The 68,577-nt window shown below is 47.7% G+C and overlaps 4 protein-coding genes, 1 long non-coding RNA gene and 2 other non-coding genes across 18 annotated transcripts in view; 6 read left to right on the top strand and 1 right to left on the bottom strand.

The window, feature by feature from the left end:
- CCR8 (C-C motif chemokine receptor 8) overlaps positions 1–4,333 on the top strand; it is a 5,956-nt gene extending 1,623 nt beyond the window's left edge. Inside the window, exon 2 of the mRNA XM_019418885.2 lies at positions 2,873–4,333. Coding sequence (XP_019274430.2) covers positions 2,903–3,970 — 1,068 coding nt within the window. The 5' untranslated portion in view covers positions 2,873–2,902 and the 3' untranslated portion in view covers positions 3,971–4,333. The remainder of the gene's footprint in view (positions 1–2,872) is intronic.
- A 16,032-nt stretch (positions 4,334–20,365) lies between these two features.
- SLC25A38 (solute carrier family 25 member 38) lies at positions 20,366–31,409 on the top strand. 2 transcript variants are annotated; one of them, XM_019418759.2, is made up of 7 exons: positions 20,372–20,775; positions 25,588–25,709; positions 26,271–26,355; positions 27,086–27,265; positions 27,502–27,670; positions 29,082–29,248; positions 30,392–30,686. In XM_019418759.2, exons 1-7 carry the CDS (start codon positions 20,707–20,709, stop codon positions 30,512–30,514), a joined length of 915 nt encoding a protein of 304 aa, XP_019274304.1. In that variant the 5' UTR covers positions 20,372–20,706; the 3' UTR covers positions 30,515–30,686. The 2 variants fall into 2 exon arrangements, with proteins under 2 accessions (XP_053759937.1, XP_019274304.1); XM_053903962.1 differs by lacking the exon at positions 29,082–29,248 and having other exon boundaries at positions 20,366–20,775; positions 30,392–31,409.
- A 3,808-nt stretch (positions 31,410–35,217) lies between these two features.
- LOC109248778 (caspase-14-like) lies at positions 35,218–53,908 on the top strand. 10 transcript variants are annotated; one of them, XM_019418761.2, is made up of 8 exons: positions 35,221–35,760; positions 37,274–37,326; positions 38,577–38,726; positions 41,529–41,754; positions 42,229–42,345; positions 48,849–48,947; positions 50,496–50,605; positions 51,233–52,158. In XM_019418761.2, exons 1-8 carry the CDS (start codon positions 35,406–35,408, stop codon positions 51,533–51,535), a joined length of 1,413 nt encoding a protein of 470 aa, XP_019274306.2. In that variant the 5' UTR covers positions 35,221–35,405; the 3' UTR covers positions 51,536–52,158. The 10 variants fall into 10 exon arrangements, with proteins under 10 accessions (XP_053759935.1, XP_019274306.2, XP_019274311.2 ...); XM_019418766.2 differs by lacking the exon at positions 51,233–52,158 and adding an exon at positions 51,085–51,210 and having other exon boundaries at positions 35,224–35,760; XM_019418763.2 differs by lacking the exon at positions 51,233–52,158 and adding an exon at positions 52,179–53,908 and having other exon boundaries at positions 35,227–35,760.
- Positions 41,670–47,774, bottom strand: LOC109248780 (uncharacterized). The gene is made up of 3 exons (XR_008422641.1): positions 47,688–47,774; positions 41,947–42,215; positions 41,670–41,796 (listed from the first exon to the last, which is right to left on the bottom strand). It is a non-coding gene; the product is annotated as an uncharacterized LOC109248780 (long non-coding RNA).
- A 3,272-nt stretch (positions 53,909–57,180) lies between the features above and the next one.
- RPSA (ribosomal protein SA) lies at positions 57,181–63,122 on the top strand. 2 transcript variants are annotated; one of them, XM_019418774.2, is made up of 7 exons: positions 57,181–57,298; positions 58,108–58,273; positions 59,565–59,683; positions 61,304–61,549; positions 62,274–62,402; positions 62,509–62,674; positions 62,960–63,122. In XM_019418774.2, exons 2-7 carry the CDS (start codon positions 58,141–58,143, stop codon positions 63,052–63,054), a joined length of 888 nt encoding a protein of 295 aa, XP_019274319.1. In that variant the 5' UTR covers positions 57,181–57,298; positions 58,108–58,140; the 3' UTR covers positions 63,055–63,122. The 2 variants fall into 2 exon arrangements, with proteins under 2 accessions (XP_019274319.1, XP_019274320.1); XM_019418775.2 differs by lacking the exon at positions 62,960–63,122 and adding an exon at positions 62,767–62,821 and having other exon boundaries at positions 62,509–62,699.
- On the top strand, positions 59,347–59,497 carry LOC128777498 (small nucleolar RNA SNORA62/SNORA6 family). The gene has a single exon (XR_008422745.1). It is a non-coding gene; the product is annotated as a small nucleolar RNA SNORA62/SNORA6 family (small nucleolar RNA).
- Positions 61,612–61,760, top strand: LOC128777497 (small nucleolar RNA SNORA62/SNORA6 family). Its single transcript, XR_008422744.1, has one exon. It is a non-coding gene; the product is annotated as a small nucleolar RNA SNORA62/SNORA6 family (small nucleolar RNA).
- Positions 63,123–68,577: the final 5,455 nt, after the last annotated feature.

The raw sequence follows: 68,577 nt of genomic DNA, 5'->3' as shown, positions 1-68,577 counted from the left end.
GGGGGAAACTATTCAGAATGAGCCATACCATACTGGTTTCAGTAATTGCCCCCAGGGTGTGGGGACTCGTTGTGCAGTTAAAGGGAGCTTTAGTTTCATCACTATTGCATTAGGCAGGCAGACAGGAAGGAAGGGAGGGAGGAAGGAAAGAAGGGAGGAAGGAAGGAAGGAAGGAAGGAAGGAATAAAGAAGGAAGGAAGGAAGGAAAGAAGGAAGAAGGAAGGAAGGAAGGAAAGAAGGAAGGAAGGAGGAAGGAAGGAAGGAAGGAAGGAAAGAAGGAAGGAAGGAAAGAAGGAAGGAAGGAAAGAAGGAAAGAAAGAAGGAAGAAAGGAAGGAAGGAAGGAAGGAAAGAAAGAGAAAAAAAAAAAGAACCAAAAGGAAACCTGGCAATATGTTAGCAATTGCTCATTCTGGGTGGCGGCACGATAGGTATTTAAATTTTCTTCATAAATTTTGGCATTTCTGAGCCCAGCTAATCCCCACCCCCGTATTGGTCAGCTGAGGCAGTTTTCAATTTTTAAAACATGTTAATAGACCTTATTTTTTAGAGAAGCTTTAGGTTTATAGAAAATTTGGACAGAAAATATTGACATCTCCCAAGTCGTTTTGGCCTGCCGTAACAATATAGCACAGTCTGGGGTGGCTCGAATGGCAGAAGTTTATTTCCTCACTGTTCTGGAGGACCGAAGTCTAAGGTCAAGGTGCCGACATATTGAGTTCCTGGTAAAAGCCCCTTCCTGGCTTGCAAACAGCCAACCTTCTGTGTGTCCTCATGTATGACCTTTTCTCTGGGCATGAACTGAGGAAGAGAGAGGTCTTTCTTCCTTTTCTTATAAGGTCACCAGTGCAAACAGATCAGGACCCGGCCCTTACAACATCATTTAACCTTAGTTACCTCCTGAAGCCCTGTCTCCAAATATCATCACAGAGGGAATTAGGGCTTCAACATACGGGGATACAATTCAGCCCTTAACATCCTGCCCTCTGGCTTCCCAAAATTCATGTCCTTCTCACGCACAGAATACAGTCACTCCACTCCAACAGCTCCCAAAGCCTTAACCCATTCCAGCCTCATTTCTAGATCCAAAGTCTTACCTGGATATCATCCAGATCAGGTATGGGAGAAACGAGGGGTGTGATTCATCCTGAGACAAAACTCCTGTCCCGCTGTGAACCTATGAAACCAGACAAGTTATGCGCTTCTAAAAGGCAGTGGTGGGACAGGCATAGGACAGACGGTCCCATTCCGCAGGGAACAAATCAGAAAGAAGAGCGAGATGGCGGGTCCCAGGCCAGCCCAAAAGTTGTAAGGCTCAAGAATAATCTCCTTTGGGCGCTCTGCCCTCCCTGCCCACCAGGTGGCAGCGTCATCTCAGGGCCCCAGGCTGTGGCCTCACCCCCCCCCCCCCCCCATGGCACTGGGTGGGGTTGGCCTCCAAACAGCCCTGGCCCTCCATCGGGGCAGGTGGCCTGATGACTTCTCCATCTTCAGGGACGTCCCTCCCTTTTCTTGAAGGATAAAATGTACTCACAGGCACATGGCTCTCTTGTCCTAACCCGTAGAATCTTAGAAGTCCAAGGGGGTTGGTTTTCTTCTGTTCTGTCTCTGCAGCTTGCGTCCAAACTGGCAGTGTCTCTACCCCTGGCTGCTGGTGAAACGGCTGGTTGACTCCGCGGGTGATCTCTGTGTGGGGTGATTGCCCAGCCACACCTGAGGCGTGCTCTCCAGAAACCATTCCTCATTTTTGCCCTATGGACGGGCTGAGAGTTTTCCAAATCTTCAGGCTCTGATTCCTCTTTAACAACTCCTTCAGCTTACCTCTCTCCCCTACCATTTTACCAGAAGCTGCACAGAGAGTCCAGGCTGCCCCCAGCCAAACATCCAGTCTTATTGTTCGCAAGTTCTACCATCCACAAGAGCCAACCTCTACCCGTTTTCTGTTCACGATGATACGTGTGTTCTCTGAGGTGAGGGAAGCTCTCTCTCCGGCCTCCTCCCTTCCGGCTGAGCCCTCGGCATGATCACCTTTACTATCTGAATTTCCACCAACAGTCCGCTCAAGGCAGCCTCGGCTTTTTCTAGCTTGTGCCTCAGGACGCCTGCCTTCCACGCACTTCCAAAGCTTAAACAACAGAAATTACTCTCGTCATGGTCCCGGAGGTGAGAGGACCAAGATCAGGGTTGGTTGCCGGGGAGACCTCTCTTCCTGGCTTGCAACCAGCCAGCTTCTTGGTGTGCCCTCACACGGTCTTTTCCCCGTGCACGAAGAGAGAGAAAGAGAGAGACGGCTCGAGTGCCTGGGTGCCTCTTCTTCGTATAAGGACACCAGGCCTATGGGTTAGGGCCCCACCTTTATGATATCGCTGAACTATAATTATCGCCTTAATGGCTCATCTCCAAAGATGACATTGGTGGTGTCTTGGCCAGTTCGGGGCTATTATAACAGAAAACCATAGAGGGGTGGTTTGTAAACAACAGGAATTTGTTTCTCACCGTTCTAGAGGCTGGGAAATGCAAACTCAGGTGAGAACCCTCTTCCGGGCTGCGGACAGCCAAGTCCTCCTTGGATCTCATGGCTGAGAGCAGAGAGAAGCAAGCGGGCTCGTGATTCTTAGAAGGGCATTCACGCCATTCACCAGGGCTCTACCCTCATGACCTCATTTAATCCAGTTACTTCCCAAAGAACCCACTGCTTAATACCATCACGAGGCGGGGTAGGGCTTCAACATATGCATTTGGGGAGGACACAAATGTTCAGTCCCTAACAGGACTTCAGGGCTTCAACATCTGAATGGGGCAGGGGCAGCGATGGTTACAATTCAGACTGCATTTTGTAAATGAAAATATTTTTAAGGAACGAATCTCTCCTAGGTGCCTCTTTGACCTGGTCCTCCCGCCTCGATGGATTACACCCTGGAGCCCAATGTGACAGCAGTAACTGACGACTACTATCCTGATATCTCGTCAAGCCCCTGCGACGGGGAACTTATCCAAAGAGATAACAAGTTGTTACTCGCCATCTTCTACTGTGTCCTGTTTGTATTCAGTCTTCTGGGGAACAGCCTGGTCATCCTGGTCCTCGTCACCTGCAAGAGGCTGAGGAGCATCACAGACATATACCTCTTGAACCTGGCCCTGTCGGACCTGCTTTTTGTCTTCACCTTCCCCTTCCAGACCCACTATCAGCTGGACCAGTGGGTGTTTGGGACTGCAATGTGCAAGCTGGTCTCCGGTTTCTATTACATCGGCTTCTTCAGCAGCATGTTCTTCATCACCCTCATGAGTGTGGACAGGTACCTGGCAGTTGTCCACGCTGTGTACGCCATGACAGTGAGGACGGCCAGAACGGGCACAGCCCTGAGTCTGGTCATGTGGCTGATTGCCGTCGCGGTCACCAGCCCGCTCCTGGTATTGTACCAAGTGGCCTCCGAAGACGGCGTTCTACAGTGTTACTCGTCTTACAGTCAGCAGACTCTGAAGTGGAAGATCTTCATCTACTTTGAGATTAACATCTTAGGTCTGCTGGTCCCATTCACCATCCTTATCTTCTGCTACGTGAGCATCCTGCACCAACTGAAGAGTTGCCCAAACCACAACAAGACCAAGGCCATCAAGCTGGTGCTCCTTGTCGTGGTCGCTTCTTTGCTCTTCTGGGTCCCGTTCAACGTGGTCCTCTTCCTCACGTCCCTGTTCAACATGAAGATCTTGGACGGATGTGTCCTGAGCCAGCGGCTCATTTATGCCACCCATGTCACAGAAACCATCTCCTTCACTCACTGCTGCGTGAACCCTGTGATCTACGCTTTCATGGGCGAGAAGTTCAAGAAACACCTCTCAGAAATATTCCAGAAGAGCTGCGGCCACATCCTCCTCTACGCAGGAAGACGAATCCCCAGGCAGGGCTGGGACAGGTCCTCCTCCTCCTGCCAGAACCCCTTGCGATCCTCCAGTATAGACTACATTTTGTGAGGAGGGGGCCCGGAAGCAGGCCTCTGCCTTCCTCCCTGCTCTTCCTTTAGGGGACACAAGTGATTTCAAGCTAGAGTCTGAGGCTATGTGAAGGGAGACTCTGAGAACCGGGGTCACGGGGACGCCTGGGCGGTGCAGTAGGTTGAGTGTCTGGCTTCGACTCAGGTCGTGATCTCACGGTGTGTGAGTTCGAGCCCCAAGTCGGGCTCTGTGCTGACAGCTCGGAGCCTGGAGCCTGGAGCCTGCTTCGGATTCTGTGTCTCCCTCTCTCTCTGCCCCTCCCCCACTCACACTCTGTCTCTTTCTCAAAAATAAATAAACATTAAAAAAAATTTTTTTTAAGTATAATGTTAACTTTGGGATTTTTTTTCTTAGTTTTTGTTGAGTCTGTATCATATATCCATTTAAGTTTTATCAAATGCTTTTTCTTATCTATTAAGGTGAACCTACAGTTTTCCTCTATTATTCTGCTAATTTGGTGAACTACATTCTTTGATTTGCTTATCTTAAATCAACCTGCATTTTACCTGGAAAAAATGACCTCTTGGTCATGATCCTTTTAATAAATAATTGGATTCTCAGGATTTTTGTATCTGTGTTCATAAGAAATATTGCCCTATAATTTTCCTTATAAAATGTCCTGGTCGTGGGGCGCCTGGGTGGCTCGGTTGGTTGAGCCTCCAACTCTTGTTTTCAGCTCAGATCATTATCTCACAGTTTGTGAGATCGAGCCCTGAGTCGGGCTCTGTGCTGAGTGTGGAGCCTGCTTGGGATTCTCTCTCTCCCTCTCTGGCTACCCCTCCCCTGCCGTGTGTATGCATTCTCTTAAAATAAAATAAAATAAAATAAAATAAAATAAAATAAAATATCCTGGTCTGATCTACAACAACATGGATGGACCTAGAGGTATTATGCTAAGTGAAATAAGTCAGAGATAGAAAAACAAATACCATGTGATTTCACCCATATGTGGCATTTAAGAAACAGAACAAATGAACAAAGAAAAAAGACACAAACAAACAAACAAACAAAACCAGATTCTTAAATACAGAGAACAAACCGCTGGCAGTCAGAGGAAAGGTCGGTGGGTGAGTGGATGGGTGAAAGAAACAGTTAAAGAGGACTAAGGGGTAAAAACCTCCAGTTGTGAAATCAACAAGTTCCAGAGATAAAAAGCACAGCCTAAGAAATACAGTCGGTAGCATTGTTTGGTGACAGGTGGTGACTACACTTTTCATGAGGAGCACTGAGTAATGTATAGAACTCTTGAATTATTATATGGTACGCTTGAATCTAATATGACACTGTATGTTAATTATGCTTTAATAAAAAAAAAAAAATGTCCTGGTCAGATGTGGCCTCCAAAAGATGTGTGGGGAAGTGCTCCTTTTTCCACTACTCTCTGAAAGAGTTTGTGTAAAATATTGGGCGTGATGTCCCCCTTCAAGGTTTGCTTGGCGAGGCCCATTCGTGAGATCATCTGCAATTTCTCTGTAGGAAGATCTCACATGATAAGTTCGGTCTCCTCGGCAGGTAAAGTTTATTCAGGTTTTCTGGTTTTGCTTGGTCTCAGTTCTGGAAAGTTGTGCTTTTTAAGGCATTTTCCCAGCTTAAATTGTCAAATTAGCATGTAGTTGTTAATAATATCTTCTTATAGTATTTTTGATACACGAGAATATGAAGTAATGTCCTTTTTTTTTCCATTCCTAGTATCGGCAGTTTGTATTTTCCCTCTTTTTTTTTTTTTTTTTTTCCTGATCAGTCTTATGAGGTTTATCAATTTTATCAATCTTTTCAAAGAGCCAGCTTTTGGCTTTGTTGATCTTCTGGTTTTGTCTTTACACTGATTTCTACTCTTAGCTTTATCTTACCTGCTTTCCTTAGGTTTGATTTCTCTCTTTTTTTTTTTTTTTTTTTTTAAATTTTTTTTTTCCAACGTTTTTTATTTATTTTTGGGACAGAGAGAGACAGAGCATGAACGGGGGAGGGGCAGAGAGAGGGAGACACTGAATCGGAAACAGGCTCCAGGCTCCGAGCCATCAGCCCAGAGCCTGACGCGGGGCTCGAACTCACGGACCGCGAGATCGTGACCTGGCTGAAGTCGGACGCTTAACCGACTGCGCCAGCCAGGCGCCCCTGATTTCTCTTTTATTCCAGCTTTTTGAAATGTAATCTTAGATCACTGATTATCCACCTTTGTTCTTTTTTTTTTTTTCTTTTTGAAAGAGAAAGAGAAGACAGAGCGCAAGTGGGGGAGAGGGGCAGAGGGAGACAGACTCTTAAGCAGGCTCCACACCAAGCACGGAGCCCGACTGAGCCAAAATCAAGACTTGGACACTTAACCGACCAGGCCACCCACGTGCTCCAACCTTTGTTCAGTTTTGAAAGATGCCATTAAAGCCGGAAAATTTCCTCTCAGTACCACTTACACTGCATCCCACACATTTTCATACAACAGATTTTCACCGATTTTCAATTTAAATTATTTTCCACTTTCCACTGTGAATTCCTTTCATCATGAGTTGTTCAGAGATTAAGTTAGGGTCTCCTGGGTGGCTCAGTCAGTTGAGCCTCCAACGCTTGATTTTGGCTCGGGTCGTGATCTCATGGTTGGTGGGATAGAGCCCCACCCCCCATCAGGCTCCATGCTGTTAGCGACGAGCCTGCTTGGGATTCTCCCTCTCCCTCTCTCTGCCCCTCTCCTACTCACGAGTGCGCGTGCTCTCTCTCTCTCTCAAAATAAATACACAAACTTTAAAAAATTAATTGAAAATTTCCAAACATATAGGGATTTCTTTATGCTTTAGTTTCTAGTTTGACTCCAGAATACATAGGTGTACATTCGGGTTTTTGAAAAATTTATTCTTTTTTTCATTTAAAAAAAATTTTTTTTTAACGTTTATTTATTTTTGAGACAGGCAGAGACAGAGCATGAACGGGGGAGGATCAGAGAGAGAGGGAGACACAGAATCCGAAACAGGTTCCAGGCTCTGAGCTGTCAGCACAGAGCCCGACGCGGGGCTCGAACTCACCGACTGCGAGATCAGGACCTGAGCTGAAGTTGGACGCCCAACCGACCAAGCCACCCTGAAAAATTTTTTAATGTTTATTTATTTTGAGAGAGAGAGCGCGCGCACAAGCGTGGGAGGGGCAGAGGGAGAGAGAGAGCGAGAATCCAGGCGGGCTTCCCTGTAGAGGCGGCGTGGATCCCAGGACTCTGGGGATCAGGACCTAGACGAAATCGAGAGTCTGACGCTCAACCGACTGCGCCGCCAGATGCTCCTTTTCTGAAATGTGTTGCGAATTGTTTTGCGACTCAGAACGTGGTTTATTACGCAAATGTGCCACGTACACGTGAAAAGAATGGGTATATCATGTGGTTGTTGCCTGGAGCTGGTTAACCAGATTGGTCAAGTCTCCATTCGGCTGAGTTTTTCTGTTTGCTTGTTCTACGAGTCACTGTGAAAGGTACACTAAAATCTCTAACTGTGATTGCCGGTTTATTTTTCATTTTAATCCTGTTTAGTATTGCTGCATATATCTTGAAGCTATGTTATTCGGTGCACACAAATAGAAGATCCGTATACCTTTCTTAAGTCCTTTTTTTTTTATTTTTTGTTTTTTATTTTAGAGAGAGCACGAGCACGGGAGAGGTGGAGGGGGGCAGAGGAAGCGAGAGCGAGAGCGAGCGAGAGAGAATCTTAAGCAGGGATTGATCCCTTGACCCTGGGATCATGATATGAGCTGAAATCAAGAGTCTGACGCTCAACAGACTTGAGTCACCCAAGTGCCCAGATTTATACATCTTTCTATTGAATTGACTTTTTTAACCTTTTTAAAAGAGTTTATTTGTTTGTTTGTTTATTTACTTATAATCTCTACACCCAAGGTGGGGCTCTAACTCACGACCCCCAAGATCAAGAATCATGTGCTCCTTCCTACGGAGCCAGCCAGGCGCCCTCTTTTGTCATCATTAAATGTGTCTTTTCTTCCAACAATACTCCTTGACTGAAAGTCTGCGATGCTCAGCATTAATACAGTCATAGCAGCTTTCTTTTAATTACCGTGTGTGTTCTCTTTTCCTTCAAACTATTTGCTTATACTTAGTTTCTCTCTTGTAAACAGAAATTATTTGGGGTTTTCTTTCTTTTCCTCTTTCTACAGACAGGGTTTTAGTACCATGAGGATGCCTAATATGTATAAAATCTAAAAATATCCTTCAGATAGAATATTCTGCAATACATATTAAAAGTATACCAAACGTTGATTTCCGATTTCAGAGCAATTTTTCTTTTCTTTTCTTTTCCAAGTTAACAACATAATTTCAATTACAGGTGGCTCATTCGGCAAAATTGACACCCATCATTGACCATATTGCAAATATATGCCTGGAGGGCAACCTACTCATTTTAGGAAAGCGTCCGGACAGCTTTATCTTGAAATGTTTAAATCTGTGCTGAGGATAGCCACACCGCTCCTCCAAAGCGTGTAACTTCTGAAAAACATGAGAAGTGTGCTTCCTTCTCCTGCTGTAGACGCAAATTTGCTTTACTTTGAACACCCCGTGAGTTCCGTTATTATGTTAGGTCGCTAATAACAAAAGACTAGCTCCTCATTCTGAATGTCCAGACCCTGAAATTCCAGTTGAATTAGAACCGAGCAGCAATTTCCTGGTAGTCTGTGTCTTTGTAGAACTTTCATCATACTGTCATCCCAGTGCTTCGTAAGTCCTCTTTTCCTAGAGTGATTTCTTACATTGATGCCAGAAAGTGTGATTATATGTGTTTGATTGATAGTTGTTGAACGAGGGGTGCCAGGGTGGCTCAATCGGTTACGCGCCCGACTCTTGGTTTCGGCTCAGGTCACAATCTCGAGGCCTCGTGGGTGTGAGCCCTGAGTCAGGTTCTGTGCTGACAGTGTGGAGCCTGCTTGGGGTTCTCTCTCTCTCTCTCTCTCTCTCTCTCTCTCTCTCTCTCTCTGCCCCTGCCCTGTTTGTACTATCTCTCTCTCAAAATAAATGAACTCAAAATATATACATTTGTTCCATGAATAAAGGAGTGGGTTCCTGAAACAAGACAAGGTGAGGACCCCTGGTCCTCATACACAGATGCCCAAGTGTTTTACTCTCTTCCTGGTCACTGTTGATCATCACCCTGGTGACCCTGGCTGGCTGTGCCAGGGTGAAGGCACTGCCCCTTGCCACTTCCTCATTTGTGCTGCACCTGTCTCGTCTACAGGATTCAGTGGGTGGGTATAAGGAGACTGCAGGAGTGACTGCACACGGGAAAGAGACAGCATGGAACCAGGAGGCAGGATTCCTGATTCTAGTGCAGGCTCTGCCCAAACCTCACTGTGTCTCCCCTCAAGGCCTCACTGTTCTCACCTGTAAAATGAGCAAGTTGAACTAGGTGGCCGCCAAGGTCCTTTCCTAGCCACGTGAGTCTAGGATCATCATGTTCAGACTGCCTTGTACCTGACTCTCAGGCTAATGCACGCCACACCAGAGAGGTGGGAGATTTTCTGGGGCACAGAGCACCTTGAGGAAAATGCCCACACATAAGCTAAGTTTTGCCAACAGTTCTGCATTATTAGAGCCCCCCTTCCAGCCCAGGGTAAGTGATCTTGATATAGGGTTCAAACTTACTAGGGACAGTGTTAGCAGTCCTACCAAGGTCCGCCCTTTAAGAGACTGCACAAAGCACCAGGAACCCGATAGCCTTGTCCATGACCCATCCACTGTCTTCTCCATGAGTTCGTTATAAAGCTCCATCATGGTGGGGCTCCAGCCGGCATTGGGGAGGGAATAATCCTTACACTGGACTGCAAGTGGCTGGAAACCCGAAAAGTCCAAAAAAAGGGGGCAGACTGCGCCTGATGCTACCCGGATCTGACTCGTTAATTCATGCATGTATTTAATACTTGCGCCTGCTTTCACCAGGCAGAGCAAGTACCAATGTCCGGAGATGAGAGAGACCGTGTCAGGTTCCCAGGACTGCAGAAGCAGAAATGTTTCGTGGTAGGGAAGGGCGGCAGGGGAGCCGATCAGAAAGCAAGCCCGGGGACTGAGCTGTCGTGTTAAAGAATTTGGGCTTTATCCAGAAGAGTCACGGGTAGGACAGGGCCATGGTCAGATTTGCATGTTGGAAGGATGCCTACTTGCACATGGGAACTTGCGGCCTGGTTAAACCTCGAGGCTCCTGGTGAGACGGCTGGTACACGATTCAAAGACACACACAGTCTTCTGCCTGCCTCTTCCCTGTCCTGCTCCCCCAGGCCCTCCAGGCTTCACTCTTGAGATGGCCCACCTTGGCCGGCCACCTGCTTTATTATGCCTCCTTCCTGCCACATTACAACCAGAGGCTCAACCAGAGACTCCCTTTTCTAGCAGACAGAGGAGAAAACCAGAGGCAAGTGCCCAGCCCTCCTGCCAGGAATTCTGGATAATTCATGATATGGCAACTGACCTTTTGGTATCTTCTACCTGGTTAGAGTTCCTATTCACTGGTGCCAGTCAGTCCTCCCTGTGCTTACACAGTTACTATTTTTTTCCTGGCTGGGTTACTGACTCACAGTTACATGTATATGCCCTTTCTTACCTACACAGATGGCGAGACAAGAACATAATTTTTTTAATATTTATTGATTTTTGAGAGAGAGAGAGGGAGACACAGAATCCAAAGCAGGCTCCAGGCTCCGAGCTGTCAGCACAGAGCCCGACGCGGGGCTCGAACTCACAAACCGCGAGATTGTGACCCGAGCTGAAGTCGGATGCTCAACCGACTGAGCCACCCAGGCGCGCTGACAGGCAGCCTCTTAAGTCTGGGGAAAGGCCTGGTAATGATCTCCAATCCTCCCTGCCCTCCTGCGGGGTTGGGGGGGGGGCTCTTTTGCCAGCAAGTAGATGGTTGTGCAGAATTTGAATTCATTGTCCACAACTCCTTCCCATTATTCCACTGCACTTCTGGCTGCTTGTCCCTTCACTGCTCTGACCATCAGTTTTCAAGTCTGTAAAACGAGAATAACACCACCAGCCACATATCCTACTGTCCCAGAGGCCGGGAGCCAGAACCTGCTGGGGACGGCACTCATGCTCCCCCCTAGCGGTCAGTTTGAGCTGAGGTTTCCCCAGCGGGTTGAAGGAGCACAAATGGAAAAGGGCAGAAGCTTAGAAGGGACGGAGGACAACACTGGAAGACATCTGGTTGTTGTTGTTCACGTTTATTCATTTTTGAGCTAGAGAGGGTGAGCAGGGGAGGGGCGAAGAGAGAGAGGGAGACAGAGGATCCTAAGCAGGCTCTGCACACGGACAGCAGCGAGCCTGATGCGGGGCTCCAACTCGGGAAACGCAAGATCACGACCTGAGCTGAAGTCAGACGCTCAACGGACTGAGCCACCCAGGTGGCCCTGGGAGACCTCAGATCGTATACATCTAACCTGTCGTGAGAAATCCTGCCCTGAGATTCGCAGCGCAACTGCAGGTGTTGGATGAGTGACTGGAGATTTCACCCGATCTGATGAAGTCATCAGATGATGAAGTCATCAGAAGTCATGGCTCGGATGAAGTCTTCGAGACCCTCCCCATTTCCCTTGGAGATGACACTGTAGAGGAAAATCCCACCTAAATCTCAGACCTTGGCAGTCACAGGAGGGGACGGGTTTGCTTATCTTACGGGAAGGATTTTCATCGGCTAATCCCCGGAGCGGCCCCAAATCAGTGCATTGCCGATTAGTGGGTGTTACTCGGTCGATAGAAAGCGTGGCATCCCGTGGTCCGCTCCTCACGCAGCTAACCTCTTCTCCTCCCTGGAAGCTGCTCCCCTCCCTCAGAGGTGTGTGGGGCCATTCCAAGAGGTGCAGGTGGGAAGCTAGGGCAGTGGGGTATCCTGAGGCCCCCCCTCTGGGTCAGGTGCCTTCTGCCCTGGAGACACGCACCACCCCGAGGGTCAGTCTCCGGCCTGAGGTCCCCTCCCCTGTCCCAGCTCTCCTCTCTCGTCCAAATGGTAGAAGACTCCCACCTCTTTCCCCGGGGTCACAGAGGGGGAGACCCCGGCTTTGAGGATGGCATCTTTCACGGTGACTCAGAGAAGTGCATCTGCCTGTGAGAGCCTGGGATCCTCCTGGAGGGCCCATCTGGGTGAGGCCGGGGGACCCTCCCAGCCGGCAGCTCGAATGGGCTTTTTCTTGGCCGAAGAGGAGGGAGGGGGCCCGAGGCCAGCTGGTGAGTCCGTGGCTGCTCCCAGCAGGTCCTCGGTGACTGCTGCCCAGAGGAACATAAACGCCATTCTACGGACTCCCCGGAGAAGAGTGACTCCACCTGCCCCCTCAGCGACCCACCCTATTTAGGGACCTCATCTCTGATCCCCGAGCCTCCTAAAGAGCAGTGGAAACTGCAGCGGATTTTAAAAGTGATGAGGCCGAAAAGTCCGCACCTTCAGTCCTTGCGCGTGCCAGACCCGGTACCGGGAGTTTGGTTGTATTAATTGCTCACGAAAACTCTTAGCATTTTCCCCATCTTACAGGTGAAGACGCAGACGCCCCCGGTGGTCACGTGCTTGAGGGCACGTGGCTACAAGTGCGGGATTGGGAGTCGGGGCTCTCACCCAGGAGGGAAAGCCGGATTCAGCAGACTTTGAGTTGAGGCTGGCGGTGGAGCGAAAGCCTTCTGCCACGTCCAACAGCTCATTCCCTCCTAAGCAGGTGCAACTCGCTTCAGACGTCGCTTGTCTCTCTCGCATGTGTGTTTCTGTCACTTCTCGGCTGCGCACGAGGGAGGCAAGAATCCGATCCCGGATGGCGGGGAACCTCCAGCATTTCGCCTCAACAGCACCTGGCTGTGCGAAGTGAAACCCCGGGTGACTATTTCTTTCCTTTTCTCCCTTCATCTGGCCCCGCAGGATATCCATAGTGGATTATCTGGGCACTATGATAGATGCCACTGTTTTTTGTTTGTTTGAGAGAGAGAGAGAGAGAGAGAGAGAGAGGAGAGACAGAGAGCACAAGCAGGGAGGGGCAGAGAGAGAGAAAGGGAGAGGGAGAATCCCAAGCAGGCTTCATACCATCAGCGAGGAGCCCGACGCAGGGCTCGAACTCATGAACTGTGAGATCATGACCTGACCCCAGCCAAGAGTCTGACACTTAACCCACCCTGGCACCACTGTTTTTCATGACGACACACGACAGTGTCGATGTGGTCTTTACAGGAACCGTGAGCATCACCTTCAAGAGGTCTGTTTCCTTGCCTGGGTCCAAGTGAGGAGTGAGTGGGTGTGGAGTTATTCCATGGGTTATGATGGAAAATAAGGGCTCGTGTAGCAATCCCGATTGCAAAGAGGACCTTCTACTTTTTTGAAAAAATGTTTATTTATTTTTAAGAAAGGGAGAGACAGACAGAGTAAGAATGGGGAAGGAGCAGAGAGAGAGGGGGACACGGAATCCGAAGCAGTCTCTAGGCTCCGAGCTGTCAGCACAGAGCCCGACACGGGGCTCGAACCCATGGACCGTGAGATCATGACCTGAGCCAAAGTTAGGCGCTTGACTGACTGAGCCACCCAGGTGCCCCAGGACTTTCTACTTTTGCTCTTCTCATGGGCCAATCTCAGATGTTCCTTTTTCATCCAAGGACAAGGTGACAAGCTTGAAGATGGGTTATGGGTTCAAACATTAACAATCTACGTGGGATGCTGATGAGCTATGTTCGGCCACCCCTGACTTAGGGAACACCAGCCAACGTGCCTGTAACGACCTAAGCCTGCAAATAATTACTGGGCCCCCACTGAAATGATAATTCCCTACGTTTAATTAGCCTCTTACTTAACACTTACATACACGTGATTTCATTTGATCTTTACTGCAGTCCTGGGAGGTAGGTACTTCTATCTCCGATTTGAGAAACGGGGAAGCTGCGGTGAATACACAGCTAGCAGGTGACACAGCCAGGATCGGATGCCGGTGGCCTGGCCTGCTCCCAAAGGCCACTTTCTCTGCATACTAGCACTCTCCCTCCGTGGGGTCTCAAGGACACACGGGGAGGAGGAGGACACAGTCTCTGTCCTGCAAGGAGGGGAAGCCAGGTGTATTGGTCAGAGTTCTCCAGAGAAACATGTATTTACATATACATGTATACGTATAGTATAAAATACTATATTAATATATTAATCAACATAGCTATTATATATATAATATCAATGCATAGATAGATGGATAGAATAGATTTATTTCAAGGAATCGGCTTAAGCAATGGTGATGCTGGGAAGTCCCAAATCCACGGGGCAGACCATCAAGGCTGGGAACTTCGGGGAGGAACTAAAGCTATCGTCCTGGGGCAGGATTGCTTCGTCCTCAGGGCAGCCTTGGTTCTGTTCTCAAGGCTTCCAGCTGGTTACATCAGGCCCACTCGGATCATTGAAGATAACCTCCTTTGCTTACAGTGCACTGATCGTAGGTGTGATGAACATTTACCTGCCCAGAAACTCCTAGATTAGGGTGGACTGAATAACTGGGAATTATAACCCTAGTCAAGCTGACCCGTAAAACTCACCATCTCACAGGGAATACTTGTTTACTGACAGGGCCGTCCTGCCAAAGACGGAGATAACTCGCCACGCGTGGGTAGGGCCACTCGACAGTTCACAAAGTGTGGGTGGGTCCCACTCACCCCTGTGGGCAATTCAGGCCGGGCAGGGACCGGGAGAAAACAGGTGCTTGTGTTTGTGAACTTGTAGCCAAAATGTAGTTTCCGTTTCCTCCCTGGGAAGATGGCAGGAAAGCAAGAGGGGCTCGATGGGTGCAGAAGACGGGGAAACGGTTCGTGGCAATGTTGAGGGAGAGGTTTGTGGCTCCCACGGGATGGTTCAACACGGAATGCCACAGAGCCTGGGTTTGCTTTACAGCTTCTTTCTTCCGTTGCCCCTGATATCTCGGCCCTTGGAGTAGAATCCCAGGACTCCCACTCTGCAGGGGCACTCCATGCACACACACACACACACACACACACACACACACACACACACAGCCTACTGTTTCACTGCTTTCTCAGAGACCAGCCCATGAATAGCTGTACCGCATTGCTCTGTCTCCTAGCCCGGTCACCCTCCACTCATTGGTGAGGCTGCAGGTGATGAGGGAAACAAAGGCCCGAAAACTGTAGCTTAAATTAAGTCCCTTTACAGCTTGCAGCCCACTGAAAGATGCCAGAGACTCCTCAAGAAGTGTATGGCTGCCTTGATGCCTTAATGTTGCCACGTCATTAAAAACTAAAGGCAACTCTATCTTAACAATGGCTATATCAGCATCCAGAAAGTCCTTGGAAACCAACTCTATCTCTGTCCCCCTGCCCTCCACAGACTTACAAGCATGTAATCAGTCACTCCTCACAACCCCAGCACCGCTCTTTCTGCCCACGGGTCCTGTCTCCGGGCCTAAATAAAATCACCTTTTTGCACCAAAGACGTCTCAAGAATTCTTTCTTGGGGCGCCTGGGTGGCTCAGTCGGTTGAGCTACCGACTTCTGCTCAGGTCATGATCTCACGGTTTGTGAGTTCGAGCCCCGCATCGGGCTCTGTGCTGACAGCTCGGAGCCTGGAGCCTGCTTCGGATTCTGTGTCCCCCTCTCTTTCCGCCCCTGCCCCGCTCATGCTCTGTCTCTCTCTGTCTCAGAAATAAATAAACATTAAAAAAGTTCTTTTTAAGAATTCTTTCATAGCCATTTTCTCACAAACCCCAGTTCATGATTTTATCACTGGCACGGGAGGAAGAAAGGTATCTCTCTCTTGGCGAAGTCCGAAACAGCAACAGGACCATTCTCTTTGCCAGAGCTTCTGGGAAAGCCATTAGAATCTTTTTCTCCCCCTGCGGGTTTGTGCCCATCTTCAAGACCAGGCACAGAGGATGATTTCTGCCACTGCTGAGGGCAGCACCGGGCCCTTGGAGATTCTGAAGAATGTTCTTTCAGACCGTTTGGGATGGGAGGGGACGTTCAAATGGAGAGGAGCCTCCACGGGCTATGCCATGGAACCATCGTAACACCCATTCACCTCTCTGGGAGGCCACTGGCTGTAAAGAGGCTCAAGAAGATGGAAGGTGATGTGAAGAACAAAGGCAAAAGACACGGAGATGTCATTACATTTCCTTATAACCTGCGACCCACTGGCAAACAGCCGAGGCAGGCATGTCTCTCCAGGAATCCCTCACTCTTTGGTAATGCTTTGCGAGGGGGAAGAACAGCCTTGGCTCGAGGCTGACTGGGCCTCCAGGACCCCCTAGGTCTTCTGTAGCTTATGAAAAGCCTGTCTGGAAACTTCCCCTTGTCTGTGCCTCCCCCGACTCTCAAGTCTATAGTCAACTCTTCCTCGTGATCCCAGCGCCGCTCTTTATGCCCACCAGTCCTGTCCCCAGGCTTTAGTAAAACCATCTCTTCTCACCGAAGGCGTCCCAAGAAGTATGTGGAATTGAAGACACACAACATAGGGAAAGGGAAGGAAAGATACGATAAAAAATGGAGAGAGAGACAAATCCTAAGAGACTCTTAGATACAGAGAACAAACTGAGGGCTGCTGGAGGGGAGGAGGGTGGGGGGAGGGGCTGAATGGGGGATGGGCATGAAGGAGGGCACTTGTTGGGATGAGCGCTCAGTGTTGTGAGTCAGAGATGAATCACTAAATTCTACTCCTGAAACCAGTACCACACTGTATGTGAACTAACTTGAATTTAAAGAAATTTATTAAAAAAAAAAAAAAAAAAAGAATTCTTTCTTGACTGTGGGCTCCTAACCTCAATATTTTCCACATCAGAGGGGAGGGGACTGTGCCCTGCCACGTGCATCATGTCTCCCCTCTTGACCCCCTCCCGGCTTCCAAGGGCAAAAGGGGGCTTGTTGCTTTGACAACAGTAAAGGGAATCTAGACATTTCCAGAAACAGCTCTGGCTCCAGGCAGACAGGAAAAGTCTCCCTGAGCTGGTTTTCCCAGAAGCATGGGGGACAACTCACTATGGACTCTTCACCCTTCCAGCGACCTTGTCCCCAAGGAAGTGACACAGGTGCATGGCCCTGGAAGGCCCTGGAAGGCCCTGGAAGGCCCTGGAAGGCCCTGGAAGGCTCGTCTCCTCCAGGCCTGGAGGGCAGGGAACCAAAGCTGCCTTGGGAGCAGATTCTGTCTCTCCCATCCAGTTTCCCATGCTTATGCCAGCCTTTTCCTTCTTGGATGGTGGAAACTCCAGATGTCAATAAAACTTGTGAATAAAACTTTAAGAGGGTGTTATGTAACCTGGATAGAGAGTGACTACAGTCATCGGGATGGGAAAACATCATGAAATCTTTTTCTTTTTTTAAATTAAAAAAAAATGTTTTTATTTATTTTTGAGACAGAGAGACACAGAGCATGAGCAGGGGAGGGGCAGAGACAGAGGGAGACACAGAATCCGAAGCAGGCTCCAGGCTCCGAGCTATCAGCACAGAGCCCGACGCGGGGCTCAAACTCACGGAGTGTGAGATCATGACCCGAGCCGAAGTGGGCCGCTCAACCGACTGAGCCACCCAGGTGCCCCAAGCATCATGAAATCTTAACACCCAACTCAGCAAAAGGGGCCAGATGGGGTTTGGGAGACTTACTGTGTAACTGGGGGATGTTAGGTCGTAGAAGCAAAAATCACCTTCCGCCGACTGCAAACAAGTCAGGAAAGCTATGCCTGATGTTAATGGCCTCGTTTTTGGAATTTTTTTATTTTTTTTGTTTTTTGAGAGGGAGAGCACGAGCTGGGGAGAGGGGCCGAGGGAGAAAGAGAGAGAATCTTAAGCAGACTCCACACCTAGCGCAGAGCCTGACACGGGGCTTGATCTCAAGACCCTGGGATCATGACCTGAGCCGAAATCAAGAGTCGGACGCCCAAACACCTGAGCCACCCAGGCGCCCCAATGACCTTGTCTTGAACTCAGGTCACACACCATGTTTTCACCATATATTTTTCTTCTATTTTTTAACTCACTGCTCCAAGTTCTGCCATTAAGTATTGCTCCAAAACCCTCCTCATCTGCTAATGGGTAATGCTTCTTCCACATTATCTCATACATTTCCCAATCTCCAAGAACATGGGAGGGGGGTTGGAGGGGCTGGGGGGCGGGGCAGGACTCTGGGTTCCAGGGTTGGGAGTGTGGCGGGAACAGATACCGAGGAGCAAAAGCTGGCAGGCACGTACCACGCTTGAAAGCCAGCCCACTTCTTCTGAGCCCGGAACCAAGCCCACCTGCTGGTGGTAGGGCGGCCAGCGGGCAGGAGGCTTTCACTCTGGGCCCCCATTCCCAGAGTGGCCAACAGCAGTCTCTGAAATACACCAATCCACTCTGTTTCTCAAAAGTAGAAACCCTTGCCCTCTGGGGGAAAATGTAGCTGTTCCTTTAAAAAGAAGTTTCAGGGGCACCTGGGTGACCCAGGTAGCTGAGCGTCTGACTTTTGATCTCAGCTCCAGTCTTGATCTCACGGTTGCGAGTTCAAGTCCCACGCTGGGCTCTGCACTGGGTGTGAGTTCTAGTGAAAAATAAAAGTTTCAGGGCGCCTGGGTGGCTCGGTCGGTGAGGAGTCTGACTTCATGATGATCTCACAGGTCATGATCTCAGGTCATGATCTCACAGTTCCTGGGTTCAAGCCCCGTGTTGGGCTCTGTGCTGACAGCTCAGAGCCTGGAACCTGCTTTAGATTCTGTGTCTCCTTCTCTCTGCCCCTCCCCTGCTCATGCTCTGGCTCTGTCTCTCTCTCAAAAATAAATAAACATTAAAAAAAAATTTTTTTTTAAGTTTCTACTTAAAAATAAAAGTTTTAGCTTAGATATTGACACTGCACAAAGAAAATGAGCCTTGCCCTTAGAACGAGGGATAGGAAAGTTTTTAACAATCACCAGCCAGATTTGTATATGTATTTCTACGTTTTTTAAAACATTTATTCGTTTTTTGAGAGAGAGGGTATGAGTGGCAGAGGGGCAGAGAGAGAGGGAGACACAGAATTGGAAGCAGGCTCCAGGCTCTGAGCTGTCAGCACAGAGCAATGCGGCTCGAACTCATGAGCTGTGAGATCATGACCTGAGCCGAAGTCGGACTGAGCCAGCCAGGTGCCCCTGTATATGTAATTTTTTAATGTTTATGCTTTGCTTAATCCCTTCTGGAGATAAAGAACTACTTTCTTGCTGTTCCTTGTGCCTTAATAACACAGAAATGAAGCCTTAAAATAACAGCATCTTGCTCCCTGAATTATAAGTATCTTTCCTGACCTACATTTCCCCCCAGTGGAGAATGAATGCTAGAAAGTAGCAAAGACTGTCATGAAAAGTTATTCTGCAGGTAACCAGGTACATTGAAGTTGTGTGCCTGCTTTTTTCAACAGGAGTGTCAGGATCCCAGTAGCAATACTTTCCCATGTCTCTCCCAGACAAGGAATAATGGGAAGGTGGGAGACCATAAAGGTTATTCCCACAGTCCAGATGAGAGATAAACCATGATCTGAAACATCCAGACCAGTGTGGTCCAAAAGAAATGTAGTGTGAGCTACACGTGTAATTTTAAATTCTAGTAGGCATATTAAAAAACAGAAAAAGTTGGGCGCCTGCGCGGCTCAGTCGGTTGTGTGTCCGACCTCGGCTCAGGTCATGATCTCACAGTCCGTGAGTTCCAGCCCCGTGACGGGCTCTGTACTGACAGCTCAGAGCCTGGAACTTGCCTCGGATTCTGTGTCTCCCTCTCTCTCTGTCTCTCCCCTGCTCACACTCTGTCTCTATCAAAAAATGAATAAATGTTAAAAAAAAAAAAAGTTGGAAGAAGCAGCATGCAAAATTAATTTTAATAATATGCCTAACCTGATATATCCAAAATATCAGGTTAATATAATAATAATATAATTATTATAACGTAATAATATAACAATTATTAATAAGTTATTTTACCATATTGCTGTAAGTCTTGAAATGTGGTGCACGGATTACTTAACAACACTGGTCAATTCCTAGGCTACATTTCCAGCGTTCAAGAGGAAACGTGCGTCTGCCAAGACAATAAAGTGTTTAACGGAAAGTTATTCCACACTGCTTCCGTTTTTTAATACAAATTAACTAAAATTAAATACAGTGTAAAATTCTGGTCCACAAGCACACGAACCACACTTGAAGTTCAATAGGCACGGAAGGCTACAGGCTACCTTATGGGGCAGGGCAAGTCTCTACTGCAAACGAGCTCAGCTCAAATCTCGCATCAGACCTTACACTGGAGGGAGGCCTCCGCGCAGACGCGCCTTCAAGCTCAGGGCAACCGCGGGCCCTGCAGTTCTGGACGTCTCCGCTAGGTGGCACTAAGGCGAACCCGTTCACGCGCTCCAGACCGGCGGCGGCCAACCCCGGAAGCGAAATCCCACGGTTCCGTGCAGTTCCTCCGGCTTTCTCCACGCCCTCCCCGGTGCATCCTGCCTGTTCTGGGGTCCAGAAGCGTGTTACAGGGCGGGATGGGCGGGAGAGCAGAGCCACGGCCTCTGCGGAGCGAGTGAAGAGCGGCGAGAAGTTCCCGGTGCGGCGCGCCTAGCCACGCAGGGGCGGTGGGAGCGCGGGCCCGGCCCCCGACGGGCGCGGACGGCAGAGCCGCCGCCTGACTGCGTGGCGCCCCACCACTGCGGCCGCGTCACCCTCGCCCCCCGGGGTCGCCAGCGCTGGCCCGAGCTCCTACTGACGGCACACTGAGCCCGGCGCACTTGCCGGCCTCGTCTCCAATGATTCAGAAGTCACGCCCGGCGCTGCTGCAGCCTCAAGATGTCGGAGACAGGGTGGAGACGCTTATGGTAAACTGCGGGGAGTGGAGGCAGGGGTTGGCCGCTCCGGGACCGCTGGCTCGTGGCGGGGAGAGGGGGGGGATATTCTGTAGGTTGCCAAGGGTCAGCGGCCCTCTGGGAGCCTTTTCCGCCCTCCAGATGCGCGCAGAACAGGTTGGGGACGTGGCGCAGGAGGGATGGATTGACTAAGGGAATTGAAAAGGGTGGGGCGAGGGAGGAGAGCAGTTGCAGCCCTCCTTAGGACAGGCTGGCGAAGGTCTCGCTGATGTTTGATGTCTGGGTAGAGTGGGCAAGGAATTGCCGGGGTCTTGAGGGTGTCGGCGAGTGTGCCCGCGCGACACTGAACGACGTGAGAGCGCTACCGGACGTTGCTTTTGAGTTCGATTCCCAGAGTGACCGTGGTGGGGAGGGCGCTCGGCCAGGTATTTGGACCATCGCAAAGACCGCTGGTAGCAACAAGCCTGAGAAGAGGTGGATGCTGGAGCGACGTGGGTCCACTGCGCCCGCGGCTCGGGCGGGAGATCACGGTCTGGGGCTCCACTTCCCGGCCGGCGGGGAACTAGCGCGGCAGGCCTGGCGCGGAGCCACGCCCCCGCGTCTGGATTGGCTGCAGTGGTCGTGCCGCCGGGCCTCCATTGGTGGAGACGGAGGCGGGGCCGCCGGAGTTACCGCTCGCGGGGTGTGGAGGCGGGAAGCCGCGTGGTTTAGCGCTGGGAGGGGCGGGGGCGCTGTCCGCCCTCACCCTGAGGTTGCGGTTACGTCTACCAGCTCTGGCGGGCGGGGTCAGAGGTGTTTTGTTTCGTTTCTTTTTTAATCCTTAAAAAAGGCCACCACTGGGGTTCTACATCTCCTTTCAGCTCTGACCTCGAGATCTGAATTGGATTTACGATTTAGTTTTTTAAAAGGGAGTAAATTGCTTGGGGGAATCTATTTACTATCTGTTTAAGTACTTTTTTTTTTTTTTTTAACGTTTATTCATTTTTGAGAGACAGAGACAGTATGAGCGGGGAAGGGGCAGAGAGAGAGGGAGACACAGAATCCGAAGCAGGCTCCAGGCTCTGAGCTGTGGGCACAGAGCCCGACGCGGGGCTGGAACTCAAGAACTGCGAGATCATGACCTGAGCGAAGTTGGATGCTCAACCGACTGAGCCACCCAGGCGCTCTTATGCTTATGCTTTTGTGTACTGTGTATCATTTGGTTGTTTTTGCCCCGGTTCCTCAAAAAACCAAATTGTTACTCCTTGTTTTTAACTTGAATAACTTGAAAAGAAAATCAAACATGCCTTCAAAGGATGTGCCTGCCATAGGACAATGTCTTAAGCCTATTCAAATGAAAAGTGTAAATTCTGGTTGGTTTTTTTTTTTTTTAGTTTGTTTTTTTTTTTAACGTTTGTTTATTTTTGAGAGAGGGCGAGTGTGAGTGGGGTGGAGGGAGCAGAGAAGGGGACAGAGAATCTGAAGCGGGCTCTGGGCTAACGGCAGAGCCGGAGGCAGGGTTCGAACTCACGAACTGTGATATCATGACCTGAGCTGAAGTCAGATTCTCAAAGGACAGAGCCACCCAGGTGCCCCAATTCTGTTTTTTTGGTTTTTGTTTTTTAAATAATGCTGCTACCTGTGTGTGTGTGTGTGTGTGTGTGTGTGTGTGTGTGTGTTTTAACTATTAGAGGTTAGTTTATACCGCTGGTATATATTTAGCATCTGCTGTGTGCTAATGGACCTGGAAGTTTACAAAGTTAAAGAAGTTACGGACTCTATTCTTCATTCAAATATTTATTAAACCAATAACATCTCCAAGCTTTGCGCTGTGAAAATAACGACATAAAATAGTTGCTACGGTGGGGGGAGGGGGTGTACATGGAGCATGCCTGTGAACGACAGCGGCCTGAAAACAAATTCCATACAAGACCTGTGAGAGCCTCGGGGAAGCCACACCAAGACCTTCTCAGAAGCTGTAAGCGCCTTGTCATTCCTACAGCCTTACTGGAGCAGAGGGCTGAAGGGAGCCTGTCCTGGGAAGGGGCGGGCAGAACCCACTAAGCCTCATCCTATGGAATTGTGCTCAAGGGAGAGCCATATGCACATTTCCTGTAGACGACAGGACTCATTCATTTTTGGCTGTGGGGCCCCATTTTGACTGTGCACCAGGCTGGGTGGTCAGTGCTGGAGGTACCATCGTGAACAGGACAGCTAGTGGCCTCTTCTGTCCTCGACCCAAGGGAGGTGGGCTCAGGTGCAGTGGAAGTATTGGAGGAGAAGCCTGAATGCCAGTGGGGGGCGGGGATTCGGGGCTTTCCCACAGCAGGGGAGATCTGGGCAGAGGCCCCCCTCCCCGGATGAATCAGAGGTCAGAGGAGCTAGGATGGGGTTTTCCGAGGCTAGAGGAAGGCAGAGGATCCCTTCCGGCTGCGCCCTATGCAAGAGGGAGGAGGAGGCTGAGAACACAGGCCAAAAAGGAAAGCAGGGGCCCCTCGATTCACGGAAGGCCTTGTAAGCCTAGCCAGTGGCTTCAAACCCTGTGACTTAGGACACATTCATAACCGCTGTGAGCTCCAGTTCCGTCTGTAAAATGGGTTTAAAGATTTAGCTTTTCAAAGGGCTGTGAGATCTTGAGGTGGTATGCACAGATGCCTCATCCAGTGCTTCTCCAGTTCAGGGGAGGGTGGCTTCGTAGGGTTGAGGCTGGAGGTTGCCGAGGAGGCCACTGAGATCCACAGGGGCAGGCTCTGGGGACACTGAGGGTCATCAGCCGGACTCAGTCCGGAAGCAGTCGGTACAGCTGATGGGATTTTGGAGCGGTGGTGGGGTCCGGACCTGACGGCCAAGAAAGATTTCCTGAGACATCTTCAGGGCAAAAAGGCGCACCGGAGCCTGGAGGCCTAGCTGTGGTCAAGCCAGGGTTGTTTTTCCCTCCAGCAAAGTGTTAACATCTTTAAGACCGCAGGGAGTTCCTGGAGAACTCTGCCGGCCTCAACTGTCAATGGGCTGCAGGTTATAAGGAAATTTAATTTTATCTGCCATTTCCTTCTGCATTTGCTGAGGAGTCTTACGCGACTCCCAAATGTGCTGCTGGGATATCTTGTGGGGTGGAGTAGGGACAAGAGTGTGGGCAACGGTTGGCTGGGTTTCCATTTTGGAGGGTGAGCTGTAGATGCCTGGGGGCGTTTGGGGGGAGTGCTGGGCAGGGCCGTGGGCGTTGGTGTGTGGGTGTGGGTGAGGTGGCCCCCTAGGGGCTGTGGCTGGAGGAGATAAGAGGAACCACCACAACCCTGGCTGAGGGAAAAGGCTAGGGGAGCCAAAAACCAAGAGGCAGCCAGCTGTTTGAAATGCGTCCCCAAGGAGGAGGAGGCCGAGTAAGAGAAGGCCCAGGGTGGGAAAGGGATCCTTGGTGAGCGTGAGAGGGGCACCTTTAGCTGGATGGCAAGTCGTGGGGGCTGAGGGGTGACCAGCCAAGAGGGAGGGGAGGTGATGTGGCATCAGGCTGGAAAGACGGGGGTTCGAAGCTCACTGCCAGGCAAAGTAGAGGATGCCAGTAGCTTGTGCCCTTTACACATGGCTTCCAAGTTATCGGAAGGAGCAGGACACCCCTTCTTGCGGGACAGGGAATGGTGTGCCGGCAGACTGGTGAGGTATACATTTTGCTTGGTCGTACGTGTTGTCTTACTAATTGTCACCCCTTCGATATTTTGCAAGCCGTTTGAACAGAGTTATAACCTCCAGTATTTATCATCTGAACTACTTTCGTCTCTTAAGTGGGTTCAGTTATCATGGGAGACCTGCTCGTCTGCTAGAAACGTGGAGTGATCTCTGTCCCCTGGGGGACAAATAACCACAGGTTCCAAACATTTTCGTTCTGGGTTGGTGGCTATGTGTGTATAACCGGTGACCTCATCTTAATAGTGTCTTAGGGCCACAGCGTACCATTTATTGAAAAATAATAGTGCAAATGCCATTTAATGAGGAGAGAGAAGGAAGGTCTTTTAGGATGGAGTTTGCCCAGTGTCTCCTTCGGAAAAGAGGCCTTTTCTTTCGTGGTTGGGTTTTTTAAGGTGCCTTTCTCACACATTTGTGATCGAGTGGATTCTGAGGCAAGCTTTGCGACCTCTAGTGTGTCGGGCTCAGAGGAAGTACATCTAGCCCTTGCCCCTTCTGGTGGTGCCTCTAGATTAGCCAGCGTGTGCGACTGTCCTGGTTTAAAGGAGAGCCACCAAACCCGGGGGTGGCTGCTGGTCTACTGCACTGTCTGTGATCTGCTTAGGTGGCAGGGAGATGCGTGGATAGGAGAGAGAAAGGGAAAGCTCTAAGTTAAGAAAGTTCGTAGGTTTTTCAGGAAGTAGCCCATGTCTTACATTGAAACTGAACTTGCGGTTTCATTTCTCTGTCTTGCTCCTATAAATATCTACAGGTTTGATAACCAAGAGACCCCGGTGACCTTGGTTCAGACACTCCCCTTCAGTTGATTTTGCTCTGTGAAGATAAGGAGATGGCCAATAACTTGTCTCTAGCTAGACCGAGGGAGGTGTGGTTGGGGGCCCGATTCACAGATGAACGTGGATAGACCTTGCTCCGCAGGATGTTCCTGGCTCCTTCTCAGCACTAGGGCTGGAGAGATCCCAACAGCAGGATATTATGGTCTGCACAACATTCCAGCGCTGTTCATTCCTGGGAACACTTTTCCCTTCTCTGAAGTGGGAAGGTAATACAGAGCACCACCGGACGGTTTTCTAAGCCACCCCTAGAGAGCAGTTGACTGGTCTCGGGTGGAGAAGGCTGAGGCCCATGGCGACAAAGTTGCTGACCCAGCGTTCTCTTGCCCTGCAGCTGCATCCGGTGATCAAAGCTTTCCTGTGTGGCTCCATCAGTGGGACCTGCTCCACCCTCCTTTTCCAGCCCCTGGACCTCCTCAAAACTCGCCTGCAGACTCTCCAGCCCCCAGCCCATGGGTAAGGCCTGCCGCCCCCCGTTTCTTCGAGGAACTGGTTTCAACAACTTCTCTCAGACACCGGTGCCTCTCAGAGATGTTAAGTCAACGCCCATCCTGCTGGATGCTTCGAGAGAAACACAGGCCAGGCCCAACTTTTCGCCCCACCTTTTCTTCGACATTTCCTGTTAATTGAATGGGGGGACATTCGCATTTTCTCGAGCTAGCCTGTAATGTTTTAACTGTGCTCTCTGGTACTAGAAGTGTGGGTGGTTTTCTGGAAATAATACAAACGTTAAGTGTCTCTTTTATGCCCCTATTGGGCCTGGCACTGTGGGAAGTATACGACACGCATGCAAAATGGGAGGTCATCCTTCCAGTGTGAATGGACAGAGATCGACATGTACGCGCCAAACCACGAACGTAGCCGAACTCGGAGTTACCCCGAGAGGTGTTGCCGAGACTCCCGAGCGTTCTTAGGAAAGACGTCCTGCAAAGCAGTCTTTGGGTGGGGAGCTCTTTTACGAGGATGGGGGTCTAAGTCATTTTTTTTCTTCTGTGTCTCCGTTCTGTCTGCTTTCAGATCCGGGCGTGTTGGGATGCTGGCTCTTCTCTTGAAGGTGGTTCGCACGGAGAGCATTCTGGGCCTTTGGAAAGGGATGTCTCCCGTAAGCTGCGTTTTGGGTCTTCTCTTGCGCCCTTTGCTGTAATAGCCAGCCATTTCTCATGCACCTCACGTATCCTCTCGTTAGGATAGGTGAGCGTCCTACGTGGTCCTCGGCTGGTCTCCGGCTGCTAGCTCTGAGGGCTCAGGGAAGGAAATGGGACGTCTGTACGCCCTTGGGGCAAGCGGCAGAGCAGATGCAGCTGGTGCCCTCAGCTGCCAGCATGTCCTTGTCCTTGCCCTTCAGAGCACGCTGGCCACACCTGCATTTCTTTACCTGCCGGCCTTCCTGGCCTTAGGAAGTCACTTTGCCGGAAGTGAGGAAGTCACTTTGCCGGAAATGAGGAAGTCACTTTGCCGGAAGTGCCAGAGAGTTAATGCTCACCCAGGCCCGCAGCAGCCCTTTAGTCGACGGAAGATGCCAGTGGATACTTAAAACTCTCACTCACCCTCCTCAGATGGCGGGGGTAACAGGCAGGCGCCCTACACCAAGATTCCCAGAGTTCCCCAAAGGGATTGAGTTGCCCGGGGCAGTAGTGGCTTAGGGAACACGCCCTTTGTCGGCCGCCTTCCCCCCTGCCTCTCACTTCCCCTTTCTCTTCTTGGTGTCCCTCCGCACCTTCAGTCGACTACCGGCACGCAAACCTTGGCCTTGTTTTGGGAAAAGCCGGCTAAGACGGTGTCTTACCGTGTCAGCCTTTGACTTCTTTCCCCCCCTCTGACGTTTTCTGCAGTCCATTGTGAGGTGTGTCCCCGGCATTGGTATCTACTTCGGCACCCTCTACTCCTTGAAGCAGTACTTTCTGCGAGGCCATCCACCAACCGCCCTGGAGTCGGTCATCCTGGGAGTGGGCTCTCGCTCAGTTGCAGGCGTCTGCATGTCACCCATCACTGTGATCAAGACCCGTTACGAGGTGAGTCTGACTGCTCTGGGCCTCAAGGCTGGGTAACCAGAGGCACTGGGCCGCCTTCCGATGTCCACCCCCGATTTAGAATCGAAAATAGAGGCTGCTGTGGTCAGAGAACCCAAGCCACGTGGGAACCAGAGCCCCCGGTGCCCCGGTAATGCCACATACCCCGGAGTCGCATTGGTTCGTTATGCCAGCCCGGGACCGCCCTGCCAGCCACTGGTCCTGTGCTTCCCTTGCAGAGTGGGAGGTATGGCTATGAGAGCATCTACGCAGCCCTGAAGAGCATCTATCGCAGTGAGGGGCACCGGGGACTCTTCAGTGGCCTGACAGCAACACTTCTGCGTGACGCACCCTTTTCTGGAATCTACCTGATGTTTTACAACCAGACCAAAAACATCATGACCCACGGTACGGACGGTCGAAGGTGTGGTGGGGAAGAGAGAGCTCCGAGACCGCAGATCCTCCCTGCTTCCTCTGCTGTGTGACACTGTTTAACGTTCTTAGCGACTCCAGATTCTTGGCAGAGTTTTAGGAACTGAGCCATGTCAGGTGCTGGGATGCAGTGGTGGTCATGATGGACTTGGTCCCTGCCCTCTCCAGTTTATAGTCTCTTACGGCAGAGTACTGGTAGTACTAAAATTCTTGAGTGGGGTAGGCGGTGAAGTAAAGCGTGTTTCGCAGAAGTCCTGCCATAATACTTTGCAGAGTTACCCCATCTTTAGATTGCTGGGTCCTGCCCAGGGCCTCCTGCATCAGAAGCTTTGGAACAAGACCTGGGAGTCTATTCCTCAAGAAGCAGTTGGTGGGATTCTCATCAGACAAGTCTGGGAAACGCCAGTAGGGTAGGAGCTGGAAGGAAAGTACCATTTCACCTCCATTGCTGTGTTCCCAGTTAAGAGTGGTTTTGAGCCTCTGTTGGGGTGGAGAGAAAGGTGCCAAACCTCAGGCGTTCTGGCAGACCCACCCCACCAGCATGCTCATTTGGATACGACAAGGACACAATCAGTGGGCAGCAAACGTTCCCCCAAGCGGAGCCAGGTGCTAATGGAAACACGTTCTGTGGCATGAACCTGTGTTCAATAAGGGGTCTCTGGATAATTCGAGAAAGGATATGCAACCAAGGTCACGTAAGTGGGAAAGCTGGCATGCCGTCCTGACGGTGGTGATCAAGTACAATTGGGGTGCTTTTTGGGAGGCTTCCTGCTCCGCCCAAGGCACCGGGGGCCGTGACACTACCGGTCACAGCCTTCATTTTGCCGTGGAAAGTTAGGGCAGTAAGGGAGCTTGGATGTACGCTTTTGATTTCTCTGTATGTATAATTGTTTATTCCCACCTGTTTAAGAGCAAGTCGCAGGAGTGATGCCCCTTTGCCCTTAAATATCTCCATGTCAGGAAGCTCATGACATTGGTTTGACCCACTGTGGGCGATACTAACTTTTTATCACTTGGACAAGATAGTGTCTCCACTGAAAACTCACTTTTTCTTTTGTCATTTGTAAGCGTCTCAGTGGGGAGATACTTGGAGTCTGTGTACATCTATATAAAACATCCTGTTCCTTTCAATCATATGTTTTAGCCCGTGATTGTTGCCCGAATGAATTATGATGGCGATAGTTGTAAAAAAAAAAAAAAAAAGGCGAATTTTAACTCCCACTACTCCATCTACACATAGTGTACCTTTAAATGTCTATTTCTTAACCTTGTCTGAATCTACATCCTTCTAACTTTGGGGAAGGATTAGTGGTCAACTTAGTAGGGATACTTCTGAGTTGAGTGTGGGATTTATTTGTAACCGAACGTTGCCTTTGTCCTATTTCAGACCAGTTGGATGCAGTCCTTATTCCTGTTGTAAATTTCAGCTGTGGGATCTTTGCTGGTATTCTGGCCTCCCTGGTAACTCAACCTGCGGATGTCATCAAAACTCATATGCAGCTCACCCCAATGAAATTTCGGTGGATTGGCCAGGCGGTGACCCTCATTTTCAAAGTAAGGCTATGGAGTAAATATTGGTTCTTATTGGGGTTACGGCTCTCTCTAGAGCAGTATCTTGTGCCCTTTACACATTAGAATCACTTGGGGAGCTTTAAAAACGTTCCCACTCCCTGGGGCGCCTGGGTGGTTCAGCCGGTTAAGTGTCCAACTCTTGATTTTGGCTCAGGTCATGATCTCACGGTTCATGAGTTTGGGTTCCACACTGGTGGTGTGGAGCCTGCTTGGAATTCTCGCTCTCCATGACCCTCCCTGGTTTGCATTCTCTCTCTCTCTCTCTCTCTCTCTCTCTCTCAAAATAAATAAACAAACTAAAAAAGAAAAGTCCTCACTTCCAGATCATAATCTGGGCTGGTGATATCTGAATGCCTGGGAGCAGGTGAAGCCCGGATCAGTAGTTAAGTTCCCTAGTGATTCCAAGGTGTTGCCAAGATTGAAATCACTGCTAAAAACCTATGGTTGGTTGCCGGGATTTTTTGGTGGTGGGTGGGGGAAACTGACTACATTAGGACAACCAGTTATATTTGTTAAACTTGGAATTGCTGGGCTCCACCCCTTACCTATTGAATCAGGTGAGCAGGGAGGGTCTAGTCATCCGATCAAGGACCTAGGAGGAACCAGAGTCCCCAAAAAACCCCACAGACACATTATTTTGTTTCTAGAAATTTGCTCTAGAGGAGTAACAGGCGTTTTGTCTCTAATTCTTATATTACGAAACTATGGAAAGAAGCTCCCTCCAGGCAGACAAATCATAAAGGCACCTTTTCCTCTAGCCTGGAGCCAGGGCCCAGGGCTTGGCATGCAGACCGAGGTCTGGGACTCAGCCGCCAGCTGGCGCTTGGTGCCTCTGTGAGCTGTGTAAGCTGCACAGCGGTATACGGCAACCCTTGATGAAGATTTTCAGCCGAGAAACGCATTCCCCTGGATAAAGCAAGAAAGCTTCGCAACTGTGCCAAAAAAAAACCTTTTCAAGTTCATTGCCTTCTTGGGTCCATTATTCATACTCTTGGCATTATCTATAAAAGTCTGAAAATGAAGACTCAACAATGGGGTAACGGAGACCCTCGCTCTTGTGTGCTAGGGGTGTTTCATTGTATTGCCGCTTTGCTTCCAGAGTGTTGACGTTCATTTTCCTTGTAGGATTATGGGCTGCGTGGCTTCTTCCAAGGTGGCGTTCCCCGGGCCCTCCGCAGAACTCTGATGGCAGCAATGGCATGGACGGTCTACGAGGAGATGATGGCCAAGATGGGCCTGAAGTCCTGACCGAGAGGGGCCTGGGGACAGATGGGCTCTGTTGCCTTGCCCGGCTCTTGCCAAGGGCTGCTCCGTCTCACTGTCCCGGAGTTAGAGGATGTCCTGTCTGGAAAGCCAGGCAGCTACGTCACCTTCAGTTACCCAGTTTGAGTAGAGAATAGATGGGCCTGACTCAAGCCTTCAGGATCTCCCGAAAGAGGTGTTACTGATGCATACCGCGCGCTAGGGAGTTAGGAGAGGGTTTGCCCATCCTGCAGGACTTCTTAAAAAGGGGTTTCTGGAGAGAGCTCTGTCAGGTGGCTCCGCTTCACCTACACCCACCTACACCAGGCTGCCGTTTGGATCTGTCCTTGGGCAAGGAATCGCACCGCCAGAGAATCCGCGGACTGGCGCTACGGCCGAGGCGCTCCAGTGGGGGAAGCCCATCTGCCGGGAGAGGGGTCCTTGTCACGAGGCTGAAGGCTGTGTCCGGGGTGCTGTTAGGACGAGGGGAAAAAAGATGTTGTTACTTAACTGGTGGTTACTTAATCACCTGGAGAGCCTCTAAAGAAGTGGAGACAGTGGCTTCTTAGCCTCTAAGTGTCCAAATAAGGTTTTTTTGTTCTTGGCCTCCGCCCTGTTTTAATTCTGAATTGTTCTGGCATTTTTTTTTTTTTTTTTTTTTTTTTTTTTTTGCTGCTGCTAAAATTCACGTAAATAAAGTGAAGCACTTTATCACTGACAACTGTTTGGAAAACCTCAATAGTGTCCCCTCTGTGTTCTAAAATAACCAAATTAATCCAAGGCGGCTGGCTCTTGACCCATATACGTCCTTCGACCTAAACATCTTTTAAAAAGCTTTATTTCACACGTTGTACCATCCCCTCATTTCAAATAAACCAATCCGTGATTTTTGGTAACTTCACTGAGGGGCTCAACCATCACTACGGATCCGTTTTAGAACACGTTCAGCCCCCAAGATCTCAGATTTAAAGATCTCATTCTGAGCCCCAGCCGCTGGGAGCTATTGATCCGCTTTCCGTCCATCACCTTTACTGTGTGCTTCCTATGAATGCAGTCGTACAATTTGTAGTTTCGCATCTGGTTTCTTTCGCTTAGCGTAACGCTTTTGAGGTTCATCCATGTGGCACGTTCAGCACTGTCCTTTGTTGTGTGCGTGGCCACATAACATCGTACTATCCATTCCTCAGTTGAGGACTACTTGCATTGTTTCCACTTTGGGGCTCTTAGGAATAATGCCACTGTGAACGTTCACATACAAGTGTTTGTGTGGACCTAGCTTTTCATTGCTCTTCTGGAAGTATGTGCCTAGGAGGAGAACTGCGCGATCAAGTGGTGGCGGTGTTTAACCGTCTGAGAAACTCCCAGACTCCAGACCATCCTCCGTTCCCACCAGCAGCGCAGAAGCGTTCTGATTCCCCACATCCTCCTCCACACATGTTATTGTTTGTTTTATTTACTGTAGCCACCCGAGTTGGGTACCCAGGCTTTTCTATCAACTTTTCAACTTCGGAAGGAGCCATACATTTATCCAGACATTAGGAAGAAGATTGGTCTCCTGGTTAAGGATACGGGCTGTGATCTACGTGGCCCAGATAGAAAACCTGGTCCTCTACTTATTTAGACACACTTTGCAACTGTTCCTGTCAAGCGGGGATCGGGATATTCCCCACTTCCTAGGGCGATGGTGAGGGTTAAAAGAGCAGATGTTTCTGGTGCACTGTGGTAGGTTCCTGGGGCTGCACAACCAGTGACCAGAAATTGGGTAGCCTCTGGCAGAAATTTGTTCTGGAGCCTAAGAGTCTTCAAATCAAAGTGTCAGCAGGGACATAATTTTCTCTGAAGGCTCTGGGGGAGGACAGTTGTGGCTTCTGGTGGTTGCTGGCAATTCTTGACACTCGTCACTCCAGTCTGCCTCCATCTCCACAAAGCCTCCCATCTGTCCATCTGTCTCTGTGTCCAAATTTCTTTGAAGGACACGAGTAATTGGATTCGGGCACACCCTACTCTAGAAGGACCTCCACTTGATTATATCTGCAAAGACCCATCATCAAATAAGATCACATTCATAGGAACACAATTCAACCTGTGATCCATATAAATTTAATGATGTTTATACTTTAGGTTTTAGGTTGAAATGTCCCATTCAAGGGGCACCTGGGTGGCTCAGTTGGTTAAGCTTCTGACATCAGCTCAGGTCATGATCTTGCAGTTCGTAGGATCGAACCCTGTGTCAGCTCTGTGCTGACAGCTCAGAGCCTGGAGCCTGCTTTGGATTCGGTGTCTTCCTCTCTGCCCTTCTGCTTGTGCTGTGTCTTTCTCGCTCTCAAAAATAAATGTTAAATAAATAAATAAATAAATAAATAAATACCCTATTCAAAATAATGGGAGGAGTATGGGAGAGGGCAGAGGAGGATCCTAATCTCAGTGACCCTGAAGCCACCAGGGCTTGGTGACCTAGGTGCGGGAGGCCCTGTGCTGGGGAAAGTAGGAGGTCACGTAGGACAGATGTGTGCTGGGACAGGAATGGAACGCAGGCCAGTCACTACAGGCCTAGGTATAGTGTCTGCCTCCTAAGAACTTGGGTCCTGAGTTAGGGTGTTTGGGTCATCTTTGACCCTCATTTAGGCCAGGGGAGCCTAACTTGTCAGTGGGGGACCTGCCAAGAGCCCCTGGGAGGGGAGGGGCAGAGGTGAGGCCCAGAGGTACAGGCTTCCCCCCAGTTTGCTCACCTTCTACTTGGTTGGTGAGTTTTGGCCACCAGAGTCCCCTTCCATGCTCATTTGTTCTTTGGGGGCAAATGAGGTTTGGAGGAACAGTCTAATTTTCTCTAAACATGGGGGAAAACTGGAATTTGCCCTTAACCCTGATTCCAGAGGGATGTGGTCCTGGATATCTGCATATTCCAGGCCCCAAGAATTTATCTTTGCTGCAGTCTGTCACAGCTATTAAAGTTTGTGAGTCTCAGCTGGCTTTGGAAACTCTGCCCAGTGCCTTTTTAACAAGTTGACTTGTTCTTGGCTGCCTCAGACTTCAAATTATTTAGAGGCAGAGCTTTGTGGAAGTAAACACTCGTCTGGCCACTACAGATAAGGCCTAGTAAGGCATATGGGCCAAAAGAGGACAGAAGCAAAGCTTTCAAGCTGCTGTACATTCAGTTTCTATAAATATATAAAAAAAATATTTCAAACACAGAGTAGGGCAAATGGTACATTGGCCCTTCATTCGCATCACTGAGATGAAAACTGACGATCAGGATTTTGCCACTCTTGTCTTTCCACTTTCTCCTTTATGAAAGCAGATTTCAGACATCACACTATTTCACCCTTCCCATAGTTCATCTCGAAAAATCTGCAGCTCTAAAAATAGTGGACATGTTTCTTACATAACTACAATGTTTTTATCCCACCTGGAAAACGCTAACAAATTTTTTGCATATCATCCAAAACCCAGCCCATATTCACATTTCCAATGATCTCAAATAGGACTTTTTAGGGGTACCTGGCTGGCTCAGTCTGTGGAACTAGTGACCCTTGATCTCCAGGTTGTGAGTTTGAGCCCCACAGTTGGTGTAGATTACTGAAAAATAAAATCTTTTTAAGTTTATTTTGAGAGAGAGCACACCTGAGTGTTTTCCTGTGATTGGGGAGGGGCAGAGAGAGGGAGAGAGAAAATCCCAAGCAGGCCCCAAGCTGTTAGCATGGGGGCCCCACGCAAGGCTCAGTCTCACCAATCATGACATCATGACCTGAGCAGAGATCAAGAGCCTGGAGGCTTAACCAACTGAGCCACCCTGGTGCCCCCAAAATAAAATCTTTTTTAAAAAGGGAGTTTTTACAGTTGGCTTACTAGAATCGGGATGCAAACAAGGTCATGAGTTTCCTTCACCAGATCTTCCACAGGGTAAGTAATTTTGGGGCAAATCACAATTAGAGTGAGCTCCTGAGGTCCCCAGCAAGTCAGGGAACTGAGCAGCAGTGACAGTAACGGGCCGTTGCCAAGCTGAGATCTGCTCCCCAAGGCAATGTCCCTTCCACGACTCCCAGGCTGAGCAGTGTGCATTTCCAACTTCTTGCTGACTTCAAATTCTCAAGCCTCAACCTTTTTCACCTCTCCCTCTCCAATGAAAGCTGGCTCCAGGCTATTGCCTCTAGGTGTTATTTCAGCGTCCTATTTCAGCGTCCAAGTGGAGCCAGTGGTTTCGGTAGCTGATAAACACCCCGGATCAAACTAGGCTGCACATTGGAATCACCGGAAGAGCTTTTAAATGTTTTTTTTAATGTTTATTCATTTTTGAAAGACAGAGAGAGACAGAGCACAGGCAGGGGTGGGGCGGAGAGGTGGGGGGCACAGGATCAGAAGCAGGCTCCAGGCTCCGAGTTGCCAGCACTTAGCCCGACGCGGGGCTGGAACTCACGGACCGCGAGATCGTGACCTGAGCCGAAGTCTGACGCTCAACCGACTGAGCCACCCAGGCGCCCCTCACCTGAAGAGCTTCAAAACGGCTGATGCCTGGGTCTGCCACCCAGAAATCCGAATGTAATCAGCCGGGACTGTGGCCTGAGCTCGAGGAGTTAGTTAGCCAGGTGACCCTAACGCGCAGCCACGGCGGAGACCCACGGAGGAGCCGCCGCCACCAAGCTCTCCCTACCCGGGCTCCGAGGGTTAAGCGGGAACGGGCGGGTGGGGGCGGGGCTTCGAGGCAGGGGCGGGGCCGCAGAGGAAGCCTGGCGGGATCTCCAGGTCGCGGCCGCCAGCCCGCCCGGCCGTAGCTAAGACGAGCGGAAACGCCTCCGTTTTACAAAACAAAGGCAGAAACGGGAGGCGTGCGCGGCCCGCGGGGCTGAGACCTCGGCGGTTGGCCCCTCCGGCCCGGGCGCTGCAGCATCTTTGGGTGGCCATGGCGACGAGCCTTGGGAGCGGCTGGCGCTGGGGGTCCGACGGCCGCCAGGCGCCTCCGAAGATCACGCCGACCGTGGAGGAGCTGCAGAGCCGCGTGCAAGAGACGCTGGACCTGCTGTCCCCGCGGGAGCTGAGCCACTTCCGCGTCCTCCTCAAGACCGTGGACGAGCGGCCGCGCCTGAGCCCCGTGCGGCTGGAGCTGGAGGGCGACAGCAAGGCGGGGCTGGCCCGTCTCCTGGCCCAGCACTACTACCTGCCCGCCGTGTCGCGCGTTCTCGTCAAGGTGCTGCAGCAGCTGCGCCGCGCCGACCTGCTGCCGCGCTGGCAGAGCGCGGAAGACGACGACCGCCGGGGTGAGCGGGGGCGCTGCCGCGAGCCGGGGCTGGGGGCTGGGCCCGGATCGGCGGCCGGGATGGGGGGGCGGGGTGGTGGCGGCCGGGTTAGGGGGCGGGGCCCGGGTGCGCGGCCGGCGGGCCGGCGGAGGGGCGGAGCCTGGGTGAGAGTGGGGACAGCCGGGCAGGGGGGGAGAGGTCCGGGTGATCGGGGGGCTGCCGGGGCTGGGGGCGGGTTCCCGGGCAGCCCGCGGGCCGGAGGCTAGCGGAGCCAGGGGCTGGCGGGTGCCCTAGGACCCAGGTGACGCGCGGTGGGAGGTGGGAAGCTTGGGTGAAGCAGCCCGTAGGATCGCCATCCCCAGGCGCGGAATCCGAGTGATCCGTCGAAGAGCGGCCATCAGGGTTTACGAGCACATTTTGGGGGTCGGCTCAAAGAGCAGATCGACTCAGCGGCAGGCCTGAGATGCTTCGTTAACGACCACCTTCAAGAGATTATGATGTGGGAGGTTTCCAAAACCCCACTGTCACACCTCCAGGGGGTGTATTTATGGAAGGGGTGGCTCTTCTTGCACACCCTGAGACCATTTGCCGTCAATCTGGGAAGATGTGGCTTATGATCAAGAAATGTAGTATGGAGCAGGTTGAGGGAGGTGGGGCTCCCCCCCACCGGCCCGATTTGATAAACGGGTGTGTACATAATGTGTATGTGAGAGAGAGGAGAGAGAGGAAGCAGCACTTACATGGGAGCCATTGAGATAGACAGTAAAATGTGCCGTCGGTGACCTGCCATCGGCATGCCTATGATCTGATTGAGCTTCTAGGTGTGTTACTGTCGCTGATTTTGTTTAGATTTGTAATGCATCACAACTGTAATGGCCCACCACACATGGCCGACAGGCAGAATACTGGCCCTGTGGAGCCTTGACTCTCCCTGCTTTCACTGCACCTACAAAGCATTTGTGTTGTCCCTCCTCCCAGGTTCGTTGGTCATGTACCACTTCTGCTATCACCTCTTTAGACTGTTGGCAAAGTGGGCTTTTTTTTCCAGAGTCATCCAACCTACACAATATTATGGCTCTACACTGGAGGCACCCAATACATGTTGGAATTAAATGCTAAGAGATTATGCTATTTTTTTCTTTTTAATGCCTAGTTCCTTTACTTCAATTTTCCCCTTATTGATGTCTTAATCTCCTCTCCAGGAAGTACATGTGCAGTAATATGTCAGTTAGACCTTGTCCCTTTTTATCTCTGGCCTGGCTCTTCCTGCCCTTGTATCCCACGGCGGCCTGCGGGAAGCCTGTTTTAAGTTTCCAGCCTCATGAGTTTGCAGGAAGGTGTTCATAATCCAGGGAACCTGTTCTAAAGCGAGGTTGAAGCCTGCTGGACCCCCAAAACGTAAGAGGCAACAGAATTCCTTGGGAGGAGCTTCCTGTTAACAGGGATGACAGTGGATCTTGATTAAAACTTAAAAAATGGGAAAATAATAATGTGTTTTTTCTGTTTTATTCTCTTTTCATGAAAATTCATGCAGAGATTCCAAGAAAGATTCTAAAGAGGAGCTATGACTGCGTGGATGGCGAACTGGTAAATATTTTTGCTCTCACTCCAGCACCGCACACTGGTTAGGAAAGATGGTATTTATTTAGCCGCTTGAACTGCCATTTTAACATTTTTGTGTGTGCTGTTCTTGTTGGTTAAAGACTATCTGTATGGTTTTCTCAAGTGGTCATATCTCACTGCTTTTTGTTATGAGAGTGGAAGATAAACTTGAGCCAGTTAAAACCACTGTGCGTGCATTAACCAAACAAGGTAGGAACTGCTGTTATTTCTGTTTGACAAGTCAAGAAAAGTGAGGCAACTTCAATGGAAGTTCAATGCCTGGCTGTATGGCCTTGGACGACTACTTACATTGCTGGTTCTTGCGTTTGGTTTTTTTAAGTTTTACTACGGAAATTTTGAACAAATAGTAAAGTGGGATAGAAAAACGAATCTCCCCAACTCCAGCCCAACGTACTTATGACCCTGCTTCAGCAAATTAGAAACATAGAACCAATCTTGTTTTGTCTGTTCCCGCTCCCATTATTTTGAAGCAAATCAAGATAATCATGTCCCTTTCATCTACGGACACTTTCGTGTGGATCTCTGAATCTTTAGGAGGAGGAAGGAAGGAAGGAAGGAAGGAAGGAAGGAAGGAAGGAAGGAAGGAAGGAAGGTTTTGCAAAACATAACCACAATACCATTATTCTACCTAAAAACAACTTCCTTAATGTTTGCAAAGAGGCAGTTAGCATTCAGATATCCTTGACTCGTTCCTATGTCTTTTGCAGGGGGGTGGTTTGAATCAGGATACAGATTCATACAGGGCCTACACAATTACAGTTGTTTGCTTTGTGTCTTGAGACTCTTAACTTAGGATGCTTCTTCTTTCTTTAGCCTTTTTTCTTGTTATTTATCTATTAAAGAAACCAAGTTGTCTGTAGAATGTCCCACATTCTGGATTTTGATGATTGCAGCCCTTATGTGGTCATTTACCGTTTCCTCTGTCCGCCATATTTCCTTAAACTGATACTCTAGCTATACATAGGAATTTAAAACTGAGATTGGCCTATTAGTCCTAGTCTGAGGAAGATATTTGAAAGGATTATAAATCAAGTCATGACTCCCCCCACCCCCATTCCATAACTAATAAGAGAGACAATCAGTGTTGCATCCCTGATCCAAACTGGGAAACCTCACCATTGATCCCTAGAGAAACTCATTATTTTGTATCTATGACACATTTGGATTTCTGAGTTTGGTTTGGTTTAATTATTGTTGGCTTTCCTGGAAAATAGGACTGTTATGACCTGAGTGGCAAGCGGAAGGCTTTCCTCATGTGTGTGGAGAAGAACAGACCCGGGGCTCACCGGGACGTCATGCTAATGACCGAATGGCTTGGCCAGTGCCAGTTTGAGCATACTTCGTGCATCGATCCCAACAAAATGGTAAAAATAAAAAACAATGAGGAACCTAACTTGGATCTTCCAATTTTCCTTTCTTTTTTAAAAAATTGGGTTTTAACACCTGGTAAGAATCAGGACCTACCTGCTGCTCAATGACATGTGTGTCCTGATAAAACTCTGGATGCTTTTGTAATTTTACGTGTGCGATACCCTACCTCCCCTTCCAGTCAGGCAGGGACCTCTTGGGCTCCAGTCTTGGCTAGGGCCCTGCAGTTGAAGAGGGAAGGGAACCCCAGAAGGCATCCTTGGCAAGATGGGCAAGGGGGCCAAGGACAAGGCGGAGTCTGGAGTAGGCAAGTTCCAGAGCATTTAGGAGCAGGAAAGACCAAGGAAACCCCTTTGAGAGGTCATCAGGAGGCAGGCCAGAGGGATTCCAGCAGCATGAGTCTTTGTGGGACTCACTTGGAACCCTGGGAGAAGCGTGGGGAGGGAGCCGATAGCACTGGGCAGAATTGCGTTGTGACTTAACTAGATTGTACTGAAAAAAATAAGGTGGAAGAGGATGGTGGGAACTCCATTTGATCTCTTTGACCTTAGCTGAGACATGACTCAGACCTGCCCTTATTTAGGGACAGTAACATAGGAAAGCCCTTCTTAGATCCCAGGAGTCACTGCTAATGAATGTCAAGGAACGGCATAGCATGGGGTTGTGGATGCCACACAGGCTGCCTCGGCTGGAATCCTGTCCCTTGCTAGTTGCTCCCTTAAATCTGGTTCTCATCTGAGGGTGACTTGTCCCCCTCATTTGGCCATATCTGGAGCCATCTCTGGTTGTCACAACTGGAGGGTGCTACAATGCCCAGAACAGCCCCCACAGCAAAGAATTTTCTGGCCCCAAATGTCCTTTCCCCAAGGATTGGACCAGAATCTCTTCATTTTGCATGGTTTTTAATCCTGTCCTTTTCATTCAAATGGCAGAAACTGCCAATGTTCTTTTAGTTTATGCTCCTCAGGGTCTTAAGTGGTTACTGTTCCTGGATCCTGGCAACGTTTATAAATATTTAGCAATGTCACTGGCAAAAGTATTTCATTGTTCGGAGTTTCGTTTTTCCGATTCTTAGTTTGGTTAAACATCCTTTGGCCATTTTTTTTCCTTCTGTAAATTATCTGTTCTGTCTTCCTTTGCCCTTTCTCCTACTGGGTGGTCTTTTTCTTGTTCTTATAGTTATTTTCCTGGATATTATTCATTTACAAAACGTACTGCAAATATGTTTCTCTTACCCTGTGACTTGATTTTTTGTTGTCCTAAGTCATATGGAAGTCTTTTAATTTTTTTGTGAGTAAACTTGTCAGTCTTTCTTGTCAGCTTCTTGTTGTTTGTGTCTTGATTAAACCCCATGCCTTCCCAACTTAGAAAATGCTTAAATGATTTTTCTCTAATATTTGCATAGCTTAAGGTTTTCCTTTCTACTCTGGAATCTTATTTTTGGAACAGTGTGAAGTTGGAAGCCTCACCTTATGTCCAGATGGATAGTCTGTTGTCTCAACATTTATTGAATAATGTGTCCTTCCCCCACATACTTAAAACTCTGTCTTTATTGTGAAATAAATTCCCATATATAATTTGATTGGTTTCTAGAATCTAAAATATTCCATTCATATATTTGTTTATACCTAAGCCAGTATCTCCCTGTTTCATTCACCATGATTTTTAGGGATATTTTGATGCCTGATAGGGCTATCCCTCCTCTCTCTCTCTCTCTCTCTCTCTCTCTCTCTCTCTCTCTCTCTTTTTTTCTTATGAATATGCTTGGCTCCTCTTGAGGATTGTCTGTCCTCTGTGACCTGGAGAATAATCTGGTTAATTTCCACCGAAACCCTTTGGGATTTTGATTGCCTTGACATTGAATTGAGATTCATTTGGAGTGAATCAGCAAATCAATAGTATTAAGAGAAGCGTGGGCATGTCATGGTTCATTGTCGCCTCTTCCCCAAAGCTTTATCCTTTCTTCATTTAGGTTTATTCCTAGGTATTGTCCTAGTTTGGGTGTGACCGTGAATGGGACCCCCTTTTCTGTTATGGGGTTTAAAAGATTGTTGCCAGGTAACCGGAGTGGGGGGGTGGGGGGAGCGGATCTTTGATCTTTGTGAGTTAATCTTGTATCCAGTCAGCTCACTGGCCTCTGGTTCCAGTAGTTACTTGGTTGATTATTTCGTATTTCTAGAAAGTCATGATATGTGTAAAAAATGAGTTTTGGCTCTTTGTTTACCGTACCCTATTTAGACTTCATTTCACTTTTACATGCTTTATTGAAGGGACTGGAATCTTGGCTACAAGGTTTACGGGAGCAGTGATGGCCGCCATTCCCGTCTTGCGTTTCTCTCTAGGGGGCTCGATTCTGATGAGGCCTCTCCATAGGTCCTGGCAGGTGTATATTATTGGCAGATCCCTCCATCCCCTTCCATTTCTAGCTTATTGAGGGCATTAATTTTAGAAAATAATAACTTTATATGTTAAAATAAGTTAATAATATAAAATTTACATACACTAACCCTTTGGGGAGCTATCATTTTGTTGTTTTTTTTTGCAGTAGAGAATCAGAAATGCCCTAATTCTGTTAAACAAGAACCAATGGCACAAACAGAGATTATGGGAATTCTGAGAGCAGCCAAAAGGGAAGGGACAAGTTCAGGAACTGATATTTACCTCATACGAACCCTGCCTGAGATGTAGTTATTTTCATATTTGTCATATCCTCGGATTGCCTACTGAAAAGAACCATCTCCAGCATTTCTGATTTTACTTCCCTCCAGTTATTTTGAATATGTGATCCTATTTTACAGGAGTTACTTGGGAAAATATCATCATTTCGGGATGGACTCAATGAAATTAAGGATGATGTTGGCTGTTGCCTTGTTACTCTTATGTCCCACGGGGAGAAAGGCTTTATTAAGATGAAAGATGGTGAGAGAGTCAGCCTGGAGGACATTTTTGAAATGTTTAATAATAAAAATTGTCCGGCACTTCAAGAGAAACCAAAGATCTTTATAATCCAGGCCTGCAGAGGAGGTGAGTGGAGACTTCTTGGTCCAGTCCTGTGTCTAGGGCATTCTCATATGGATGACTGAGAAAAGAAAAAGCAGTTACAAATATTTATTTGTTTGTTTGTTTACGATCAGAGGCCCCTCGGCTGATGTGACTTTAGTTGTGTGGGGTACTAGAGACTTTGGGCTGGGAGGAAGGGACAGAAGGGACACTTACCTGGGATGGAATCATTAACTCTGGCTGAGGAATGGTCCCAGTCACTCACATCATGGGGTAGGCCAGGGAGCCTCAGATCTGAGAGATATGTGTGCAGTTCCCAAGGGCTATCCCACCGTCCATGTGATGCCTGGCGACCTGCCGGGCCGATATCCGACTTCTGTAGCTTCTGTGGCTATTCCTCCCTCTTCTGGAGGTGCAAGCTTGTTGGGACGTTGCTTAAGGGTTCCTGGTGTCAATGGCGCATTACTGTAGTGTGTATTTTTGTTCTCCAAAAAATAGAGAAAAGAGATAATGGTGTTGAGACAGACGATGAACCCATGGAGTCTGATGACGTATCTGAGAAGAGGAGGCTGCCCACGTTCAGTGATTACTTCATCATCTATCCTACCCAGGCAGGTGAGACAGTGAGGGTAGATGCCAGTGACACACACTTTCTTCCAGAAGGTTTAAGTTATTCGTGATGATTCTCAGAATCTTTTTTTTTTAATTAATTTTTTTTTTTTTTTTTTTTTTTTTTAAGAGAGAGAGAGAGAGTGTGTGTGAGTTGGGGAGGGGCAGAGAGAGAAGGAGACACAGAATCGGAAGCAGGCTCCAGGCTCCCAGCTGTCCGCACAGGGCCCGACGTGAGGCTCGAATTCACAGACCGTGAGATCATGACCTGAGCTGAAGTTGGATGCTTAACCAACTGAGCCACCCAGGCCTCCCTTAAATTATTTGTGCCTTACAAATTGACATCTAGAAGGAGAATTTTTTGTTAACCTCTCCATCTCCGTTTACAAATGTTCCCACTTTTAGAGATGGCAGGTTGGCATCTCTAAACAAAAGAAGCAGATCATTCTTCCAGGAATGCACAGGCCCCCGAGCAAAGTATTGCATGGTGAATGAGATGGTTGGCTCTTCTGTGAAAAAGATCTTGGCCCAAAAGCTAGTTCTGCCACTTAGTATATTTGAGACCTTCAGTATGTTTTAATTGCTAGCTATGTTAGTTTCTTCATGTAAAACGGGAATGATAGAATTCACTTATGTCTTTGGGATGTTACATAAATTGAATTCTATAAAGCAGATGTGCTTATCATAATTAATGGCATAGTGAATACAAAAAAAAAAGAAATTAGATACTATTATTACTAATATATTCTGCTAATAATATTATCATCATTGTTACTAATTCTATTATTGATAATAAGTTAAAGTCCAAAAGAATCTGTGTATGCGAGGGTGGACTTGATTCACTTGTGAGGGGAAACAAAAATGTTGGAGAGATAGAATTAAGGGGTCCAGGACATTTCTTTAGGTTTGTTTTTTTTTTGTTTTTTTTTTTAGGCTTATTTTTATTTAAAAACAAAATGTTTGTTGGTTTATTTAGAGAGAGCGAGAGCACATGCGAGTAGGAGAGGGGCAGAGAGAGAGGGCGATGCAGAATCTGAAGCAGGCTCCAGGCCCTGAGCTGTCAGCACAGAGCCCGATAATGGGGCTCGAACTCATGAGCTGCGAGATCATGACCCAAGCTGAAGTTGGACGCTTACCTGCCTGAGCCACCCAGGCACTGCTTTATCTTGACTTGAAAAGAGGATTAAAGTAGCTTGCAAATATATATATATATATATTCCCTCTCTATGTGGAATTTGATATAAAATGTGAGTGAAGAAATGCAAGCAAAGGAAACTAAGGGCCACCACTTAAAATGAAACCATCCTTCGTGGTAAGATGCGAGAAACTTCCCCACTAGGGTTAGACGAAAGATCTCACTCCTTGGTTGTTTCTCCAAGAGGGATGAACGCATGTGGCCTCACAGAGACTGGCACACAAAAGTTCATAGCAGCTTGATTTGAAACAGCCAAAGACTGAAAACAACCCAAGTGACCATCAACAGGTGAGCGAATAAACAAATCCCGGTGTGCCACACGTGGACTACCAGTCAGCGATGAAAGGAAATGAGCTCCTGATATAAACTAACCGCAGAATTATTATGGAACGGTTCAGGGTCAAGGCGAGAAACCTCATGCTCCAGTTTTATGGAACGAATGAGTTTTATGACTGCTGGACTGTATATACATTTAAGGGCTAGAGACTCAGTATTGAACAGAAGAACTAAAACTCTCTGCCTCCACGGAGCTTCTGCGCTAGTGGGGGAGACAGACGAGAAACATAGAGAGAAACTATATGTTGTGCTACTTTACGATCCCATTTATATAAAGCTCTGAAACAGGCAAAACTAATCTGTGGTGCCAGAAGTCAGGATACTGCTTGCCCTCAGGGCTGCAGAGTGTTGGGGGTGGTAATGACCAGAGGGGGCAAGGAGGGGACTTCTGGAATGCTGGCATCATCTTGTTTCTAGATGGTTCTAGTTATGGGGTGTGTTCACTTTATGAAAGTTTATGGAGCTATTCTGTACCCCTAAGGCTTTGCACACTTTGCTATGGGATGGTTCCCTTTCAGTGAAATCTTTACCAAAAATAAATAAAATAAATAAAATAAAATAAAATAAAATAAAATAAAATAAAATAAAATAAATAAAATACAATAAAATATGTTAAATGCTGATAAGTGCTATGGAGAAAAATAATGCAGGGATGAGGGTTATAGGGAGTGTCGAGGGAGAGGAGTGGAGATGGCCGTTTTAAAAAAGAGATGTGTAGAGATGTCCCCATGGAGCAGCTGATTGTTGTGTGGACATTTGAGGGACATGAGAGAGGGACTTATGCAGATATTTGAGAGAACTTGTGTTGTGACATAAGAATACTTAGGATATAGGGACGCCTGGGTGGCTCAGTCTGTTGAGCATCCGACTTCGGCTCAGGTCATGATCTCACAGTTTGTGAGTTCGAGCCCCGCATTGGGCTCTGTGCTGACAGCTCAGAGCCTGGAATCTGCTTTGGATTCTGTGTCTCCCTCTCTGTCCCTTCCTGCTTGTTGTCTCTATGTCTCTGTCAAAAATAAATCAACAGTAAAAAAAAGAATACTTAGTATATAACAATAATAAAAACTCTATGTATACACAGACCACTAGAATAGAATAGAGAATGTACACGCAGAACCAGATATGCAGGACAACTAGGTATGTGACAAGCCATCAGCAATTAGTGTTGAAAAAATGGGCTGTTCAATATGTACTGCTAGGAAAACTGGCTTCTCCGTGGGAGAAAAACAAAAAATTATTTCTTGGCATAGGATTCGTTGTATCTTCAATCATGTGAAATGTCCAGTAAGTCTATAGTAATGCTCCTTTTATCTCTAATATTTGTGGCTTCCTTCTTTTAATCTTGATCAGTATTGCCAGTGGTTTCATTAAGAACCTATTTTTAGGGGTGCTGGGCTTAGCATCTGGTTAAGCATCCGACTTCGGCTCAGGTCATGATCTCACAGTTTGTGAGTTCGAGCCCTGAGTCGGGCTCTGTGCTGACAGCTCGGAGCCTGAGTGGAATTCTCTCTTTCTCTCTCTCTCTCTCTTCTTCTCTCTCTGCCCCTCGTGGGATTTTCTCAATCTCACTCTCTCTCTGCCCCTTGCTCACTTATGCCCTCTCTCTCTCTCTCTCAAAAAAAAAAAAAAAAAAAAAAAAAGAACCTATTTCTGGTTTTGTTCATTCTCTCTAGCATAGGTTTTTGATTTCGTTAATTTTGATTTCATAAATTTTCATTAAAATTTCCATTTTTCTTCATTTGGGGGTTTCTTCTACTCTTCTTTTCCCAACTATTTTGGTTAGATACTTGGCTCATTATTTTCTCTCTTTTCAAAAAATAAGCATTAAAAAAAATTTTTTTTAACATGTATTCATTTTTGAGAGACAGAGCACAAGTAGGGGAGGGGCAGAGAGAGAGGGAGACACAGATCTGAAGCAGGCTCCAGGCTCTGAGCAGTCAGCACAGAGGCCTATGCAGGGCTGGAACTCACAAACTGTGAGATCATGACCTGAGCCAAAGTCAGACACTTAACCTACTGAGCCACCCAGGCGTCCCCAAAATATAAGCATTTTCAAATAATCTCCTCTGAGTACTGCTTTTACTGTATCCCTCACATTATAACATGTAACTTTTAAAAAGTGTTTATTTTGACAGAGAGAGAGAAAAAAAAAGAGAGAGGGAGAGAGAGACCCTCCCTGATCTCATGCACCAAACTGTGAGACCATGACCTGAGCTGAAATCAAAAGTCGGTCGCTTAACTGACCGAGCCACCCAGGTGCCCCAGCTATTAAGATATTAATATTGAGGTTGGAACTAACTACTTTAGTAAATGGATCTCTTAGGTATTTCTTTTGGCCTAGGAGTGCTGTGAAAAAATTACTGAGACACTAAGGGCACCATGAACTGAGAAAGTTTGGGATCTTCTGCCCAGAGGAATCTCCTGCACATGTATATACATGGACAAGATGACCGACTGTCCCAGTTTGCCTGAGATGGAGGGGTTTCCTGGGATACTGGACTTTTCAGTGCTAATACCAGGAAAGTGTATGGGGCTGAGTCGAGCACTCTACTCTGGGCACTCCTTTCAAGTTGCTTAGTGGGGCAAATAAAGGGGCAGGAATCTAAAAGCCACTGGGAGTGGTATATTCATACTGTAGAATACTGTGCCGCAGTTGAAAAGAATCATCATGGTGAAGTTTCAAATGCAACAGTTAATGAAAATAAGACAGCTGTGGGGCATCTGGGTGGCTCAGGTTGTGATCTCACAGATCGTGAATTTAATTTCTTGGGCGTGGAATGAGGCGGGAGGGAGACTTTGCTGGATTCCTTTTATAATTTGAATTGTGAACCATTTGTATTTGAGTCCATTTTTTGTTGCTTTTTGGATTCCACATACAAATGAAATTACATGGCAGGTCTTCCCTGTCCGGCTTATTTTACTTAGCAGAATACCCTCTAGTCCATGTTGGCAAGATTTCTTTCTTTTTTATGGCTGAGTAATATTCTCTTGTGCATATGTGTGTGTGTGTGCATGGGTGTCCATGTAAGATAAATATACATCTATATTTTTATCTACTCATCTATTGATAGATGAATTGTGAACCATTTGAATGTATTATCTATTCAAACAATGGATTTAATCACGGCTTGACTTTTGGCTAAGATCAAGGGCAAAAAAGATGGATTTAAAACATTTTAAAGTTATCCTCTTTTAGAAAGTAGATTTCAACAGAATTCGGGCTTCCGACATCTAGTTCACCGTTGAAGTTTATACCAGCTACCTGACCCCTGTGAGTTCTAGAGCCTGTCCCTCCTGGCCTGTGACCAAGCCATCTCACCTATATATAAGAGAAGCTATAAGGTGTTCATGTGTTCATTGGCTACTTGTTTTCAGTCTTGTGAGTGATTGGAGTTCTTGTTCTATGGCCAGAGTCATCATCTAATGCAATGTTGGGGGAATCCCGGTCTTGATGACTTTTTAATTTGACCCTGTTTGGTAAATCTGCAGAAATTCACTAGCTTTCAGCCCGAGTCTAAAGTTCTCCAGTTTTACTCATCAGACTCATTTTTTTGTGGCCTAGAGTCTGTCCTGAGGACTGAACCCGTGGCCATGGACGACAATAGCTGATTATTTTCAAAGTGACAAGAAATGTATAATCTTTCATTTAATAAGATGCTTGGCAGCTACATTGATTTTCGCTCTGCTGACTGGCACATCCTCCACGGGGTTGCAGACCATGTTAGGTTAGAGGCTTTCAAATGTTATTTGCCACAACCTACAGGAAGAAAGAGCTATGGTGTTGCATCAAATCTAATGCCTTGATTGTAAGACATACCATTATTTTGTGTCCTCAGGGAGCTACCAATTAATTACTCTGTGACACGGAAGAGATTATATAGCACATCCAGATTTCAGAGATGCCTAAGTGGGGGAGGGGGGTGGGCCGAAAACTTCAATATTAGAATTGATAAAATCTACACTTCATTATAGTCTATCACATATATTTATGTAAAAGTATAAATACACATGTAACACACTAGTTTTATAAATTATAGCTACCCTTGCTGCATTGATGTACTTTAATATTTTCAACTATATCCCATTTTATCCCATTTTCAAAAAAGGCAGTTTCATTTTTTTAAATTAATCAATTAATTAATTTATTTTGAGAAAGAGAGAGAGAGAGAAAGTACAAGCGGGGAAGGGGCAGAGAGATGGAGAGACAGAATCCCAAGCATGGGATGAGCCATGGGGCTTGAACTCCCAACCATGAGATCATGACCTGAGCGGAGATCAAGGGTTGGATGCTTAACTGACTGAGCTGCCCAGGCGCCCCTAAAAAATACAGTTTCAATATGCTAAATTGATTTGTTGGCTGATAATTGGGCCGCAACCTGCAGTTTGAAGAACACTGGATGGATTGTCAAACATTGTGATGTGGTGTTTCTAACTCAGATTTACTCCAAGAGGGACAATACTGAAATTGCTGTATGGTTCCTATACTAAACAGATATGTTTTGTGGATTTGTTTACAACTTTATGGAGATATAATTGAAGTATGAGCTGTACATATTCCACCATTCGAACAGATGGAAGTATATGTCATGACACCATCACCATGATCAAGATAAGCAAATATTGCCGTCACCGCAAAAAGTTTCTTCATGTTTGAATCTGTCCCTACCTCCATCCCCATCCCTGAGTCACCACGGTTGTGTTTTCTGTTACCACTGATTAGATTTTATTTTCTGGAATTTTATATGGCTAGAATTATATAGCATGTAGGTTTCCTCCCTCCCCCCCTCCCTTCTTGTCTTCTTCCACTCAGCATAATGGTTTCGGGTTGTACCCATGTCGTTTGTATATCAGTAGCTCATTCCTTTTTATTTCTGAGTAGTATTTAGTTGTGTGAATATAACACAATGTTAACACAATGCGCTCAGCCATTCACTTGTTACTGAACATTTAAGTTGTTTCTAGGTTTTGCTTATTACAGATGAAGCCGCTGTGAACACACGTGTGTACATCTTTGGGCGTATGTTTTTGTTCTCCTTGGGTAAATACGAAGAAGTGGAATGGTTGGTTCACATAGTAGGTGTGTTTGACTTTTAAAGAAACTGCCAAGTTGAAAATTATTTTTCAATGTGGTTGTATTGTTTACATTTCCGCCAGCAGCGTATGAGAGTTCCAGTTGCTTCACATCCTCATTATCAGTTGGTTTGATCTGTTTTTAAATTTTAGACAGTCTGATGGGTATAGAATAGTATCACCTTGTAGTTTTAATTTGCATTTCTTGGAGGCCTAGTGATTATCTTTTCCTGTACGTGTTGTCCGCTCACATATCTTCTTTTGCTAAATGTCTGTTCATGTGTGTTGTCCAATTTTTTATTGGGTTGTTGGTTTTCTTATGAAGTTGTAAGAATTATTTTCTTTTTAATTTTTTTTAAGTTTATTGATTTTGAGAGACAGAGGAGGGGCAGAGAGAGAGAGGGAGAGAGAGAATCCCAGGCAGGCTCTGTGCTGTCAGCACAGAGCCCAAAGTGGGGCTCGAGCTCACAAACTGTGAGATCATGACCTGAGCCGAAACCAAGAGTCGGACGCTTAACCAACTGAGCCGCCCAGGCACCCCTGAGAATTATTTATATATTCTGGATTCAAGTTCTTTGCCTGGTATGTATTGCAAATATTTCTCCCAAACTGTGGCTTGCTTTTCATTTTCTTAATAACATGTTTCAAAAAACAAAAGTTTTTAATTTTGATGAAGTCCAAATTAGCATCTTTTTCTTTTGTGGCTTATGCTTTTTGTGTTCTAAGAAACCTTTGCCTATATTGAGATTGCAAAGGTGTATCCATGTTTTTTTTCTGTTCCAACCTAGATTTATTATCAGAGGGTACGATTTTGATATTCCCATCAAATTTCCACACTGAAAAAAGACACGTTTCATGTTTTTTACTAACTACTAATAAAAGCAATTCCACTAAATTTTTTTGAGGACCCCAAAATAAATTCTATACTGATGTATTTGGGGGATATTTAGCTTAAGATCCTATAGCAAAAGTCAGAAAAAAAAAAAATAGACGGGGCACCTGGGTGGCTCAGTTGGCTGGTCATCTGACTCTTGATTTCAGCTCAGGTCATGATCTCATAGTTGGTGAGTTTGAACCCGACATTGGGCTCTGCACTGATAGTGCGAGCCTGCTTAAGATTCTCTCTCTGTCTCTGTCTCTGTCTCTCACTTCCCCCACCTTCAAAAATAAATAAACATTAAGAAATATAGAAAGGAGGGATAAATGAAGGAAATATGGCAAAATGATAACTGTTGAATCTGGGGGATGATTATATGGGAGTTTGTTAAACTTTGCTTTCTCCTTTTGTGAATATTTGAAAAGTTTTATTTAAAGATTGATAGAAGAGAACTGCCCTCTTGAGGGGTTACGTGCTGTTGGTCACAGGAGTCCCCTGGGAGGCTCAGTGCTTCCTCTTTTTGTGTCTGTGTCTCTTATGGACCCAGGCCCACTCCTATTAATACAAGAATGCTTCCGTATTCTCAGTTCAAAACCATTTTACAGGTTTCACTGTGGGTAAAAGAAAAGTTCGGTGCAACCAGAGGAGGAAAACACATGAAATATTTTCACTTTGTAGATCACGTTGCTTTACGGCACCCTCGCACGGGCTCGGTGATGATTGAAGCGATGGCTGAGGTCTTTAAACAGCATGGAAATAAGTGGCACATCGCTGACTTTTTCACCAAAGTAAGTAGATTCTAAGTGAACACGTGCTTCATTCATGTACTTGATCGGAGCATTTTCATGAGGTTGGCTTTACCCATGAAAATGTGAGAGATACTGAAAAGTTGCTTGGAAGTGATGGGCTGATCATGACTTACAATGACTGTAGCATTCAGAAAACAGGGTTGAGCCACCTGCCGAGGGAAACAGAATGACACCTTCCGTTCCTTGCTAATAGAAGGGCATTGGATATTAGGTGAGCTTGAAAGACCCCGCCTGCTGTGTAGCCCACCATTGCAGCCAGCTTTGGCCCGACTCAGCACCCCTAGAGAGGGCAGAGCCTTAGGACATCTCTAAGGACAGACCCCAGCTCACATTTGTCTCCCCAGCTTGTAGCCCATAGTAAACATTCACTGAATGAACACGTGCTCGATAATGGCGGTTGATGTGCACACAGACCCTAGTTTGGAGAATGGCCCAATTGTTGTAGTTTATCGTATCAGGATTGAAGAGAAATTTTCTTCTCATTCTGAGAGGTTTACGCCCACAGAGAGCTAATGAGAAGAGATCAGAGAAGCGCCCAGTAACAGCGAGGCTAACATTGATTGCGTGGCTCACTCCACGCCAGTTGCCGTTCTCTGCGCTTCCCAGATGCGAATCCAGTCAAGCTTTCCAACACCCCTCAGGGACCTCCTGGGATTCACATCCCCTGTGACAGATGGGGGCGAGTCGGTGGCCGAGCTGGCACCCCAGCCTGGGCAGAGTGCTTCTAGAGTTCATGCCCTAATCACAATTACATATGAATTACTCCACACCTGCCCAAGGTATGGTAACTATTTTTGTTTCTTTAAAATAGAAAGATTTAATTTTAAAAATTTACATATGATGCTTAACAGCCCTTCAAACTCCTTCTCACCTCATTTGAGGTCAGAGTTGGGTGGGGGTGGGACGTGAAAGGGAGGGACCACAGACAATTTTGACACTCATTCCGACCATATGCCCGAGTATTTTCTATTGCTCAGTTTCTCTGAGAAAACAGTTTCTCGTCAGCTTCTCAGCAATGTTATAATAAAGACAGATTTGGCCAACTGTAATGGAAATCCATCGTAGCTAAGGCTAGCTGAAAAATTGTTTGGCTGACCGACGTTCATTAAGCCTTTACCGAACACCCTTTATTTTGAAAGTGCTTGCTGAGTAGACACTGGCGAAGAAAAAAAAAATCCACAAATGAGCATGATGGGGCCTTTGCATTGAAGGCCCTCATGGCCCAGCGACATGGAAGGGTGGCTGATGTGCTCACAACCAACCCTGGGATTATAGGGCCACGGGGTGCTTTGGACATAACATAACCCAACCCTTTCATTTTACGGCGGGTTCCCTTGCCTACTAATCCCCAGGGGCAAGTCGAGACCAAACCCAGGTCTGTGGACCCTGGAGTCCAGACAGCTGCATTCCAGACACTTGGGGGGCCATGCTCCTTCCACCGCCATTTGCATACTGCTTTCCGAAATGCATAGAATTCTGCCATTTCACGCCGTGGGTTGACTAAAAGGCTTTCGCTCAGGGCTTTTGAACAGTCTGTACTTTAATCTTCCAGGTGAATAACAGAGTGGTGCACACTGAGTTTCATCTACACGAGGAACCCATAAAAGTGTCACTTGTCATGGAATCGACTTTAACTAAATCTGTGTACTTTTGACATCGGGAGGATGAAAAACTAAGGGCTGCTTTATAACCGACGGTGTAAAGAACAGAGCGTTTGTAGCACGGTTCTGATGGTTATCATTTGGGGTTATTTCTGTCACCAGTTGTACTTCTCCGGTTTGTTTTGCAAATACGTGGTATTTTTCCAAGATTGGGCCATGTATAGTTGCCGCTTGTAAATAATTTGACTTCTTTGAAAAGATCACTGTTTTTGAAAATGGGCTTTCCTGAGCGGTTACCAAAACAGGGAAGCCCAGCTCGATTTGTGGACCATTTTTATAATGTGCTTCCCTTACTGATTACACTCCACCCTCTCCTACTTTGGTGCTGGCGTTCATCCTCGTTTTCTTGGCTTAGTCTTCAAGAGCTGTCTCTGTGTAGTCCTGTCCTGGCTCGCCTGATTTCCCCCATGTTGTTGTCTGCAGCCAGACTCGTCTCCTTTTTGACTCCATAAGCCATTCTCGAGTCTGACCCGGGGGTCTTCGTTTGTACTTTGTTGCCCTTGATGCCTCGTGTTTCCACCCGCCACCCATTCCCCAGCTTCTCCCTTGCTGCGCGGTACCTCTGAATGCTGTTTTCTCTGCCTGGGATGCTCTGTTCCACTCCAGTCCTTTCCGCCCCTCCGGGTTTGGTTCAAGCATCCTTTGCACGGGAAAGTTTTTCCGCCAAGGCCTCATGCTAGGTCAGCTCTTTCCGAGTGCTCTGCTCACAGACCCAGTGCTTTTCTTCTGCAGCATTTAGCACCACTGTACTTAAAGGACTGTGCAGTGGCCACGAATCTCTCTCCAGTTCAGTCATAAGCTCCAAGAGGCAGAGGCTGTGTGTCTCATTCATTGCTGTATCCCAGCTTCCATCGGTGCCTTATGACATAGAGAAGCGATGTGATGAACGTTTGGTGAATGACTAGTCTCTGTCTTTTAATTGTTTTGTCCATTCGTCAGACCTCGCCTCATTACCTCTTGCATCTGGCCACCTTCCAGCCATCCCCACCTGGCTGGTTGTCCTGTGGCGTCTTTAACTCCCTCAGTTGGAAGTCAACCTACATTTCCCTTAAATCTCTTTACAAAACCCATCCCATTGTTAATAATCCTCTGACTCCCCACTGCCTGCGGAATATACTCAGATTGCCCTAGGAGAATGTTCCAAGTCCTTCTCTGTCAGGCCCGTACTGCCCGTTTGTCCTGGGTCTTGACCACATGGGGATGATTTGTCCTCCCCTCAGGCATCCCCTCTCACAGAATCAGGCTTGTGGGTTAATGAATGTTGAATGAATGCTCTTGGCTATGTTCATTGAACAATGAACTATGGTTCATTCTCTCCCTTCCGCCTGAAGCGTCCTTTGTTCTGTGTGCTTTCTCTACACCACACATTCTTTAGGGTGCGGCTTGGGTCCCATCCCACCAGAAGGAAAACTGTATGTAGACTAGCGTTTACTTAGAGTTCACAAACTCCGGGCTGAAGATGAGCTTTCATTGTGATTGTGTTCTCACTTTTCGTGTAACTTTGGACTATACTAAACCCTGGTTTCCACATCATAAAAGGAGATTTGGCTCGGCTGAGAACTCATCCAGTCACTGGACTTCCCTGAACTTTGGCCTCTTAATAAACTGTTCATGAATATGCTGCAGGTGTGGCTATTCCTGATCCTAGAGGTTCAAGCTGGAAGTTGTGCGAGACCATTGGGCCTGTATGAGGATACAGGTGTTCGGTGAAAATGCTCTGAAGACTGAGGGTCACGATGACTGAAGCAACCCGGAATCTCTAGGCCTGTCTCCATTTCAGGGACAATTGTGTCCTTTTTAGTTAATGTGATTTTTCAAGTCTATATACGTGTGATTTAATTTTGAAAACTTTTGAGTTTTGATGTTTGATATGTGACTTTGCTTTTTTTTTTTTTTAATAGACCATTAAAACGTCACCTTGGTTCATAAAATATGAACATCAGGTGAGCCTTCTCTGTTCATTTTGCATCCTGTGCAATCCTGGGACTCCAGGCCCAGGGACTCATTTCAGGGGGACGGCAGCAGCTAACACAGGCAATAGCTCATCTCCTGAGGCAGGTTAAGTGACTAGCTCAGAGTCCCAGTTAGCAATGCGGCAGTGCATGAAATACATTCCAGTGCATGAAAATACAAGACAAAAAGTGCCAAGTGAGAGAGAAAAGTTATAAGACAGAATCCTTTCAACAAACAGGCCCATGCCAGTTAACTAAGGGAATGAATGAGCTTTGGGGCAAAGGAGGGAACAGTTATTTTGGAACATTGCTCAGGCCACGGCAGGTAAGATTCCTGGAGAGGACTGGAGCATGGCTGGATACCAGACAAACAGGTCAAGGAGGAAGTCAGGTTAGAGAGGGAGGTGGGAAGGTGCCCAAGATGAACTTGAAGCCTGGGGCCAACTTGGTGTCCTCCGTATTCTCTCAGCTGTAAACCAGAACAGGGTCTCCTCTAGCCATCCAATGACACATGAAGTGTATCCCCCCCCAAAACTACAGTCCCTACCACAATTTTGCATTTGGAAAAAAACGTAAACCGAGTTTTTCTCTTTTTAAATATGAATGCCCAAGATCAAAAGTTTGCCAAAGAAAATTCTGAGAGTTTTATTCAAAAAGGGCACGGGGGAGGGGAGGGGGCGCCTGAGTGGCTCAGTTGGTTAAGCATCCAACTTCGGCTCAGGTCACGATCTCATGGCTCATGAGTTTGAGCCCCGCAAAGGGCTCTGTGCTAACAGCTCAGAGCCTGGAGCCTGCTCTGGATTCTGTGTCTCCCTCCCCCACTCTCTCTCTCTGTCTCGGAAAAAAAAAAAAAAAAAAAAAAAACCATTAAAAAAAAAAAACAGGCACGGTTAAAAAATGTTGCAAAAACTTGTGCAGACGACCAGGGACCCTGGAAGGTGGGGAGTACACTTAGCTGCTCGCTACAGATTTTCTTTGACAAGTGCCTCTTGGGCCATGGGCTCCCCACCGTACCTTCTTCATTTTTGGACTTTTGTTGATTCATTTCCTCACCAAGGAGTTTCCTTACGTGGATTAGTTCTCAAGAGCAAAGTTGTTTTGTGAGAAAAATACTATTTTGGGGACAAACACCCAAACATAATTACAGTACAGTGTCCTTGCAACAAAGGAAGTAGTCCTGGGACTCCAGCGTGCATATGGGAGGGAGCTGTTGAGGTGGCTGGGGAGGCCCCTCCAGAGAAGTCATGCAATACAGTGACAGAAAACTGCCCCTAAAAGCCACCTGTTCTATTTTCCACATAGCTATTTTTTCTTTGGGAGCCAAAATGTCTCCAGATATTTTCAGCAGTTTCTAAGGATGCTTAAACCCATTCCTAAGTTTTCATTCCTTCTCTATCAGCTGCAATGGGGTTTTGTTTTTTTAAATTTTTTAACCTGTGTTCCTCAGAAAATTTCAAAAATGCTAAAAATGAGACGAAAAAAAACTCACCCAGTTTCTCTACTAGTATATTAGCGGTTCTTAGCCTGGCTACACATTAAAATTATCTAGGGAGGTACTTATAAGAATCAGATTTTTTTAAGTCCTGAGAATGTAATATACAACATGGTGACTATAGTTAATAATACCATATTGTGTATTTCACTGTTGCTAAGAGGGTAAAAGTTCTCATCACAAGAAAAACACACTTTTTGTAACTGGATGGTAACAGATTTTAACTAGATTCATTGTGGTGATCATTTCACAATATATACAAATATGTTTTATGGCAATACTTCACTTTAAAAAATCAGATTTTTGGAGTGCCTGGGAAGCTTAGCCAGTTAAACCTCTGACATCAGTTCAGGTCACCGCTGATGAGTTCGAACCCCAGCTCAGGCCCTCTGCCTCTGCTTCTCTGTCCCCCTCTGCTTCTCCCCCTTTCCCCTCCTTCCCCCTCACCCGAGCATGCACTCTCTTTAAAAAAAAAAAATAGGGGCGCCTGGGTGACTCAGTCAGTTAAGCGTCCGACTTCGGCTCAGGTCACGATCTCGCCGTCTGTGAGTTCGAGCCCCGCATCAGGCTCTGTGCTGACAGCTCAGAGCCTGGAGCCTGCTTCCGATTCTGTGTCTCCCTCTCTCTCTGCCCCTCCCCCATTCATGCTATGTCTGTCTCTGTCTCAAAAATAAATAAAATGTTAAAAAAAATTAAAAAAAAATTTATATATAATATAATATAATATATATATTTATATAATATATATAATATATTATATATAATATATATATTTATATAATATATATAATATATTATATATAATATATATATATCAGATTTTTAAAACCTGGGTTGGGCATATGTTTAAAAGCTTTCCACGTGATTCGCAAGTGCAGCAAAGATGGAAACCCAATACATAAGTTAATAACTTGGCCGTCTCTTTACCATCATCTTTTAATGTGCAGGGCTTCAATTTTTTTTATTATTGAAGTTTAGTTAATACTGGCTTCAATTTTTAAAAATAATCTCCCCCACCCTGCAGGTCTTTAGTGGCTGCATAGTACTATATGAACGGAATGAATTTTTAATTACTCATCTATCGATATTGATTCCTTTTCCTCTAGAAAACGAAACCTGCCATCTGTAGTGTTTTCCTTTTAAGTGTTTCAGGAAAATTTCCTGTAAGCGAACTTTCAAAATCTGAATTACGTACTGATAAATTGCTCTCCAAGAAATGAAAATAACTTCTCCGGCTTTTGTTGAACGAATACTTTGTCACGCTGTGCTCAACATGGCTCCCTACGTAAAGACACTTCAACTTACGACAGGGACCAGAAAGCCGATTCGGCCTCCAGCGGCAGGTCGCTGATGAATTACAGCGGAGGTGGCCGCGTGCCGCGGAACTCCTGCGCGGCGCCGGAAAGCACTAACGTCGCAAAAGGCCCCGCTGGATTAGGCGGCCCATTCACCCTTCCGCTTAGCTTTCGCTGTCATTGGCTGGCGGCGGAGTATATAAGGACGTCACTTCCGGCCGCCGGCCTTTTTCCGCGCTACCCAGGGAGGGGTCCATACGGCGTTGTTTTGTGTGAGTCCCTTGTGGGGTTCCCGGCGTCCCCCAAATAGTCCCAAAGGCTATTAAAATAGCCTTCCGCTGGAGTGAGGGGTGCGAGGATTGGGGATGGAAGCCAGCAGGCAAAGCGGGTGTATCTGCGGCTCTGCGCCCAGCCGCCCGCACGTGGCCGAACTCGGGCCCGCGGGTTCCCACAGTGTCCCCGGAGCGCGCGGAGGTCGTGCTGGAGCCAGGGCACCGGGTGAGGGTGCGGGCCGGGCTGCGGCTGGGCGGCCGCGGCGCAGCAAACAGGAACAGCGTACCGCGCTGCAGTTGCTTCGGACCCCGGCATTCGGCCGGCCGTGACCTCAGGCCCCGGTCCCGGTTTACGACAGCTATTTGGGCCGGTTGGTGTATCCCGTTCGCGTTAAGATACCTGGCAAGGTTTTGTAGAAAATCAATTGTGACCGTAGAGAGAAATAATTGTGGAGCGCCCTGCCTTCAATCCGCTTGAAAATAAACTTGTTCGCATCTGGTTATTTTTGCTCATCGGTAACTCGACTCCCGGTTGCCCCCTGGAATGTTAAGTGGCAAATCACCGTTTTCATTTTGCTTAATTATTCGGGTGTTTTTCCCATCTCCACACACTCAAGATGTGCGGCAGTTGTGTAATGTGTGGGATAGGTCTGTTATGTTGGGTCTTTTTCCATTACACTACTGTAAAAGGTGTGGTCCTTGGGCTGTGTTCAGATCGGTTGCTTGGCTCGCCAGGGTAGTTAGAATGCACCTGCTCCCATAACCCACTGAAATGAAATGAAAATAGCTGGTTAACCGTTGTTTTCCAGGTTCCCGTCGTAACTTAAAGGGAAACTTTCACAATGTCCGGAGCCCTTGATGTCCTGCAAATGAAGGAGGAGGATGTCCTCAAATTTCTTGCCGCAGGAACCCACTTAGGTGGCACCAACCTTGACTTCCAGATGGAACAGTACATCTACAAAAGGAAAAGTGATGGTCAGTTGTTGCTTTGATTTGGGAGGGAGGGCATTCCAACTAAGTAATAAATGAAACCAGAGGTCTACATCGGAAGTAAGCTTTAAGACTTAAGTGAACGTAGGGCACCTGGTCAACTCAGTTGATACAGCATGCACCTCTTAATCTTAAAAAAAATTTTTTTTAATTTTTTTTTACAAAACAAAAAACAAAAGTGTACTGGTGGTTTTTGGAAGGACCGCTTTCTGGGCTCCAGTGCAAGAGTATGTCAGTTGATTGGTTCTGGGACTTAGGTTGGGCCATGAAGGAGCTGTGAGATGTATAAATGATGAGGAAGCTCATTAGTTCATCTTCCATAGTGTCTTGTATTCCACAGGTACTGAAAGCAGGTTCATTTGAATTTTATTTTTTTTAAGATCTTTGTTTTTGAGTAATCTGTACTTTTTTTTTTTTTTTAACTTTTTTTTTTTTTTTTTAATTTATTTTTGGGACAGAGAGAGACAGAGCATGAACGGGGGAGGGGCAGAGAGAGAGGGAGACACAGAATCGGAAACAGGCTCCAGGCTCCGAGCCATCGGCCCAGAGCCTGACGCGGGGCTCGAACTCACAGACCGCGAGATCGTGACCTGGCTGAAGTCGGACGCTTAACCGACTGCGCCACCCAGGCGCCCCTTGAGTAATCTGTACTTAATGTGGGGCTCAAACTCCTGACCCCAGGATCACACGTTCTAAGTGAGCCGGTCAGGCGTTCCCTTCGTTCAACTGAATTCTGAGAGTAAAGTAGAGCAAGAGCTAAGACCTTAATGAGGAGGCTTGGAAGGTACTAGAAAAGGGAAGGTAGGTTGTGAAGACTTTGGAAGGTACGTTGGGCAAGGCAGTGCTTCAAGCTCAGATGGAGCCACTGAAGAACTTAAGCCTGGGGGTTGTGTGCTGTGGAGCAGTTTTGGCTGAAATCTGGCATTGAGACAGGTTGTAAGGAAAGTGGGGCTGGAGACCAGGAGGTGGGTGAAAACTTACAGGAATCTGGATGGGGCCTTGATGGAGGCTTAGTGCAGGAAAGGACCAAGAAGATGCACTTTGTCTACCGAACTAAGGCTGCACACTATTAAAGCTCAGGGTGGAGGCCAGCCTTGGCCAATGAACTTCTGAGTGTCGGAAGTGTGCTAGAGAAATTGCAGGATTTTCGCTAACACCAGTAGAGCCTGCCTCGATGACTGGAGCTTGATAGTACTCGCTGCCACATTCGGCCTTTTAGAACAAAGTCCACTTGAAAATTAAGTCTGGTACTACAAAGCTTTCTGCCATCACCTAGGTATCTACATCATCAATCTGAAGAGAACCTGGGAGAAGCTTCTGCTGGCAGCTCGGGCCATTGTTGCCATTGAAAACCCAGCTGATGTCAGTGTCATATCATCCCGGAATACTGGCCAGGTTTGGAAACAATATGCTTGGTTTTTGGAAATCTTGAATTGCCCGGATTCAGTGTTTTCCGTTTACACGCTACTTGGCATCTGGTAGAGTGTTGAGCTTTGTTTTTCCTGTGTGTTTTCTTGTGCCACTAGGTCCTGACATAATCCTGTAAAAATGGCTTATCATATTTTTCTGTAGTCAGACTTTTCTCTTGAAAATGATGAAACACTGGCTCCAAGCTTTGGTGCCAACTGCAGGATTTTTCAGAAAGGTTTTCTAATAGGGTGCCAGTCGTCATCCAAGTCTCCAAGCAAGAGTAGAAATCTTTGCTAACGTAAATAACTTAGTTTTTTTAATAGCCAATGGGTAAAACTTGTATTGCCCCATTTCTGTTTTGACAATTCTTTGTTTTTCTGTGGAGAAAACCAGTAGATTCCTTAAAAATTGATTTATGGTGGAGCCTTGAACAGCACGGTGGATTAGGGGCACCAACCCCCAACGTGGTCAAAAGTCTGTTTTAACTTCTGGCTCCCCCAAAACTCAGCTGTTAATAGCCTTCAATAGCTTTGGAAGCCTTACCGATAACCTAAGTAGTCAATTAGCACGTTTTGTATGCTGTATGTATTACATACTGTATTTTAAAGACTAAGCCAGAAGGGAAAATACTGTAGAGTGCTGTTAAAAAAAAAATCCACATATAAGTGGCCCTGAAGAGTTTAAAACATGTGTTCAAGAGTCCACTACAGGAGGTTTAGCAAGGATTTCATTGACCCCGATTCTAATTTGAAAAAGATGCTTGACTTGGATTTTGACAGCTGTTTAAATCGTGTAGTAAGACAGGTTCGTTTGTATTGTTTAGGTCGACCATAAAATTGATTGCCTCGAACCGAAGATGTGTTTTGCGCAGGGGGTTATTCTCCAGAGGCTGGCTTGTATCAGGACCCCTAGTTTGGTGCACGGTAGAAGACTTAAGTATTGCTGTAGAATGGACCCAGTGACCACTCTCCTGGCTTTCCTTAGCAAAGATTTACTGAGCATCTGTATTGGCCAGGCAGTGTTGCAGGGGGCTTGGGATGTAGCAGAAAAAGCGTAACTCTGCCTTTTTTAAGGGATGCAGGAAATAAGTTTTCAGAGTAACTCTGCCTTTTTTAAGGGATGCAGGAAATAAGTTTTACGGGGTAAAAAGGAAGGGTATGTTGCTGTGGTGTATAGGGTAGCTGCGATGGAATTCGACCAGAGCAGAGAAGTGCTTATTGGTGTGTCGGGCACTGTTGTGTGCTGTGTTGACTCGTCGTCACGGCCCCGTGAAGAATGTGGAAGCACACGAGTGACCTGCCCGCGTCACTCAGCAGAGTGACCTGCCCGGTTCTTGAAACCAGCCGGTGGGAGTGGGGAGAGCATTCCAGACAGGATCAGAGGGTGGGGCGTGCTTACTGTTTCTGGGCCCCGGTTCTGCAAGTAGTTGTCGGGTGACGCGGAGGACAAAGAATTACTGGGTGTCTGAAGTGCTTTGATGTTTTCACTGTTGGAAGGGAGCCGCTCCGGCGGTTACAGACCCGGGTGTCGGCACACGGACGCTTGGGGGAGTTCCTGCGATGCCATTTCTCGAGCGCTGGTAACTCTCGATGTTCGTTCTTCAAGCGAGCTGTGCTGAAGTTTGCCGCTGCGACCGGAGCCACTCCTATTGCTGGCCGCTTCACTCCCGGAACCTTCACTAACCAGATCCAGGCAGCCTTCCGGGAGCCCAGACTTCTGGTGGTCACCGATCCCAGGGCTGACCACCAGCCTCTCACCGAGGCGTCTTACGTTAACCTGCCTACCATCGCTCTGTGTAACACAGACTCTCCTCTGCGCTATGTGGACATCGCCATCCCTTGCAACAACAAGGTAATAACGCCGTGACGTCCGCCAGAGCTCACGAGAGCGCTGCGCAAACAGCCGGGCATTCCTCTGCACATTGTTAGAGCTTGGAGTTGAGGCTCTGGCCGATGAACTCACAAGTGTAGGTAGTGTGCTACACGAGGGGCAAGTCTTTCGCTAACACCACAAGGGTCTCTGGCCCAGTGAGTGGAGTTTGATAGTAATTCTTGCTACAAGTATGATTCGAGTGTGTCACAACTTTAAGGAGAAATCATTTAAGTGGCGTGTGTGTTCGTCTGCTCTTCTCCATATTAACTGCTTGGGCCTCTCGGGCATTACTAGGCCTTTCTGTTTTCAGAGCAACTGGATGAACTGCTATGAAATCCTAAAAAGGTGGGTTGCCTGTGATTCAAATCGGCCCTGTTTCCTGGGTCTCAAAACCCTGGTTCCGTGTGAGAATCCCCCAAAGAGATGTTTTAATAGCAGTATCAGTGTGCAGGCACTCACAGGTATTTCATTTCGTTGGTGGAGTCTCGATAGTTGTGTTTTAATCCCCCTGGTTCCAGTGACAGTCAAGATGGAGACGAATTTCTAGAGTGCTCTGTTAGAAGTACACTCTCTGCAAACCAAGAGACGGGTCTCCTATCCTGGTACCGAGGACCTGGATGATGGGACAGATGGGTGGATTGGGGAAGGACGTGCTGTTGGGGATTGACCAAGCGTCACTTGTTAACACCTGGCGCTCCCGCAGGGAGCTCACTCGGTGGGTCTGATGTGGTGGATGCTGGCCCGGGAAGTTCTGCGCATGCGTGGCACCATCTCCCGTGAACACCCCTGGGAGGTCATGCCTGACCTCTACTTCTATAGGGATCCTGAAGAGGTAAGTTTGCTCCCCAAAGGCTTGTGGACGCGTAAGTAAATCAGACCTCTTGGTTTGTGCTCAAGAAGTAAAATTTACTGGTCCCTATACGCTTTGTCTTCACCAGATTGAGAAGGAAGAGCAGGCTGCTGCCGAAAAGGCTGTGACCAAGGAGGAATTTCAGGGTGAATGGACTGCTCCAGCTCCTGAGTTCACTGCTACGCAGCCTGAGGTCGCAGACTGGTCCGAAGGCGTGCAGGTGCCCTCCGTGCCTATCCAGCAGTTCCCCACTGGTACGGGTCCTGATGCTTCAGGCTGGCGGCTTGCATCTTGGGGGGTTTTTAGTCTAGCTTGAAGGATCTCCCTGGCTATGTAGCGTCGGAAGGTTTTCATCCCAGTGTGCTATAGCTGAGCTGCTAACTTGACAGATGGGAGTTGGGTGTTTTTGAAGTGGTTTGGCCTCGGGTGTTTGTCCTTTGAAATGTGTTTCTGGTGCGATTCAGGGCTCGGTGCTGGGTGGGGGTAGGGTGACGAGAACACTGAAGGGGCCTGACTGTTCTTTGGTGTTTCCTTAACAGAGGACTGGAGCGCTCAGCCCGCCACGGAAGACTGGTCTGCAGCCCCCACTGCTCAGGCCACCGAATGGGTGGGAACCACCACCGAGTGGTCTTGAGCTGCTCTTCTGCGGAGAAACAAAATGGAAATAAGGTTGACGGAAAATAAACCGTTTCTATAAGTTGGGTCCACGTCTGTCTGTTTTGCATTCCAAATCAAGATGCCTGGGATTACTTCAGGTCTTGATGTTCCTTTTACTTCTAAAGCCTACTCTTTTTTTCCATTTTTTTAAATAAAATTTTGTTTTTTGATCATTTATTGTCAAGTTAGCTAACATACAGTGTCTACAGTGTAGTCTTGGCTTTAGGAGTAGATTCCTGTGATTCACTACTGAACATACGGCACCCAGTACTCATCCCATGAAGTGCTCTCCTCAGTTCCCGTCTCCCCCCACCAGCCCCCCGCTTCCATCAACCCTCGGTTCTCTGGATTTAAGAGTCTCTTAGGGCTTGCCTCCCTCTCTGTAACTTAGTTTTCCTTCCCTTCCCCTGTGGTCTTCTGTTAAGTGCCTGTCTTTGACTTAACTTCACTTAGCATAATACCCTCCGGTTCCGTTCACGTTCCAAATGGCAAGATGTCCTGCTTTTTCATTGCCAAGTAGTCCGTTGTATGTATACACATCTTAAAGTCCACGTTAGTTAGAAGACAGTGCTGCTTTCTTAGGAGTTTCCCTGCACTTCCTTTTTGCGTAGGGAACAGCTATTGTGAAAGTAGATTTAAATAATTGTAAATAGGTGGTAACCCTGGAAATATTTTTCCCTAGGTCCAACCCAATATTCTTGTATTACCATCTGCATTGGTAAATTGTGTCCAGTCAGTTCTGAAGGAAATTGATTCTCAGTCACCACCCTGCTGTTAATGCCAGTTACGCAGCCAAACCTTGGATAACATCTGGCATTTGAAAAACCTGCCTAGGGCCCGGGTGGGATGCCTTCTACTCTGGAGCCACTAGGGGGCCCCCAGCCTGTCACCAGGTCAGCTTGCCTACAGGTTCTAGGAGGGTTGTATGGGTGTATGGAAAGGGCATTAGATGATGTTCTCCATATTTGCCATTCACTACACATTTTCAATTGTTTAAAATGTCTAGCAGCTTTCCTGATTTCACAATAACATTTGACCCATTAAAACAAGGGGAATGCTTGGGTGGCTCAGTCGGTTAAGCGTCAGGCTCTTGGTTTTGGCCCTTGTCGTGATCTCAGCTTTGTGGGTTTGAGCCCCACATTGGGCTCTGCACCAGCAGTGCTGAGCGGAGCCTTCTTGGGATCATCTCCCTCTCCACCCTCCCCCACTCACGTGCCCACTCTAACTTTAAAAAAAAAATGAGAATGGAGAAATGGGGTGGGCCCAGGTTTTGAGGAGCCTGAATTTACATCGGTTCACTCCCCTCTTGGAAGAGCTGTGTGTGTTCACGTTCCCTTATTCCCAGGGCTCCTTCCGGGGTGGAGGGGCAATGAAGGGATCCCATAGCCCAAGCATCAGTAGCTTCGTGGGGATTCTGCGCTGACTGTTCAGAGCGAGGACGCCTCTGCCGTTGGCCTGCAAAGCTCTGATGTGCTTAGGCCTTGAGCCCGTGGCACTTTCAAGTGCTGCCAAGCGGTCAGCCCCACCAGTTCCTGGATTCAGGATGGCTGGAGTGAGGGACAGGTGCGGGAGGAGGACCGGGAAGACCTTAGGTTCAGAGGAGGCGTGAATGGTGCTAAGAGCTCATTTATCAGATTCTGCGGTGGAGGAGATAGAGGAGGCTGTTCCCGAAAGGACTAGGAAAACACTAGGTTTCCTGGCAATTTAGTCTGTTCCAGAAAATAGTCCTGGCATCACATGCTGACTGGTAATTGCTGGCCCAGCTCCCATCCCTACCCTCAAGCTGTGTGTACTAGGGGCCCGTGCCTTCCAACATGGGCACCTGTCTGCATTGCTTTTGCTCCTTGCTCTGGCCCTTGCCTCCTGGCTTCCCACAGCAGTTCCGCAAACAGCCTTTTCCCCCTAGAATCTAAGTTCTTCAACTTGAACCCCAGACCGAAAAGACCAGAGACGGGATTCCCTTGGCACAGTTGGTTGATGCCCAATGTGATGCAGCCAGATCCCAGATGGAATTTCTCACAGATCCTACTTGGGTTCAGCTTGCCCGGGGCCTCACACCCTCCTCGCTGCCTCCAGGAGAATTAGATTCTGTTCCTCATGTCAACTGAGATTCTGCCCCGACCCAGGACCTAAGGTGGCCCAGACCTAAGTCACTCCACTCCGAGCCAATATGGCTGCAGGCCAGTGCCTTTGAGCCAGCCCAATGTGGAAAAGCATCTTAAACTAATTCAAACACCCGTTTTTCGGCTCAGTGGTGCCTACCTGATGGTCAATGCCCGGGCACTGCTGAATCTAAGTGACTAATCTCCCCCTCCAAGTGTTCACCCTGCAACCTGCCACTGGGGCTTTCCCCCATGGGCGTTGGCAGCCTTGAGTCTTCAGGGACTAGTACTGGATCAAGGAGGAAGACCCCTCCCTCCCCGGTACTGCACTTGGGTTGGCCAAGTGGGCCTCCTCTAGTCACACAGGCACGGTCTTCCCAGACAGATCTCTTGTCCCGCCTGACCCTGGAAACTGCTGTGAATAATACACGGCTTTTTTCTTTATTGTGGAAACAATGCTTAACCTGCGGCGATTAAGCCTCCGGCTTCAGGATTTTCTTGTTCTTACCACAGCTTCCAGCTCTGGATGCACGTCTCGGGTTTTGTCTTCTAAACTCATAGAAACAGTTCCATACAGAGGTCTGTAGAGTCTCCCCCCTCCTCCCCCCGCTTTCCTAAGTACCTTGGGGACTTCTCCTTCCGTAGGACACGTGTCTCGCATCCCAGTGCAAGGGCAGATTGACATCCCCACTGGATTCAGCCTAATACCGAATCTGACACTTGGGAGATAGCACTAAGCACTCTCCGAACAGAGCAAGTGGTTAAGAGTAAATGGTAGGGATTTACTGAGCGTTTAAGAAAGAGCTGGAGAGGTAAACTCCATTTGGCAAGCCTGAGGCTCCCACCAAGACTTGAGGTGCCCACTCTCTCTGGCGCCTTGTCCAGTGGCACGTGGCTCAGCACAGGCAGCTGCGTCGCCTGCTTTGAACTTCACTAGGGTGTTAGTGTTTAAACTTCACGTAGGGTGTTAGCCCTACGTCAGAGCCGCGGGCTCACGTGGCGTTTCAGGAACGGGCTGCACTCCCTGAGGTTGGCTTGGGTTGTGGTCTTCTGAGGAGTGGGTGGGTGAGACTGGGTCTGGTCTGGGTCATGGCCAAGCACGAAGGACACCCTCCTATATCCCAGTGACCCGTGAAGGGACCCTGGCCATTGCATTACTATTGACCTCATGTGCTACTGGGTAGGATAGCAGAAGCGGGCTTTGGAATCAGACACGCCTGAGACGATGAAAGCCCTGCTCAGCTCCTTCCTCCCGTGTGGCTCTGGGCAAGAGACAATGTCATCAAGTGGCCCAAGTGACCCCGGCATGGGGATATTCACAGGCATGTGATTCGGGGATTGCTGTCTGTGCACAGCAATTACCCTGGGTCCGGGCACGTAGTAAACATTCTACGTGTCACATTGTCTGTTGTTAGTACAGAATTTAAAAATAATTTTTAACTGTCAAATGCACCATATATGCAGATGATGACAAAGGACATATTTGTATATCCTTGAATAAGAATCAAACGAAGGCCTCTGCAATCCTTAACGCAGGTTGTGAAACAGAAAGGTGCCAGGACCTGAGAAGGTTGCCATGGGAACGTCCTGTTCCTTGTCCCGAGAAGTCACAGGGCTCCTCTCCTGCAATCCCTTGGTTCCCTTGATTGTTTCAGCTAAGTAGGCCCTTTCAAGGATTGTTTCTAGTCTCCCTGTTTTTGAGCTTCCTGTAGAGGGAAACATAGCGTATCTTGTGTGATTTGCTTCTTGTCCTCAGTGTTATTTCTGTGCCTTTCATCCCCGTTGCCATGTTCCTACAGAGTCGTCCATGACATCAATATCCTGAATGACCATTTGGGTTATTTCCACGTTCTGGCCATTGTCAACACAGCTCCTTTGAACATTTTTTGATCCCAGTGCACCAAAATTTCCCCACAGTGGCCTTCAACTCCAACGTCACCAGATAACGTCAGATGGTTTCACAACCGTGTACAAAATCCTAGAAAAACACAGCCACGAACCTCAGTAACTTCTATTGAAGACCCCGTCCTTTCCTCAGTGGTCAGAACCCCTGCCTCTCAAAGTCCAGGGTCCATCCCTGCAGGATCCCATGGCCTCCCTCTTCTACCCTCTGCTCTGTGAGTCAGTCCCTGGGCCAGTGCCCCACTGTCCTCCCTTTTTACTGGAATTTCATAATCTATTATGGCAACAGGTATGGCAATCCTCCTGCCTTCTTTTCTTCAAGAGGGTCTTGGCTATTATTGATCGGTTCCTTGTTATATACGTTTTTTAAAACAATTAGCACAGTTCTACTATAAACCCAGTTGGGATCGCATTGATTCTATAATTTGCGGCAGTGCTGACTGATTTACAGCATTGGGTTTTTTGATCCATGAACAACCTTTATCTCTTGCCAGTTTCTCATTTTATGTCCTTCCCTCAATGGAATTTTATAAGTTTTCCTGGAGAAGTTTTGGACATCTTCTGGTAAATTTATTCCTAGATACTCGAGATGTTTCAAGCCGTACCCCTTACGAAACTACTCTTAGGGATCTCGTAACAACTTTATCCATATTCGGAATAATGTAGATATCCGATGGTAAATGTCACCGTTGCCATGGGGCTTCTGACCCTGCCTGAGCAGTCCAGACCTTTTGTGCAAAGCAAGGATGGGCATTACTAAATTCCATCCATGAAACACCTGCGCCAAACCTCCAAGCCACACATTGTACTCCTTGAGTAGAGCAGAGCCTGTCGTACTTCTGGTGCTAAGTGCAGCAGGCTTCACTTAGGAATAACCCAAGAATTAATCAGTTTTATCTCTGCCAAGCATCTCAAGTAAAATCAGAATTCAACATTCAACAAATATTTATTAAGGACTTACTCTCGACCAGACATTATGCTAAGCACTGGGGATAGAGTAGTGAATGAAATCAAAGCTTGCGACCTCGTGGCATATATTTTGATCGGGGAGGCGAGTCATTAGTTAACAAGTAAACCGTTTTCTATGGGGACAGAAGTGATGGGAACACGGAGAAGGTTTGCCTAAAACAAGAATCCTAGGCATTAGGCTATAGAAAAGAGAAACAAATGGAGAGAATCGTGGGGGAGAATAAAAAAAGAGCGCGAAGAAACCCCTCTGGAAGGAGTCTCCACGCAGCTTCACCAAGTGGAGCTGAGAGAGGTTTACTCTCATGGGGGGCTGGGGGCCTTTACCAGAGGCCATCGAGTCTCTTGGAGCCCTTCCTATGTGAAAGGTGTAGATCTCCTGTCTGCCCCCTGGAAAATTCACCTACATTTTTTCTCCCTTCTCCTTTAGATATGTCTGGAAATGAGTTGGGGACCAGGAAAAAATCTCTAACTGCATAGACATGTACCCCAGTTCTGTCCCCCGCTGTACCCTTAATGAAAGACAATGG

This window comes from Panthera pardus, unplaced genomic scaffold (genome assembly GCF_024362965.1).
Source record: "Panthera pardus isolate Hobbes unplaced genomic scaffold, ASM2436296v1 HiC_scaffold_16, whole genome shotgun sequence".
Classification (NCBI taxonomy): Eukaryota; Metazoa; Chordata; class Mammalia; order Carnivora; family Felidae; genus Panthera; species Panthera pardus.
Note: the sequence above shows the minus strand (reverse complement) of the source record. Positions and strands in the feature narration are given on the sequence as shown.

Excerpts from the sequence above, each read along its gene's own strand:
- SLC25A38 (XM_019418759.2), top strand. The coding sequence starts at position 20,707 with ATGATTCAGAAGTCACGCCCGGCGCTGCTGCAGCCTCAAGATGTCGGA. Across the intron at positions 20,776-25,587 it reads ACAGGGTGGAGACGCTTATG|CTGCATCCGGTGATCAAAGC; the intron begins GTAAACTGCGGG and ends CTTGCCCTGCAG. Across the intron at positions 27,266-27,501 it reads TGATCAAGACCCGTTACGAG|AGTGGGAGGTATGGCTATGA; the intron begins GTGAGTCTGACT and ends CTTCCCTTGCAG.
- LOC109248778 (XM_019418761.2), top strand. The coding sequence starts at position 35,406 with ATGGCGACGAGCCTTGGGAGCGGCTGGCGCTGGGGGTCCGACGGCCGC. Across the intron at positions 38,727-41,528 it reads GCATCGATCCCAACAAAATG|GAGTTACTTGGGAAAATATC; the intron begins GTAAAAATAAAA and ends CCTATTTTACAG. Across the intron at positions 48,948-50,495 it reads ATGGTTGGTTCACATAGTAG|ATCACGTTGCTTTACGGCAC; the intron begins GTGTGTTTGACT and ends TTCACTTTGTAG.
- RPSA (XM_019418774.2), top strand. The coding sequence starts at position 58,141 with ATGTCCGGAGCCCTTGATGTCCTGCAAATGAAGGAGGAGGATGTCCTC. Across the intron at positions 59,684-61,303 it reads CATCCCGGAATACTGGCCAG|CGAGCTGTGCTGAAGTTTGC; the intron begins GTTTGGAAACAA and ends TCGTTCTTCAAG. Across the intron at positions 62,403-62,508 it reads TCTATAGGGATCCTGAAGAG|ATTGAGAAGGAAGAGCAGGC; the intron begins GTAAGTTTGCTC and ends TGTCTTCACCAG.